Source organism: Helianthus annuus, chromosome 14 (assembly GCF_002127325.2).
Source record: "Helianthus annuus cultivar XRQ/B chromosome 14, HanXRQr2.0-SUNRISE, whole genome shotgun sequence".
NCBI lineage: Eukaryota > Viridiplantae > Streptophyta > Magnoliopsida > Asterales > Asteraceae > Helianthus > Helianthus annuus.
Window position 1 is genome coordinate 156,501,285 of NC_035446.2, and position 72,089 is coordinate 156,573,373.

Sequence of the window (72,089 nt, forward strand, 5' to 3'; positions counted from 1 at the left end):
CCTCTAGCATTCGGTTCATCCCTTCCTTAGTACTAAACTTAAAGAAAAAGAACCCGTTTGCATTCATCATTAGCCGTGACAAACCATATTTAACCCAGTTGTTTTTAGCAAAATAATCGACCACCGGAAAAGCCAACCGTTTACCAAGAAAATATCCATACAAGGTGTTAGCATACCTATCATTGACTTGTTGAACCGATGTCAACGGAATAACAACATCAGCACCCTCAACAGTTTCGGAAGATTCCATCGCCCTAAAGTTCACCTTAGCATTCTCCTTGGCGTTCTTAACAATGTTAGCAAATGATGTAGGCTTTACAACCCCCGTGTTTCGTGAATTTCCTTGAGTATCCGACACATTCATTCCCTCCAGACCTGACAAAGGCGAAAATCCCATATTGGAAAAATCCCAACCACGTACCGGTTGCACAACATGTGGCTTTGCAAACCTTCCCTGATCGGCCGACAATTCGACACCATTGACATCCGTTGATGATGAACCCAGATTATCCAATTGAACCGGTAAAGTGACCTTTGTGAGTTCATCAATGATGTTTATACCACGTTTCGGCTGCACAGTATTACCATCAACATCCAGAAGACGATCAGCAATCTGTTTGAACGACAAAGCCGGCCTGCCACCAGATTTTAGTCTATCATCCATTACACGTTAACAACTCTCTATAACCCTACTGTAAAGAAAAATGAAGCCCCAAGAAACCTTACGAACCAGATGACAACGAATCAAAAGAGAACCGAAACCCTAAACTAGCTGGTGCCCTAACCCATGATTCTTACAAATCGGACAGAGAAAATTGATAAATCAAGGCTGATCGAACCAAAAATCAATCCAATATGCTTGAAACAGAGGTGACGGCGGCGATTTAAAAGAAACTGAAAAAACCCTAGCCGACAAAACAAAGAAATCCGCAAACCAGAGTTGAGAATTAGACGTTTGAACCTCTAATCTCTAATCTGATCTTGACGAATTACGCTGAAGAGACTAGGGTCTCAAGAGGGGATGAAATCGCTATAGCTAGAGAGAGTTGGGATGACTTAAAGGAAACCTATGACTTAAATTGTCTCGAGTGAAAGCGAAGTTGACATCATGTCATCATAAATCTTTTACATATGGTGTTAAATTCTAATTTAGCTAAAAATCTTTCAACCAAGCTCAAACTCATATAATTGGCTACTAGCTATAACTCATGTATGTTTAAGAAATTACAATAACAATTATGACAAATGAAAATAATAAGATGTGATTTCACACATTATACCTTATGTGTATACAATTTTAAGAACGCGGGGTGTGGGCTTGGGTTTGGAGCATGGGAAACTTACCCAAGCCTTGCAGACCATCCTTTATGGGTTTGGCTTTGGGCGTTTGCCCCTCTGGCGTGGCTATAAAACCTGACATGAGTCGGGGGGGAGGGGGGGATGATGTGGCTGGTTGGGATTGGCTGGGCATATTTGACCAAAAAAAGCCAAGCCACGCCACACCCAAAAAAAGTCACGCCCAGCCATGTAGAGCCTACCTCACAACCCACGCTCTTAACTTTCATATCTTAGAATATAGTTTGAAACTTTGAATTGTAGATAAAAAGATGCTGTAATCATAAAAAAAATGGATAAACTGGTTTCAGAAATAATTAAAAAAAAATACAAATTTCTTATGCTTGGTATAACTTATTTTGCACTACTAACTTTTAACACCATTTTTAGAAATTATATGGCTTTTTTTCTCAACTTTCATTGCATATTTATCATTACTGTGGTAACTCTGTACATTATATTTTTCTTGCATTTAGCATAGTCCACTTTTCTCATGTGAGTGGGGTCCATTTTCCTCAGAGAGAAATGGGCCCATTAATGAGGTATAATTTGCAGTGCTACCTTACAAGTTTGACCACTACATTGGGGTTGTTACAAGATCAAATCAATTCAAGGACATTTCCTCTATTATCTCTTTTGAATTTTGAATTACTATCTTTTCAACCAATAAGAATAAAGGGTATGGAAAGGATGGCTTGGAGAGGATGAGCCGTCACGTAGGCGTCACGTAGGAGTGGTTTGGAGAGGATGGACCTAGGGAGGTGAGGGATGAACCACTTTGTATATATGTATGTATGTATGTATAGGTATATGTGAGAGAAGGAAGGAGGAGAGAGGAGCAGCAACCCCGGCTGTGGGCTGCCGGGTTAGACGAGCCGAGCCCCAGGGGGGCGGTGTGGGGGTCCGGCGCCGGGCCTAGCCGGGCATCAGCCAGCCCCCATACCTTCTAGTCTAACAAAACATAAATCAATAAATGCTCCATTTTATTTAAAATAAAGCATTTGTTTTAGAGACAACCGTTTTTCTCAATAATAACTAACCATTTTTCACTGATAGACACCTTATTCTACTTTTCTCATAACCGGGAGAATCTTAAGCCATTTCTTCTTGTATCTAGTTCTTTCTTTCACCACCTTATAACATTTCATTTAGTTGCTTTTTTAAATAAGGTTAAAATTTATTAACATTTGTATTATTTTACAATTTACATGTAATATCTTTGTATCGTTGGTTTGAGGCCACTAGGGGTGCCACAACTACCCGAGAAAAGCCCTGCCGAAACCAGGGGTGGAACATGTTCGGCTACCACTCACACACCACTGACATCTCACTAGCCTGCAACACACACACAAAATCCTACTTGCCGATTTAGTAATCAACACCCGAAATAATCACTTGAATACCCCTACCTGATACATTGGCAACGGTGTTAACAACTAGGTATGGGGTACCCGATCACCTTACCAGATGGTTCGGACCCCCTAATAATAAAATCTTTTATAAAGGAAAAAAAGTTTTTTCATGATTTTGGATTCTCATCCCATTCTCTTTACCTTTAAATGTGTTGGTAGGGAACACTTTCCTTGATGGAAAGAGAAAGAGACGTATCAACATGAGAATAAGAGACAAAGTGTAACCTTTTATTCTTTCTAGACCGATCCAAGCCTTTGAACTTTATTAAATAAAATTGGGCATGATTAATTGTATTGTTTATAATAGTGATTAGTTATTAAATTATAGAAATTAGTAATGGATCTACACAAGAACTCAATCATATGGATCTACAAAATATGGATCTACAAAATATATGATTTTCAATCTTAGCAAGTACATACGAACACTAAATTTAAATGGTCAAAACCTTCACATGCTAATCTCACATGCATTTAGTTTTTTTTAGGAGCCTCCAATTGTGTTGTAATATTAAAATGCAATAAGTAAATATTTGTGTTTATAGATTCATTCACGTTAGTATATAATATATCAACGTAACTTGTCCATCGGACGGGTATTAAACTAGTTCACATAGTTTCAAAGACCAAGAATAATTTAATGTTTGACAAGTCAAATCGGTTGTGTTCGTAAGAAAGAGTTTATATTAAGATTGTAACTAATAAGCTAGAAACCATAAATTCTTTTAATAAGTTACCCAAACACCATAATTAAAACAATTCTTTTCACACTACTATGAGAATAATACCAAAATGGCAAGAATAATAGTCAAATGGTAATGTGAAGATTAATTTACTTTCATAAATTTATAAAACTAAAGGATGTTTTAAATACAAACAATAAACCCAATACCTATTTCGACAAAACTAGCGATGTGAAAATAGCCTTTTGACTAACGATAAATCGTATGGCTACACACAAAACTAATAAATAATGTTTGTCCGTATCATGCGATTTTTGAAGGGTCGCTTAAACAATGTGATATTAGCTTTTCTTCTTAATATCTAGTTAGTCACAATATCACAAAAAAATAGACCAATAAAAAGATGACACATGTCTACATGACATGGTCTTATATTTAGAGAATAATATAATTACATGAGTTCTTTTGAAATAGAAGATTGTGAAAGTAGAAAATATAATGCAACACGATTTTTAAAATATAAAATCGTGTAACTTGCATAATTCTCAAAATACAAATATATGTAACATATGCAAATGGTATGTTTTTTTCTTCTAATTTTCTTTCTCATGATCGTGTATTTCTTCACATCTTTTTGTTATTGATTCTTATAGATATATTACATTAATTCAAGTTTCTTCTTAAACCACAAGCCTATCTGATGAAACAATGGTTAATCGGGCAGGGTTAACTCACTGGTCTCGTCAAGAAGGGTTAGTCCCTTCCTCTCGAGGATCGCTGGCTGGATCACCGGTGGGTTGATCTCCTGCACAAGGAAACAAGCCGTGACTCGTAACAAGGAGGATGGGGTGGGGGGTGCTCCTTGTTACCACTCTCCGGCGTGAGAATCAGTAGTTTGCTTGGGAAGCAAAGTAAGATAGTAGTAGTAGTGAGAGAGTTGTGAAGAGATACCTCAAACCTGGTTTGGGGTTGGTATTTATAGCCGAGGAGTGAAGGAGGAGGTGGATGGATAGACTGACGGCATGCTGCACCTTTGCAGGTGTGTCAGACATGTCGGCCGGGGAGACGACGCCACGTCAGTCTGTCGCTTACGTAGACCTGACAGGTGACTGCCATTGGTTCCACTTGCACTGTGGTGTCAGTCCCACTTGTTGAGCGTATAGGATGCGGTGCTGGCCGCATCGCTGCCTGCGGTAACATCTGATGTTATCGCATCTCTTGCTTGTGATCAAGAAATACGCGAGATGCGGTGCTGGCCGCATCGTCGCCTGTGGTGACTGTTGCTGTTATCCAGCTTCCTTGTATTGATAGAAGTGTTCACTGGACGCGGTGCGAGGCCGCATCGCTGTGAATACTTCCGTTTTCATACATCAGATGTGATGCTATGTCGCATCACTCTACCGTTCTCATGTTCCAGGTAAGTCCTCCTTCATCACTAGATAGATTGGATTCAACCCTTGTGTCGACGCGTTCTCGCATGGGCACAAGTTGTTGGCTGGTGGGGGTTTTGATAAGGGTAATGGTCACTCGCGGTCGATGCTGACGCGAGATCTGGGACCATACCCCTTCAAGTCCCCCCAGTCTAGTGTTGCTGCCACATGCAAGTTGTATGTGGGAGGAGTACTGGACTATGGTGTTTAGAAGGTAGTTTGGAGTCTGGAGAAGATCCTAGACCATGTGGATGGTCTTCTCTGTTTGTAAATCAAGCTGGAGGCCTGGAAGGGTCATTTGACGCCTCTTCCGTACCGGTGAAAATGTTTCGTCTGATGCGAAATTCTCAGCCTTTGGCTGGTTGCCACCTGTTGGTGTGCCGAACCAACTGTGGGAATTAGTTGGAGGAAGTGTACAAACTTCGAACCAATCTCTGAGATGGTGGTTGAAGGTGTGCACAAACTTCGAACCAACCTTTGAAGTGGTGAATGAAGAAGAGAGCATGCTGCTCCCATGATTGGATATCTAATGATGATTCCTTTCATGGGGTGTTCATGTTCTTCCCATTAGCTCTCAAGTAACCGCACGTCCTTTGCGGTTACCTCGTTGCTTGACATTGTTGGCCACGGTTGTGGGAACAATGTTGGGTACTTGCGTCATTGTTGGCCATGTTTGGTCGAACAATGTGATTCTGGATAACGGTCAAATAAACATGATCATAGGCATGGTAATGCCTACCATTGTTTATTGTATCCAACTTACAAGTAGGGTAACAAAGTTATAAGCAGACTTGTTACAGTTTGTTCGATCGCTTGTTGTTCGACAAGGGCTCGTATGATCATTGGGGATCTTGTCCGCATCTCTTCCTTAGGCACCTTCCTTCACGCTCCAATACCGAGGAGTTTTTCCTTGAAGTAGTTTCGTTTCTCAATGTGGAGTTAGTTGTGGCTCTTCCGTAACAACCATTTGCGGAAGCTATGGTTATGTCCGCAGCGACTCATGAGTGTCTGCGGTTTTGCATTCCCATATTCGCTCGAAACGGGTGTGTTGCTCGGATGTGGCTCTTGAAGGTTCAGGAGTCAGGGTTGCTGATGTGCGCACGCGTACATTCCCTTCCTTCTTCTTGTTAAAGAAGGGGTGCATGCACCCTCTGTGGTTGTGAACCGGACAGGAGGGATTTGAAGCTTGAAGAGAATGAAGGCAATGCGGTTTACCTGTTTCTGAGATGCGGTTCAGTCCAGAGAACAACGCTGGTTCTGAGTATCTGACACACCTAAACGGGCTCGTGTGTGTCATTTCCGCATATTCCACGTGTGCTCGTGGGTAGTGCGGACAGGTATTATACCCCCTTACAGTGTGGACATATATATTTTTGCCTATTTTTAGGGGTATGTAAAAAAAAACGATATGCGGTATGGGTTATGGTGCGGTATACCAGAGAAACCGCATGGCCGCTTGTAATTGGATAAGGTAGTCGCTTTTTGTTGCATACGTGGCTGATCTCACGTGTGAGTTGGTGGAAGTTGGTGAGATCTTTCTGGCATGTGCTGAAATGAAAGGACGTTTGCACTGCCCGAGGCATTAAATGCACTGTAGCAAAGAGTGTAAACGTCTCCTATGTCAGGCGCGTGGGCGGCCACGCGCGCGTGATAACCGTCAGCGGAAACGGCTTTTGACACGTGGTGTCGCGCAATTCGTTCTTTTTGAACGTGATGATTCGTTTTCTCCCTCCTCATTAATTGCGATGGGTATATAAGGGGAAACCGTTCGTGGTTTCCCCTCACTTGTTTGAAATTTCAAAAATTTGCCGGTGAGAGAATATTTCTTTGTTTTCTCCGACGATACTTCTTGAACTTCCGGTGAGGTTGAGTTTAGTTTTTCCACTCACTTTCTTTTGTTTCTTCGACATTTCTGATGGCTGAACCATCAAGTCCGCATAATGTGGAAGGTGAAAACCCGGAGTCTTCATCGCCGGTGGTGGCAGAGGAAGAAGGGGGGGAGGCTTCCGGTGGTGGTTTACCGGTGTTAAAGTGGACCAGGAAGTCATTTAATCGTCTGATTCTTGACGTTCAAATGCCTCCCGAATATGGGGCCCTTTATCCATCGGAGGGTGACACCGGTGCCGATGCTCCGGCCGGTTACGTTACCATGTGGGCAGACTTTTTTGGTGACTGTACTCTCCGGTTACCTTTGATTGTTTTTGTTGTTGAGGTTTTAGAGTGGTACAAGATCCACATTTCTCAACTGAGTCCGTTCGGTATGATCCGGATTCGAAATTTTGAGTCGACCTTTCGTGCTCTTGGCATAGAGCCTTCTGTTGGAGATTTCCGACGGTTTTATCAGATGACGGTATCCTTGGGGTTCTTTTCTTTCCGTCAACGAGATGGTAGTCCCAAATTGATGACTCCTCCCAAGGGTATGACGAAATGGAAAATGAAGTTCTTTTACATCAAGGCTGCTGCAGTTGTTGCGAAGATGACGTTTCGGAACGTGACCGAGACGATCATAACAGAGACCATTGCGGTCCCTAGTGTAAAGACGGTGGAGTGGTTTCCGCGGTTGCAGACCATTGAGTCGGTGAAGCTGAGCAACACACAGTTGTGGGTGTTGCGCATGATGCTGACAAGGAGGAACAAGAGGTCAAAGCCCGTGGTGCGGGAGAAAAGTGGTGGTACGTACTTTTCATTTGTTTAACTTTTCTTATCCCCATATGCGGTACTGACTTGTGCGTTTGCTATCAGAGGATGCTCCCTTATGAAGGATGTTTGCCCCGGATTTCCGGGGTCAGGTGGAAACAGTTGTTTGCGCGGATGGCGAGGAGGAGTTTAATGTCATCATTCGAGATAACTTCCGGCTGCCTACTGAGGCCGCATTGGCAGTTGAGTTGTCGCGAGGCAAAGGTATATTTAGGGATCCTTTTTACTTGTGATAACAATAATGGTTTCACTAACTCGCCGTTTGGATGGTTTCCATGCAGGTGATCTTGGGGCCTTAGGGGACCCTGACGCGAAGGGTGTGCCTAAGAGGCAAGTGGTGAAAGGCGTGCGCTTTCGCCAAAAGAAAATACCGGAGGTCACTGTTGTGCCTCATCTGGTGCCGCAGGCGGCAGGTATCTCTTACTCTTCTTTCCGTAGATACAAGGATTATGTGATAGTATCTGATACCCTTGAGGGTTTGGGTATAGCTGCGGGTGGAAACGCTGCGGGTGCGCAGTCTGTTGTTGGGAAGAGGCAAGTAGAGGAGACGGCCGCTGGTGCCGGTGGACCGAAACGTCGGAGGTTGCAGTCTAAGAGGACTGGTCCGACACCAAAGAAGCCTGCGGTTACTGTTGGTAAGTGTTGTATAGCTTGTCTCAAGTGTTATGTACAACTTGTTTTTTGATAGCTATTGACTTTGTTTTTTGCAGAGCCTCAAGATGATGATTTTTCTATCTTTGATGCTCCTTTGTCTCCCCCGCATACCAGGGATGTGGGTGCAGGTGCGGGGGTGTCTAAGGAACCTTCGGCGCCTTTTGTCAAGGTGGTGCCAGGTTCAACCGCGCAAGCGGAGGGTACTGTGGACAAAACCGCGACCCAGATTTTCGATACCGTTGATTCCTCCAACAATCTGATCTCTCCCAATGAGGGTGATAATATGGATCTACGGTTTTCGGATTCTGGGAAACAAAAGGCTGATGCGGAGCCGCGGAAAACTGATGCTGAGCCGCAGAAGTCTTCTGTTGGTGAGAAGGTTACCGGTTCGTCTGCCAGCGGTGCGGGTTATGATGGGCCTCCAATTCAGCCTGGGGAGTCTGAATTGGAGTATTATTACCGCACCTATACCCAGGGTCGAAGTACTGTTTATCACCGACCCCCCTGGACTGTTATGCAGGGGGATGATATTTCCAACGACCCCTCTGCGTGCAGGGAGATTCTGGGTGGTCTGGGCACCCCTTTTGAAGTTGAACGTGCCCGTGCCGCACCCCGTGAGCTGCGCATCAACCAACTTTCTACAATGCTAGTAGGAAGTTCCATTGTGGCGAATGCCATTTTGGAAGACTACAAAGTGTTGAGCCGCAGGGAAGAAGAAGCTGTTCGCTTGCGGGCCGAAGCTGAAGAGTTGGTAAAGGCTGCTCGTGTGGGTGCGGAGCAGCTTGAAAGGGATAGAACTGCTTTTGAGAAGCAGAAACAGACGGCAGAGTGGGCTGCAACCGCTGAGTTAAAACAGGTTCGTACTCTTGCCAAGTTACTTTCTGAAGAGCGCAAGAGTTGGCAAGAAACTCTTTCTAGTGAGCGTAAGTCGTGGAAAGAATCTTGGGCCAAGGTGAATGAATCACTGTTTCGTGTTCGTCAGGAGTTGACGAATGTCAAGGCAGCGAACGCTGCTTTGTTCAAAGAAAAAGCTGCAGCTGAGGTGATTGCAGTTAAGGCGCAGCAGGCAGAGGCCGGGGCCGTAAAGGCGCTTGAAGAGGCCAAGGAAGCGGGGGCTCGTGCTGCAAAGGCCGTTGAGGAGGCCAAAGAGAGGGAGAGCCGCTCTTCTAAGGCTCTTGAAGAGGTGAATACTGAGCGCACCCGTTTGGATAAAGTTATTGCCAGCCTGCAGGTAAGATTCGTTACCTCTGTTGTATATTTCTCTGCCTTTTTAGAATGTTTACTGATGTTTGAGTGAACTGTTTTTTGCTTTTTGAAAGGCTGAAGTTCAGACCCGGGAGGTCGCGGTCACTGACCTCACAGCCCGCATGACTGCAGCGGAAGAGCGGGCCAATGTTGCCGTTGAAGCCAGAGATGCTCTGACTTCTTCGTTTCAACAACTGGAGGCTGATCGTGAGTGGATGCGGAGTCAAGGCATCCCATATGTAAGTATTATCTGACTTTGTATCAAAGTTTGGCCATATGATGACCTTGTTATCCTTTTGTCGCAGATTGTTCAGGCTATCATGGATGCTCCTGAAACCGCAACTGGTTTGGATTTGGTCAAGGAACGTGCCTGCGATGCCGGTTTTAAAGCTGGTTATAGCCGCTGTGTCAGTCATATGAACGCCATGTCTGAAGGCGGTTTTACCGCAGAGCGATCCGGGTTTCGTGACGTGGATACCGAAGGGTCGCCTTAACGCGGTTGTAGCCTCCTTTTATGATACGTCCCTCTCTTGTGTGGAGAAGTTGGACGAATGTTTAGAGGCTGCGGATTACGTTGACCGGTTGCGGATGCTGTATGCTGATGCAGAAGAGGAAGATCCCGCTGGTGGTGCTAGAGATGGTGCCGGAACCAGCGGTACAAAATAGGGTTTAGGTTGGCTAGTGTGCCCCCTTTTTGCTTTCCTCTTGTATATGATAGGAACTTTATGTAAATCCATTAAGCATCACGTGGGTGCTTGAATTTTTTGAATATAAAGTTTGTTGTTCACTTTGTACAAGTGTTTTTAATTCTTGCACGTTTGAACGTATATATGCGGAACTTTACCCATTTGTGAATGGGGTCAAGTATATTCCATACCTTTGTCGTATGAGTACGCGTCAATTCCGTTATTTACCCCGTTAGGGTTTTAGAATTATGTAAGCTTTGTAAAGACTTGTATATCCAGAACTCTACCCATTTGTGAATGGGGTCAAGTATACTCCATACCTTTGTCGTATGAGTATGCGTCAATTCCATTGTTTGCCTTTTTGGGCTCAGGAATTGTGTTAGGTTAACAAAAACTTGTCTATCCGGCCGGATAAACACTTATGTCTTTTTGCCTTTTGCTGGCCTATTACAATATTTGTGTGTGGTTTCCACTTTGTATGGGTATCGCGAATGAAGATTTTGCCAATCTGTTTTTGGGATACCGCAAAGTGGAACACGCATTTGTAATAGTAGTAACAAACAATAATGTATAAAATTGCTTATTTATTTATTTGCCAATGGCCTGCGGCCCGATAGGTTACATAGAAAATGTAAGAACGTGGCTTACATATAACAGCGTCGAAGCTGTTGTGCATTCCATGTTCGTGATAGGTTCGCCTTCTAACGTTTGTAATTTGTATGCGCCTTTCCCTAAGACCTCTTTGATGAGGTAGGGTCCTTCCCACTTGGGGGCAAGTTTGCTTGGGCGCTCAGCATTAGATGCTTCATTGTCGCGTAGGACGTAGTCTCCTGGATTGAAAGTACAAACGCGGACGCGCGTGTTGTAGTACTTTTCAAGTTTGGATTTATATTTGGCCTCGTTGATGGCAGCGTTTTCGCGCCTTTCTTCCAAGAGGTCCAAATCGATCCTGCGTTCTGTGATGTTGTCTAGGTTTTCAATAGCCAACATTCTAGGAGAGGGGAGACCTACTTCTGCGGGGATCACCGCTTCTGAACCGTAGACTAGGCTGAAGGGTGTTTCCCCATTGCTTGTTTTTGGGCTTGTACGGTGAGCCCATAAGATACTTGGGAGTTCATCGACCCAGCCACGCCTGGCCGTTCCCAACCGTGCCTTGATGCCTTCGACTAGACTTTTATTGATACTCTCGACTTGGCCATTCCCTTGCGGGTGTGCTACTGATGAGAATATGTGCTCAATATGTAATTCTTCTAGCCATTTTTGGAATTCGTCGGCAGCGAAGTTGGTGCCGTTATCGGTGACAATGCGCATTGGTAAACCGAAACGGCAGATGATGTGTTCCCAAATGAATTTTCTTGTTATCATAGCAGTGGTTGAGGCGAGCGGTTTTGCTTCTACCCATTTTGTGAAGTAATCAACCGCTACTATGATAAATTTGACCGCACCCGGAGCGTCAGGGAAAGGTCCCACAACGTCAATTGCCCATTTCTGAAAGGGCCATGCGGTTGTGACGGGGACTAAGTTGTTCTTTGGCCGCAAAGTTTTTGGAGCATGACGTTGACAGTCGATGCATTTGCGCAACTCTTTGACGGCGTCCAGATGCATGCCGGGCCAGTAATACCCGGCATTCATAATTTTGGCCACTACCATGCGTGGTCCAGCATATATGCCACATATGCCCTCGTGTATCTCTCGGATGAGGTATGTGGCATCCTGAGGGTTGACGCATCGTAGGAGTGGCCCTAGGTATGATTTTCGGTATAAGATACCGTCTCCCATTTGATAGTGGCACGCTTTGTGTTGTAATTTGCGTGCCTCTGATTTGCTTTCGGGAGTCACACCTGATTGCAGATATGCGATAATAGGTGTCATCCTTGATGTTGTACCGTATTGAATGACGTTGACTTGGCGTAGGGGTACCGAAGGATTTTGCAGAATTTCGATGCGTATCTCCTTTGCCAAGTGCTGGAAGCTGGTGGATGCGAGTTTTGATAGTGCATCCGCGGACTTGTTTTCACTTCGATTAATATGTCGGATATTGAACGAAGCGAATTTGGATGTTAGTTGCAGGGCTTGCTCGAGGTAGAGGATCATGATGTCCCCTTTTGCGGCATAGTCGCCGCGTATTTGTCCTGCAACCAACAAAGAGTCGACGTGTGCTTCCAGGTGTTGCACGCCGAGTTTGACTGCTAAACGTAGTCCCGCTAACAGGGCCTCATATTCTGCCTCGTTGTTTGTGCTTTTGAAATCGAGGCGGATTGCATATGTAAGCTCTTGGCCGTCAGGGCTGACGAGTCGCAGACCTGCGCCCGCACCTTCCTCGTTGGAGGCACCATCGGTAACTAGTGCCCATGTTTCTGAGGAAGATGGCGTTGGTGCAGGATTTTGTGCTTCTTCGCATTCTTGGATGCGATTCACCGGTACTTCGGCGGCGAAATCAGCTAAGACTTGACCTTTAATCGCGGGGCGCGGGTTGTAGTGTAGCGTGTGTGCGCCCAGCTCGATTGCCCATTTTGCTAATCTCCCAGAGATGTCAGGTTTGGATAGGATCGGGCCGATCCTGTAATTGGTTAGCACTGTGATGACGTGATTTGCGAAGTAGCGTCGCAACCGTCTTGAAGCATGCACCAATGCTAGCACCAACATCTCCTTGATTGAGTACCTCGTCTCTGGGTCATTGAGCATCTTGCTGATGTAATAGATGGGTGTTTGAACCCCCTCCCGCTCCACTATCAATACCGCACCCACTGCGTTGTCCGCGACGGATAGGTATAATATGAGTGGCTCATCCTTGCATTGTGCGGTTAAAGTTGGGAGTTGTATCAAACACTCCTTCATTTCCCGGAAAGCGCTTTCAGCCTCTGCGGTCCACTGGAATTGTTCTTTCTTTAAACAGTTCCGCAGGGTCTTGATGAAAGGATAAGACTTAGCTGCATGGTTGGCTAAGAATCTGTTGAGTGCTGCTAGCCTGCCGGCTAGTCGTTGCATCTCTTTCATCGATGAAGGCGATGGCATGCGCTCGATCGCCTGAACTTTCTCCGGGTTTACCTTGAATCCATCTTTAGTCATGATGAACCCAAGGAATTTGCCTTCTTCCATTCCAAACGAGCATTTCCCTGGATTGAGCTTTATGTTAACGCTTCGCAGAGTCTGGAATGTTCTTTCAATGTCTGTGAGCATGGTATCTTCCTCCATGCTCATGACGACTAGGTCGTCCATGTAGATCTCGACACTTTTGCTTATTTGGCCGCGGAAAGTGTCGTTCATCAGCTTTTGATAAGTTGCGCCCGCGTTGCACAACCCAAACGGCATTTTTGTATAACAGTAATTCCCGGTGGGAGTGCGGAATGCCGTTTTGTCTTCATCCTTGACTACCATTTGTACCTGATGGTACCCTTTGTAGCAATCAAGGAAACACTTCCATCTGAATGGTGCGAGATTGTCGACTTTTTCGTCGATTTCTGGAAGCGCGTAACAATCCTTGGGGCAGGCTTTGTTAAGGTCTTTGTAATCGACGCACATGCGCCAGCCCCCGGACGGTTTTTCTACCATGACTGGGTTGGATAGCCAAGTCTGGTACTTAACTTCCTGCAGGATGCCTGCGGAGAGCAGTTCTTCGACCTGCTCTTGCATCGCCTGGTTTTTAGCGGATCCAAGGTAGCGTTGGCCTTGGATCACCGGCTTGATACCTGGTAAGGTATTCAAGTGATGTTGCGCAATATCACGCGGGACCCCCGTCATGTCTGCGGGTGTCCATGCGAAAATGTCTTGGTTCCCGAAGAGAAGCTGCTTCAGGTGCGCTTTTGTGGTCGGGGACAAGGCGTGACCCAGTGTAACCTTTTGTTCTGGGTATCTCGCATTGAGAACCCATTTCTCTGGTTGGTTGTTGGGGGTGGGCCTTGCGACCTTGGTCGGACGTAGCTCGTCCGACATCATGACGTCCCTGCGGGCATAGATTATCGCGACCCCTGATTCGGTTGGGAAACCGACCGTAGAGTGGGGGACGGATGTAATCACATTGAAATCTCCTTGGGATTCTCTCCCAAGGAGTACGTCATATCTGGAGGTGTGAGGTAAAACCATGAAGTTTACCTCTTCTGTTCTTGTGTGCCTTCCGCTGGTAAGGCGCACAGGAAAGGTGATCTGGCCCCGGGGAAAGACAGTTTCCCCTGCGAACCCGGCCAATGGGTAATCTACTGCTTGCAACCGATCTTTGTCCTCCTGGTCGAACTGGTTGAAGCATTGTTCGTAGATTATATCAGAAGTACTGCCCGGGTCGATGAGTAGACGCTCGGTGCAGTAATGTGCCAGTTGGCCTGAAATAACGACGGCGCGCCTATCGCGCGGTCCGCCTCGGACTTTTGGAAAGACGACTTGCTCGTCTTTCTAGTCATTGTCCGGCCTTCTCGCCGCTTTGCGCGGCCTACCTTTGCCTCTGTTGATCATGTGAGTGGAAGCCACGTACATGGTTCTCTTTCCGGAGGAGGTACCTTCGCCATGAGGGGTGATGCGCTTAGTGGGTTTTTGCCCACCTGGCAAAAGGTGTTGCAGTTTCCCCTCTTTTAAGGCCCGCTCAATCTCCAGCCGGAGACTGATGCAGTTGTTGGTGGTGTGGCCCGAGTCCTTGTGATACTCACAGTAGAGTGTGAGGTCCTGATTTTTCTTGGACTTCATTGGATGGGCCGGTCGCAAGAATTGCGGGTCTGCGAGAAGGACCTCGCTTGGCGACATGGTGATCTCGGTCCAGTTGCGGTCCCGAGAATCTTTCTTTGGTGCCCGGTTGTCCCGTTGAGAACTGCGTTTCCTCGGGTCAAACGGGTTGGTCCGCAGGACATACGGTTTGGAAATATCGCTATTCCCTACGTCCCGGTTGCGTTTATTGTTATGCTTGGACCCTTGGTTGGAAGTTTCGGCCTGGTGCTCCGCCTTTGCCATATGCGGTTCGAGGGACCGCTGTGTCTGGGCATATGTCTTGACTGCGGCCATGACATCTTCCCATTTTTTAGGCAAGCCTTCTTTGCCGGAGATGGTCATAACCATCTGCTTATCCTTCACGGTCTTGATGAAATGGTTCCGTGCCATTTGATCTGCCACGTCGCCTATTTCTAGGCACTCTTTATTGTATCGGACAACGAATGCTTCTAGGGATTCGTTGTCTCTGCGCCAGATATTCATGACGTCCAACGAGTCACGCGCGTGACGTCGTTGCTGGCTGAAATAAGCGAGGAACTTTGCATGAAAGTCCTCGAATGAGGCCAGTGATCCCACTGGCAAAGAATCGAACCAAGCCCTGGCCAGACCCGTAAGGGTCTGGGGGAAAAAATTGCACCAAGTGGGTTCGTCCCACTGGCCATTGCACCCTGCGCCTATGAAAATGTTCATGTGGTCGTCCGGGTTGGATGAACCACTGTATTTCCCAACGTTGAATGGGAATTTTGTTGTAGTGACATGGGCGCGGGCAATCCGCGGAGCGAATTTGGAGTTTTCGGCCGCAGCCTTTGGTCTGTAGGGTTTATTCTCAGGGTGCTTTGCAGCCCTGAGGTATGTACTGCGGGGTGAGTGGGAGGCACATAGTTGCGTCCTCCCGGTCTGCTGAAGGTGTCATGCGAATCCCCACAATATGTACGGTCGTCCGGATCGGTACGACCATACCCTTCGGTGTATGGCTGTGGGCCCAACCGGCTCTGAATTCCAGAGCCATGTCGGGATGCGGATCGTTGCCTGTCCTCAACGTAGGGACCTAGGCGGGTATGCACTGGTCCCCTGGTGTGGGACCCGTATGCGGAATCATCCTCGTTGATCGTGTGGACCGAACAGTAAGATGATCCGCGGTCTTCACGTCGGCTTCTCGAAGCTGGACGTGAATGTGCCCTGCCTCCGTATTGTAAAATACGATCGGCGGGGGTGTGCGGTGCTGGGGTAGGCCCAGCTTGTATATGCGCTTCCGCACAAGCGCGGTTGTATGTTGCTGTCAGCAAGGCTGCCTGCTGGTCGTACCAGGCATGAACGTCCGTGCCTGGTGGGATCACAGATGCGTACTGTGATAAGTCATGTCCAAACGTAAGGGAGGGACCCCTTTGTGTGGACGTGTCGATGTGTCCGGGTTGCGATGTTGAGGGATTGACCCCTACCGGACTTAGATTTGTGGGATTTTGGTTATCCCCAGTGTTGTTTTGGTGATCAGTCATGATTTTGAGAGAGGAAAAAGGATGATCGAAAAAGTGCTAAGAGTAGCGGTGGGCGCCAATGATGAAACAATGGTTAACCGGGCAGGGTTAACTCACTGGTCTCGTCAAGAAGGGTTAATCCCTTCCTCTCGAGGATCGCTGGCTGGATCACCGGTGGGTTGATCTCCTGCACAAGGAAACAAGCCGTGACTCGTAACAAGGAGGATGGGGTGGGGGGTGCTCCTTGTTACCACTCTCCGGCGTGAGAATCAGTAGTTTGCTTGGGAAGCAAAGTAAGATAGTAGTAGTAGTGAGAGAGTTGTGAAGAGATACCTCAAACCTGGTTTGAGGTTGGTATTTATAGCCGAGGAGTGAAGGAGGAGGTGGATGGATAGACTGACGGCATGCTGCACCTTTGCAGGTGTGTCAGACATGTCGGTCGGGGAGACGACGCCACGTCAGTCTGTCGCTTACGTAGACCTGACAGGTGACTGGTATTGGTTCCACTTGCACTGTGGTGTCAGTCCCACTTGTTGAGCGTATAGGATGCGGTGGTGGCCGCATCGCTGCCTGCGGTAACATCTGATGTTATCGCGTCTCTTGCTTGTGATCAAGAAATACGTGAGATGCGGTGCTGGCCGCATCGTCGCCTGTGGTGACTGTTGCTGTTATCCAGCTTCCTTGTATTGATAGAAGTGTTCACTGGACGCGGTGCGAGGCCGCATCGCTGTGAATACTTCCGTTTTCATACATCAGATGTGATGCTATGTCGCATCACTCTACCGTTCTCATGTTCCAGGTAAGTCCTCCTTCATCACTAGATAGATTGGATTCAACCCTTGTGTCGACGCGTTCTCGCATGGGCACAAGTTGTTGGCTGGTGGGGGTTTTGATAAGGGTAATGGTCACTCGCGGTCGATGCTGACGCGAGATCTGGGACCATACCCCTTCACTATCCATATTTAGATACTATAACCATGATTGTAAAAGTCGATAGACGCTCCTTAGTTGAGAGTACTCGTCCTAGACGTAGAGTACTTGGGGAATACTCGGACATGTTGAATTATAAATAGATTAGTTTTCAAAAATTAAATATATGTCAAATAACATAAGTTTACTAAAATTTATAACAAAATACGTGAAAATAATATATATTCTTTAGTATGATAGGCATAGAAATTATGATTTTTTTTAAAGTCAAACTCGGCCTGAGTTGACGTACTAGATCTAATTCTGACCGAGGTTGACCGCGTTTGATCGATTCCGAGTAATTAGGCGGAGTTGATAAAAGTCGCATCGGAAACCTATCTTGTAGTAACTATCCGGGGAGTACTCGGTGTAATACCCCGAACCTTAATGTGCTGGTTATAAACGTGTGAAATATGTAATTTATATTTCATATATTGTTAAACGAGTAAGATGATTGTGTGAAAGGTGAAATATCTTGACAAACCTTGGCTAATATAGGAGACCGTTAATATTAATAATTAAATATTTTATTTTTTTACCTTACTCCGTTTTTAATGAAATTTAGGTTCAAACGTAGATAAAAATATGCTCGTTCTAATGACATATTCGTCGTTTTATAAAACGTCATATTTTAAAAGTTATACAAGAAAAACGAGTGAAGCAGCTGAATTAATATAACTAAGCTAGCTAGCTAGCACGTCAAGCTAGCTAGCTAGCACGTCAATTGTCCCACATCGCCCAGAAAGCCATTGATGTGCTTGCTTGCTTCACATATATGCTAGCTAGCTAGCACGTCAATTGTCCCACATCGCCCAGAAAGCCATTGAGATGCTTGCTTGCTTCACATATATATAGGAGTTAAATTGTTGAATTTTAGATACACCAAAATTTTAACGGGAACGCTCTAGTATTGAGAATCCTGAGTATACGATACCCCGTTGGATGTTGTTCGTAGTCGTTTTTGGAGCACGAGTAGGAGCATGAGTAGGGAAACTCTACATCAACGTGCCGTAGATAGTTTTGAGGTATACTCTCGTTTAAGTTTATGTTTAGTTATTTATTATTTATTTTTAGTAGTTAATATTAGTTTTATTATTAGTAATAATATATTAGTAGTAGTAGTGTTAGTATTATTTTTAGGTACTAGGGTTATTGTCAGGGGCGGGTATTGGGTAGCCTAGCCTTAGTTAGATATGGACTGATCACCCATGCTTAAACAAGGTAGGGTTAACCAATATCCAACCATGATAATGACTAGTTAGGTGTACCATTACCTAACCTAGGATTATGTAATTGTGTCAGGACCTTGAGACATAACCCAGTTGTACTAGCGGCAGTTAAGCAGTTGCTAATCAGGTGAGTCATCATACTTGTCTTTTAAACCGTGATAGTATACTCGTCTATAACTGGTAATAATGAGAATGCTGCAGTATGCATGTGTCAGTCGGGGTATATGGGATCCTATTATGCTTAATGAGGTGTGTCACTCTGGGAAGGGTAATAAGGTGTTGTACCCACAGGCACTTCGTGCTTATAAGGTCCAGCGACACACACTCATACCTATGTGACGGCCGTAGGGGGACATAGCTGGAGGACCAGTATGTCTCTTGTACGGTGGTTTGTGACAAGTCAAATGTGACCTATAAGGTTCAATGAGGCCCAACCTGACTATAATGTGGTCACATGCCCATATTGTGTATGCATATAATGTAAACTATGGTCTGTCTTTATAAAAATTGTATTGTATGAGCTCACCAGTATATATCTGACGTCGTTTTGAGTATACTTATCCCAGGTGAGTCATGAGGAAAGCTATAGGAACTACTTGACAGTTGTGGAGTTTTAGAAGATCAAGGAGTTCTTAGTTGCCAAAAGTTTGTAAATAAATAAAGTGTTGTACTCAGATTATTATAAGTTTTAATAAAAGTTTAGTTTGTTTCCGCTGTAAGTATATCAATTGTGCACAATCACCCGGGTTACGGGGTGGGTGTTACAGTTGGTATCAGAGCCCGAGGTTTTAGCGAATTAGGTATTGCAGGAATGCCTAAGCTTTAACCAGTAGTTCTCTAAAGATTAAATAGCACACTCAGACTAGGCCAAATAACATGTTCTCAGGAAAAGTACTTGCATAGTCAGTTGAGTGACGCTAGAAGAAGTAAACTATGTTGTGCCTTTCTATGTGCTATATATATATATATACACGTATATATATCTCTATGTGATGTATATAGTTGTTATATTATAATGATGTATCATACATACTAGTAACTCTTTATACTCATATTCCTATAGGAAGGAGACAATGTCTGAACATAGAGATGAACAAGGGTCTAGAAATAATCAGAATAACAGAAGGAGAGAGGAAGATTCTTATAGGACTCGAACTCCCTCTCATAGTGTCAGGTCCCGGTCTAGTACAAGCATGCGTCTAAACACTGAGGATATCCACAATATAGTTGTGGAAGTGGCTAAGGTAATGAAGAATGCACAAACCGGTAATGTTAACCAATCTGGAGAATGACATGAAGAAAGCTCAGCAGCCTCCACGCCGGTACAAAGGGAAAGAATGGGCGAAAAGAAAAACATTATTGCAACCATGCCACTAGAAGGAAAAGGTGAATATTCCAAATCAAAGGAATGTACGTATAAGCACTTCATGTCCTGTAAACCTCAGTCCTTTGACGGAAGAAAGGGAGCACTAGAAGCTCAAGACTGACTCAACAGAATGGAGTCAGTATTAGACATATGTGAGTGTGATGACCGTTACAAAGTACGGTTCGCCGTACATATGTTTGAAGCTGAAGCCCTTCACTGGTGGAACATTGTGGTCCGAACAGAGGGAAAAGAAAAGGTTAAGGAGATGAAGTGGGAGGAGTTTATTCATAAGTTTCTTGCTAAGTATTGTCCTCCCAGTGAGACTGAGCAACTGGAAGTGGAATTCTTTCAGTTAAAAATGGATAAAACCTATCGAGAGTATGTTTCTCGTTTCAATGACATATCTCGACTGGTTTCTTATTTAGCATTGACTGAGGAACAACTGATCAATAGGTTTATTTGGGGTCTACCCTCTGAAATGAGGGTGTTTATCAAATCCAACTCCCCCAAGACTTTTGCAGAAACTGTTGAGGCTGGCGCCGTCATGGCTGCCGAGATGATTCTGCGGCAGGCTGAATCTCCCGCACCAAAAAGGAAGTGGGAAGAAAGAAGGGGGGACACCCGGAATAACAACTTTAAAAGGCCTAAAACATTTCCTCAATGTCAAATTTGCAAACGCTTTCATACGGGGGAATGTCGCTTTCCTTGTCCAAATTGTAAAAAGACGGGTCATGCTCTTCAAGAATGCAAGGAAAAGAAGAAGTGTTTCGAATGTGGAGACCCTAACCACATGAGATCCGAATGTCCAGAACTGAAAAGAAATAATAAGACACAACCAAATGATGGGCGTGCATTTGTACTCACCACGGAAGAAGCCAAGACCAATACAGATGTTATCACGGGTACGTATCTCGTAAATGATGTATATGCGCGTGTGTTATTTGATACCGGTGCAAATAGAAGTCTAGTGTCGAGTACCTTTAGACCTTACTTGAACCAGGCGTCCCAAACCCTAGATCATGCCTTTACAGTAGAAATGGCTGATGGAAGTCAAAGAGAGATAGTTGACATAGTTAAGAATTGTAAAATAAGCTTAGACAACCATGTTATCCCTATAGACCTAATGCCTATGGAACTTGGAGAATTCAACATAGTCATAGGAATGGACTGGTTGACACCATATCATGCGGAAGTTATATGTGACAAAAGGATCGTTCGACTCCGATTACCCAACGACAAACAACTAACTGTATCGGGAGACCGCACTGACAAGACTAAGAACCTCATCACGATAGCACAAGCACATAAATGCCTAGGGAAAGGGTATGTTGCCTTTCTAGCATATGTCGTAAACACTATAGAAAAGCAGAAGGTCGAGGACGTGTCAGTAGTACGAGAATACCCCGAAGTGTTTCCCGATGAGCTCCCGGGACTACCATCGGATAGACAGGTCGAGTTTCGCATTGACCTAGTTCCCGGTACATCACCGATTGCTAAGTCGCCGTACAGACTAGCCCCGACAGAAATGCAAGAACTCAAGAAGCAACTACAAAAGTTGCTTGACAAGGGGTTTATCCAACCTAGTTCGTCACCATGGGGAGCACCCATCTTGTTTGTCAAGAAGAAAGATGGGACGATGCGCATGTGCATCGATTATAGAGACTTGAATAAAGCCACTATAAAGAATAAATACCCTTTGCCCAGGATCGACGACTTGTTTGATCAATTACAAGGGGCAAGCTATTTCTCTAAAAATAGACTTGAGGTCTGGATACCACCAAGTGAAAGTTGCACCAGAAGACATACCTAAGACTGCCTTCAGGACTAGGTATAACAACCCTCGGTAAAACCGACACCCTCATAATAGTTCCGACACCCTAATATATCTTTAAATGTTTCAACATGTCTTTATATGCATCCCGTATGTGAAAACCGAGCCCAAAGTACAAATATAACATATAAAATAAATTAAAAACAATAATTATTAAGTTGAGGCGGGCCGCATTGACCTCACCTCAACTTAACGCGGGCCGCATTAGAATGCAACCAGACTCCGCTGAAATCATAAGTTCATGCGGGCCGCGTATAAGATAGCCTAAGTTCATGTGGGCCGCGAGTGTCCTGAATTGTGGCACGACCCGGAGCTGACACGTGTCAACATCGTGTCAAGCCTAGTGGTGACCGGACCAAGCTACGCCGTTGACCCATGTTGACGCGGGCCGCGTAAGGGTTAGCCTTACTTAACGCGGGTCGCGTGAAGACGCGATTACAGCCCTATAAATAGAGGCCATCAGCCTTCAGTCCGTCTCGCTCATTTCTTTCTTTCTTTCTCAAATTTTCTGTAGTGGCGTTATTATACCCGGGCGTTATACCCCCTAAAATAGCGAGGTTCTGCTACGATGTAAGTATTGTAACCCCTGGAGACGTATTAGATACGCTGCCCGATTGATCTAGGGTTCCGTAACGGCTGTCGTGGTTCTGCCCGACGTAGTCGTTGGAATGCCGTCTCGGGGAGGGTATTACTAATGTTAAAATGGGTTATTATACTAACACACGTGCATTTGTGTAATTTATAGATTATCTCCAGGAAATCCTTACGAAAAACCTAAAACAGCAATGTGAGTAATCTCCTTTTTATAAACTGTTTTTACAAAACCTCACTTAATTAAATATATACAAAGCAGTTATTGAGTATTTGTAAAGAATACAATTATAGTGGGTATGTTGGGGTTTTGTATACAAAATTGGTTACTGGCATGGTAACATCCCATAAGTTGAGTATGACCGTACCACTGATGTTAATTGTGATGTCTTAGAAACAAATGTAATTGCGGATGTGCCCTCAGTACTGCAAATTGGTTTTTACTTAAACTTGATTAAACTGGGATTCACTCACCAGTATTTCCCACTGACAAAATGTTTTTAAAACGCGTTTCAGGTAACAATATGTGAAAGCCAAATAGAAGCCAGCTGGACAGCACTGAAGGCTTGGAAAAGTGGCAATAAAGTTATCTAAGAATAAATTGGATGTTTTTATTAAATAAATAGGATTTATTCCTATAAAATGTGTGTACTGGAAACTTGGGTTTTACCCATATGTTTAATATTATTAAACGAGGTGGTTTACTCTGATTTAACATTTCCTAACTATGGTCCTGATGAAAATTTTCGCTGCCAAGTTGAATAAATAAACGTGATACCACCGAAACTTGCTCACGGCCGCTCGTTCCCGGGAACTAGGGATCGGGGGCTGTGACACTAGGTATGGTCATTATGAATTTTTGGTAATGGCATTTGGATTAACCAACGCACCTACAGTGTTCATGGACCTTATGAACAGGGTTTGTAAACCTTACCTTGATAAGTTTGTGATCGTTTTTATTGACGATATCCTTATCTACTCTAAGAATGAGGCAGGATACTATAGAAGGTTTATTCAAGACTTCTCAAAGATTGCAACACCATTAACCACACTAACCCAGAAAGCCTCTAAGTTTAATTGGGGACCTAAACAAGAAGAAGCCTTTAACACGTTAAAGCATAAGTTATGTAGCGCCCCAATATTGTCACTCCTGAGGGAACGAAAGATTTTACCGTCTACTGTGATGCATCTCATTATGGTATGGGATGTGTACTCATGCAAAGAGGCAAAGTGATTGCCTACGCCTCTAGACAGTTGAAGATTCATGAACGGAACTACACAACCCATGATTTGGAACTTGGTGCCATAGTGTTCGCATTGAAAATTTGGAGGCACTATCTTTACGGTACAAAGTGCACTATCTATAGTGACCATAAAAGTTTAAAACACATATTTGAGCAGAAGGAGCTCAATATGCGTCAGAGACGATGGCTGGAGTTATTAAGTGATTACGACTGTGAGATCCAATACCATCCAGGTAAGGCAAACATAGTAGCAGGTGCTCTAAGTAGAAAAGAGAAACCTCAACCAATAAGAATTCGTGCAACCAGAATAGAGGTTAAAACTAGTCTCTTAGATCAAGTTAAGAATATACAACAAGAAGCCTTAAAAGAGAATCATATTGTAAAAGAAAGAATGATTGGGAGACTGAAGCAATTGACAATGGGAAATGATAATATCCTTAGGTTCAACAATAGGATATGGGTTCCTACTTTTGGAGGACTGCAAGATACAATCTTAGAGGAAGCTCATAAGTCTAAGTATTCCATTCACCCTGGCAGTGACAAGATGTATAAGGATTTAAGGAGAGATTATTGGTGGCCAGGAATGAAGCGATCTGTTGCACATTATGTGGAAAAGTGCCTTATATGCCATAAGGTGAAGGCAGAACATCAAAAACCCTCTGGATACTTGCAACAACCAGAGATTCCAGAATGGAAATGGGAGAAAATCACCATGGATTTTATCACGAAGCTCCCAAGGTCAAGTCACAATTATGATACTATTTGGGGAATAGTGGACAGACTGACCAAGTCTGTACACTTCGTGCCAATTCGTGAGGACTATAAGATGAACAAGCTAGCTCAAATTTACATCAAAGAAATAGTCTCGCGACATGGGGTGCCTGTATTGATCATATCAGACAGAGATAGTCGTTTCACATCTAAATTCTGGCAAAGTTTCCAACAAGAGTTGGGAACCAAGTTTAATCTAAGCACTGCATATCATCCTCAGACGGATGGGTAGAGTGAACGGACTATTCAGACATTAGAAGATATGCTTCGGGCTTGTGTAATTGATTTTGGTGGAAGTTGGGACACTCATCTACCACTCATCGAATTCGCCTACTGATGTGTGTAAAATGCAACATATAAATTACATCAAATAAGGCATAAAACTAACCCTTTTTAAGTACTTATGTTAGAAAAAGAGTGTTTTTGTCTTCCTTTTGTATTTTCAGGATGAAATGAGCTCAAATTCACAAAAGAAGCAAAAAGACAGCTAAATCTAACATAAATACAAGAAAAGGAACACAAGTGGACTGCCCGACCCCTCAACGGCATCCTCCCAAGCAAAATAGAGAAGGCAGAAGACTGAACACGCCCCGTGCTCAGCCAACACGGGGCCGTGCCCAAGAAGCAGCAGAAAAGACAAACCTATAGAAGCTTCTATTGCCCACCACGGGGCCGTGTCCAGTGAACACGGGGGCGTGGCGAAAGTACAGCAGGCACATTAATTGTAATTGCGAATTACAATTAATGAAGAGAGAGAGTGTCAGACGGGCACGGGGGCGTGTCCAGCGGACACGGGGCCGTGCCCAGCTTTCTGTTCAGCCTATAAAAAGGAGTGCTTGGCTTCATTTCAACTCATCCCTTGGCACACCACCTCTCTCACACTTCATCCACCACCCACCACCATCACAACACCATCATCCACCACCATCATCCATTGTCCATCATAGAGTGTGTGAGTCGTCTCGGGATCCAAGATTGATCGTAAGAGTTCTTGACAATCAAGGCCATGTTTGCCTAAGTCTCTTACATCACTTGGTGAAGACAAGTGTTTAGTATAATACTTTTTATTTTTAATCTTTTGCACTTTTTATTTGGTTTTGTATTAATGACTTTAATAACTAGTTGCTTATGTTGAAGGTGATCTTTCCTTATCGTTTGTCCGTGGTGTCTTGGCATTATTTTACTGTCTATATAAAATAAAAGATTTTCACCATTCATATCTCCACGGTCTATATGGAGGTATGTTGGCTACCTGGTCGGGGGTTAAGGGAATGGTTTGGTAAGGGTCTTGCCCTTGTTCAGCGTTTAGAGGTCCTGCAAGGGACCTGGGTCAAATTTAGTAGGATCTCCTTCAATACCCAGAGGTATTGGATGGCGGGGATCCAAACTCTTTGACCCCCTCATAAGTTAACTACTATTAATACTATAACCCGGCTATTTAGGACTGTATCCCTGCTGACTCAGACTACTTAGTCGAGGGTAACGTCACCGCCAAAAGCGGGGCCTACCATAATTTGCATTAATAACTTAATTCATTATCTTCCAATAATCCAACCCTTTAGGATTGTATCCTTGCTGACTCAAACTACTGGGTTGAGGGTAACGTCGCCTTCAAAAGAGGGGCCTACTACAATAACTAAGATAATCTCTTAAAGAAGTGCAAAAGTGCGAAAATAATCAAAGGTTATACTAATACACGAGTCGGATCCAAGTGATTCATCTTGTCTATCTGTTTTTATTTTTATTTTATTTTTCAGCATTTAGTTAGTCTTTATTTTCTTAGTTTAAAAACCTTTTCTAACTTTTTTGATTTGATTAGACGTTAAGGATAAACCGGTACTAAAAGCTCTTGTGTCCTTGGACGACCTCGGTATCTTACCAACACTATACTACGTCCGCGATGGGTGCACTTGCCCATATGTGTGTTTAGTGTTAGTAAATATCGTGTTTTATAAATTTAAAACTTGGCTAAAAGTGTAAAAAGGGTTTAAATATACATCTAAATTATATTACACCTAACGCACATCAAGTTTTTGGCGCCGTTGCCGGGGACACAAGGATTTTAAGAAAGCTTAAAATCGACGGCCTAATCAGTTTTTCAAAACCTTTTTAAAACGCGCGCATTTTTTTCTGCATTTTAGTTTAGTTTGCATTTACAGTAGCCTGAACACGGGGCCGTGCTCGCTGAACACGCCCTCGTGCTGTATATTTTTAGTTAGATACCCAGATACAGAGTCTGAACACGGGGCCGTGCTCACTGAACACGCCCCCGTGCTCACTGAACACGCCCCCGTGCTCAACGTGACCAGTAACTTTAATTAAAATGCCCAGATACATATCCTGTACACGGGGCCGTGTTCACCAGACACGGGGCCGTGTCCAGCCTTTGTTTCCGTCTTTATTTTTGTTTTCTGGTCCCGAGACTCTGTTGTGGTCTGCTGAGTGATTCTTATGGATCAATACTCAGGAGGTTACAACTACACCTATGAGGAGGATGATTATATGAGGGACTATTGCACTAATTGTGGAATCCCGCACTCGGTACAATATTGTAACTTGTTCCAACCATCTGCTTCATACAACCATTATGAGGAGCCCAGGTACGAGCCATCAACTTCATACACACCTATGAAGACCAAAGGTATGAACCTTCTCCCTCATACTCATATTTTGATGAACCAAGGTATGAACCTTCATACTCATACTTTGAAGAGTCAAGATATGAGCCACCACCTTCATACACTTATTATGAGGAACCATGGCGTGAACAACCCACCTCATATGAGTACTATGAAGAACAAAGTTTCGACCCTTATCCATCATATACTTACAATGAAGAACAATGGTGTGAACCATCTACTTCATATGAGTACTATGAGGAGCCAAGGATCGAACAACCGGATTCAAGCTTTGAGGATCCCAATTCTTTTTCTCTCACCGAAGTGACCAATAGGATACTAGAACACATTAAAACTATCGAACGTTGCATAAAAGAATCTCGCGCAAGGGAAGAGGAGTCCCGCGCAAGAGAAGAGTTAAATTGTAATAATAACGTGGAGATAGTTGAAAAGTAAAAATGGAAGAACAAGAAAGTGAAAAACCGACACATGAGTTAAACAACGAAGAGGCGAGGTCGATAACGTTAAATTACAAGAAGAGTCTAATTTAGAAGAAATTAATCTCTTGTCACCTACTTTCGAAAATCATTGTTTAGTGACCCCTCATGCTAAGTTTTTAAAAGAGCTAAACACTAATACTAAAGTTGAAGAAATGGTAAGTGTTAAGTTAACTAATGATCAAACCTCGCTAATAAAAGAAGATCCTTTTGAAATTAACATTACATCGGTTCCATGTTTCTTTCAAAATTCATTTATTAGTAATATCACCATTGATAAAGATCTTTGTGTTAACATAATGCCTAACTACATTTTTGAAAAGTTAAGTATTAGTGAATTCGCTCCACTTCAAATACCCATTTTTCTATCCGATCGGAAAGTGATAAAATCAATCGGTGTAGTTGAGGATGTCTTGGTTCAAGCAAATCAAATGGTAATCCCAACCGACTTTGTCATCCTCGATGACGCTCCTTTAGTCTTGGGAAAACCTTTTGTACAAACTCACAAAGCTTTGAAAAACCGGAAATTCAACAATCTACCTCTTCAATTAGGGGCATTCAAAAGGAGCATAGATCTTGAGCGTTCAATGAAATATCCTTTTGGCAACAATGACCCCTAATTGAAGATGAAGATGAACCACCCGATACAATTGAAGAAGATGACCACTTTGTTGAAGAAGAGATCGCCATAGAACAAACCTTTAAGGTTCTTGATCTAAATGAGCCACAAAATAAGGTGTCTTCTAAAGACCCACCCATTGAGCTCAAAGAACTTCCTAAAGGTTTGGAATATGCTTTTCTAGACAAAGATGGTAATTTACCTGTATTATTTCATCTAAATTAAGTAGCACATAAAAAGAGAAATTAGTTAATCTTCTTAAAAAACATAAAAATGCGATCGCTTGGAAGCTTGTAGATATTAAAGGAATAAGTCCTTCCATGTGCACGTACAAAATTTTAATGAATGATGATTACAAAACAGTAATTCAACCACAACGAAGAGTAAATCCCAATGTACAAGAAGTGGTTAAAAATGAAGTCATCAAGCTACTTGACGCCGGACTAATCTATCCTATCTCCGATAGTCCATGGGTAAGTCCCGTCCAAGTAGTCCCAAAGAAAGGAGGTATGACGGTAATAACTAATGAGAAAAATGAATTAATACCGACAAGAACCGTCACAGGATGGAGAGTTTGTATAGACTATAGACGATTAAATGAAGCAACAAGGAAAGACCACTTTCCTTTGCCCTTCATTGATCAAATGTTAGAACGACTATCCGGTCATAAATTTTATTGTTTCTTGGATGGTTTTTCAGGTTACTTTCAAATACCGATAGCACCTGAAGACCAGGAGAAAACAACTTTCACATGCCCCTACGGAACTTTCGCCTATCGACGCATGCCATTCGGTCTATGTAATGCACCTGCAACATTCCAACGTTGTATGGTAGCCATTTTCCATGATATGATAGAAAAGACAATGGAAGTCTTCATGGACGACTTTTCTATCTTTGGAGACTCATATGACCAGTGCCTCGATAACCTTGAACGAATGCTATCCCGATGTGAGGAAACTAACCTCGCCCTTAACTGGGAAAAATGCCATTTCATGGTAACAGAGGGAATAGTACTCGGTCATAAAATCTCAAGCGAAGGTATGGAAGTTGATCGAGCAAAAATAGAAACTATTTCTCGATTACCTCCACCATCCTCCGTTAGAGCAATCAGAAGTTTCTTAGGGCATGCCGGATTTTATAGAAGGTTTATCAAGGACTTTTCAAAAATTTCAAGACCTCTAACAAAATTACTTGAAAAAGATGCACCTTTCATCTTTGACAAGGAATGCAATCAAGCATTTCTAACCATCAAGGAAATGCTAGTCAATGCACCTATCATGATAGCGCCAAATTGGAAATTTCCTTTCGAAATCATGTGTGATGCAAGTGACTTTGCCGTTGGAGCAGTCTTGGGACAAAGAAAAGAAAAGCATTTCCACCCAATTTATTACGCTAGTAAAACGCTTAACGATGCACAAGAAAATTACACAACTACAGAAAAAGAATTGCTAGCTGTGGTGTTTGCTTTTGATAAATTCCGTTCTTACCTTGTTCTTTCGAAAACTGTAGTCTATACAGATCATGCAGCTATCAGATACCTCTTCAAGAAACAAGACGCAAAACCCCGTTTGATCAGATGGATTCTACTCCTCCAAGAGTTCGACATTGAAATCAAAGATAAAAGAGGAGCAGAAAACACTGCTGCAGATCATCTTTCACGCCTAGAAGACCCAGCTTTGGAGGCAACCAGGGACGAGCAGGTCAACGAAAAATTTCCCACGGAGTCCTTGGAGATGATGGAGAGTAGACAAGAACCATGGTATGCCGACTACGCTAATTATTTAGCTAGCGGTATAGTCACCAAAAGATGGCCGCATCACCAAAGGAAGAAATTCTTTGCTGATGTAAAGCATTACTTTTGGGAAGACCGTTATCTTTTCAAAATGTGTGCCGACCAACTCATTCGAAGGTGTGTCCATGGTAATGAAGCACGAAGAATTCTCCGTCATTGTCATGAAGGTCCATACGGAGGACATCATGGTGCCACTAGTACCGCACGAAAGGTATTTGACTCAGGATTTTATTGGCCAACCATTTACAAGGATGCACAAAATCTTGTAAAGACATGTGACGCTTGCCAAAGATCAGGTAATATTTCTTCCAAAAACGAAATGCTTCAAAACGGCATTCTCGTTTGTGAAATTTTTGATGTGTGGGGACTCGATTTTATGGGACCTTTCCCACCGTCAAAAGGAAACAAATATATACTTGTGGCAGTCGATTACTTGTCTAAATGGGCGGAGGCCGAAGCTCTTCCAACAAACGATGAAAGAGTAGTGGTAAAATTTCTGAAAAAATTATTCTCTCATTTTGGAACACCAAAAGCTTTGATAAGTGATAGAGGTACCTATTTTTGCAATCATCAACTCGAAAAAATATTAACAAGGTATGGGGTCTATCACCGGGTCTCAACAGCATATCACCCTCAAACAAATGGGCAAGCCGAAGTAACTAACCGAGGTTTAAAACGAATACTTGAAAAAACCGTAGGTTTAAATAAAAAGGAATGGGCTGATAAATTAGACGATGCTTTATGGGCTTTTCGAACTGCTTATAAAACCACTATAGGCACAACCCCATATAAGCTCGTCTATGGAAAAAGTTGTCACTTGCCGGTAGAAATAGCTCACAGAGCCTACTGAGCAATAAAAAACATAAACCTAGACTTAGAAACTGCAGGTAAAAATCGATTCTGTCAAATGAATGAATTAGACGAATTAAGGAACTACGCATACTCTAACTCCGAAATTTATAAGGAAAGAATGAAAAATTTACATGATAAATATATTAAGTCTAATGAATTTCGGGTAGGAGATCAAGTTCTGTTGTTTAATTCACGACTTCGATTATTTCCGGGTAAACTAAAATCTAGGTGGTCAGGACCTTTTTCCGTCACCCATGTTTTTCCTCACGGTGCAGTAGAAATTAAAGCTCGAAATGGAATACCATTTAAAGTCAATGGCCAACGGCTAAAACTCTATCGAGGATCCATTGAGGATGAAGAGGAGGAGATCTCACTTCAAACGGTTGACGAATGAAAAGCATCCACATCATACCCGACATGTTACGAACAAGCGAGTATACATCAAAAACCGGTAAGTCTTCTAACCATTTTTCGGAAAAACAGGGGCCTACACACGAGCATAAAAAAAAATTTAAAACTTTTGCTCGGCACGAGGCCGTGTCCGCTGGACACGGGGCCGTGTCGAGGCAACTGTCGGGATAAAACCCTCTTTTCATAACAGTTACCTCATTCCACACGCCCCGTTTTGCCGAAAACGCTCTAGTTCAAGGCGATTTTCCGCAGATTTTCGACGTTACCTCCACGTTTAACAACATTAAGGTATGATTCTATCATCATTAGTAGTTAGATTAGTTACTTGCATGTAGTTAAACATCAAAAATTTGGGGAAAAATCTAGGGTTCTTCAAGTTCATCCGGATCGAACTTCAAATTTTTGATGAAATCTGTTAGTATTAGTTTAGATTAGCATTATGGAAAGTAAATACACATTGTATTGTTGATAGATTTGCCCGATTTCTCACCAAAACCTCAAACCCTTGTTTTTGAACCGAAAAAGATGAAATTGGAAGGGTAAACGGGTTGTTTTGGGAAAAACGACACTTAGGGTTTCATTTTCGGGGGAAACCGCACATACTTGGCCAAAAATTTTCAGATTTTCAGGACCGGGACGAAAAATGAAGTTTTTGGGTTACAGACGTCTGGACACGGGGCCGTGCCCGCTGAACACGGGGCTGTGTCCAGCCCGCTGATTGCAGTTTCCTTAAAAATCTCATTGTTTCGTGCTCACTTTTGGTGTATTCTTTCAGATGGAAAAGTTCACAAGATTCAATGCAAGTGAGCTCGATGCTAGGGCAAGATACGAAATACTTCAAACAAGACCCGAGGAGTACCCCACGCGAGCATGCACGGACCTGTTAACCTTGGTAAACCAGCTGGACCGATTCAACAACATCGTTACGGGACCACTAGCAGTTGCATTGAACACTCGGCTTCGGTCGGTGCATCAATGCACCATGGAGTTCTACAGTACTTTCACCTTCACTTCAAGGTGTGACCCGTTCGACAATGAAGGGGTTGCATTTCGGTGTGGCGGGACAAAGTACTCGATCTCTATGGCACAGTTTGGAGCTATAATAGGACTGTACGGGGAAGAGGAATCGGGAAACGAGGAAAATACCGGCGGATTACGAGACTTGGATGAAAATGAACGTCAAGCCGCATTGGCTCAAATCGGTGAAGGAATGTACAACCCTAGCAGCACCAAGAGTACTAAGCTGAGGGATCCACTCTATCGCTACATTCACAGGCTCCTCACATACTCTCTTAACCAACGTCACGACAGTAGTGGCGTTGTAGGGTTGAAAGATTTGGTTGTCCTTCACTTTATCCACAACCAGAAGCCTCTCGATGTTCCATATCTCCTGTTACGTAACATGCATCTCAACCGCCTTGCTCGCGCTCCAACACCTATCTTCTTCGGGGGATGGGTGTACCGTCTTTTCAAGCATTTCACGCGAATTCCAAGGTCTTTTGAAAGAAGCCCATGGTCGGGACGAGTTGATTACCACATTTGCCGAGCCATGAACTTACTTTATGAGGCGGAAGACGGGTGAGCTTCCAAAGGACGCAAGGCTATGCATGGAACCCGCAGGAGGCCCTAGTTCTTCACGCACCACCTCCCCACTACCAGTATCAACCCCATGGTGATCCGGGTCAATCCTCCTCACAAGGAGGCGGTTTTCCTAACTTTCAAAGCTTAAATGATCTTTTGCAGGAAAACCTCATGTGTACCAGGAACACCTACAACCTCGCCAACAACACATACCACCGGGTTGGAGCTGTTGAACACAACATCAACGATATACAAGACGATATCAGCAGCATCCGGGAGTATATGGCAGGGCATGGGGATGGAGGTGATGATAGCGATGAAGACATGGAGTAGGGGGTTTAAAGGAGCAGGAGCGGGTTGACAGCGAGCCCACAGGTTTAAGTCCCTTTATCTATCGAACAGTTTGTGGCCTGCGTGCCAAGTGTTGAACAATTTACTTTCCTTGACTACTTTTATTTTCCGTTTTATTTTTCTTTTACTTTATGCTTGAGACAATTAACTATGGTAATGTAGGATGTTTGTGTTGCTTGGTGTGGTATTAAGTGATGAAACAGGTACAAACTAAGGCTTGGAGTGCTAAGCCTTAGCACTTATAAGGCCAGGATGGAAAAACCGGGGGAAGAAACCTGTTTTTCAGGCTTACAGACTGTCCACACGGGGACGTGTCCAGCCAACACGCCCCCGTGCTCACCTCCCAGACCTGCTGCTTGGTTACTGTCCTGCAGATTTTTGTCAGACACGGGGCCGTGCCTAATCTACACGCCCCCGTGTTCGCCTTCTGTAAGTTTTTGTTACTGGCAGTTCACCACGGGGTCGTGTCCAGTGGACACGGGGCCGTGTCCAGACTGCCAGTAACATAGATTTTTGCTTTTAACACCATATTACACATCTAATCAACCTAAAAATTTATTTTTGGGACACATTGAGGACAATGTGTAATTTAAGTGTGGGAGGGAAGCTAAAACCTTGAAATTTTGCAAGTCCTAATAACAAGCCTTACACAAAACTCCATTGGAACCGCTAAACACCCCAATTTTTTTTCAAAAATTTCATTTTTTTACTTGTCTAAAGTTTAAGTTAGGAATCCTAAGATTAATAAGGTTATATTTTTACAAATTTACAACCGAGAGCGTCGTGATAACAAGAACCAACATAAGAAAATTATGAAAAGGCATGACAAGCTTAGTTAAAATTTGATTATATATACTTGATCACATAGAAAAACCCATTCCCACAAAAAGTGAGTTTTGAGCCTTTATTGAGCATACAAATTTACATCTTTAGACTAAATGCTCATTTTTCGTTTCTTGTGTGAATAGCCGCTTGGTTCTTACGACTCTAGAACTTGCCACGACGATTCATTCCCGGTCCTTACCAACTTAAACCCAAGTAAGTAAATGATGGAGGCATTAGGACTAACCATTTTTCTTTCTACACCATTATTTTTCAATTTTTTTTACCACCTACCCAAAATCCCCATAGTTAACCCCTTTGAGCCTAAACCTTTCATTTCTTTACCCTAAAACCCCTTTTACCCACCAAAACCCCTTTTTTATTTTACCCTTTATTTTAGTAACAAGCTCGGTTTTTCGTGTGACTAAAAAAAATGAATGATGAAGTTAGAAATAAACAAACAAAGCTCTTAAAACAAAAAGCTTGTTTGGAGAAATACTTCGAAATAAAAAGTCACTTACGAAAACTGACGCTTTTTACGCTTTTTGCCCTTTTCTACTAACCCATTCACCCACCTTTAGCCCAAGCCTTTACCCAAAAAAGTCCTCTTGATATTTACAAAGGTAACAAGTTAAAAAGGAGGAGGATTGATTGCTTGGCAAGCTTATGGTAGGAATAAGTTCCATGCCGCTCTCGAGTGATTCACTAAAAATACACCTTCGGCCGAGTGTGAGTGATTTCTCCCGTGAGGTATGTGAACTTGTATATAAATGGAATTTTAAAAAAGGCATGTTATGCCCAAATAAGTAATTTCTCCTATGAAACGTTCTAACCAAATCAAAACGAATAGGATTGTAAATAAATAAAAATAAAACCCAAAAAGATCTTGGATTCCCAACACTCTATGACAAGCCAAAACCTTCTCTTCTACCCATTCCATTTGGGAGTGTAAGCCACATATTAAAGAGTTTTGCTTGAGGACAAGCAAAAGTTCAAGTGTGGGGGTATTTGATGTGTGTAAAATGCAACATATAAATTACATTAAATAAGGCATAAAACTAACCCTTTTTAAGTACTAATGTTAGAAAAAGAGTGTTTTTGTCTTCCTTTTGTATTTTCAGGATGAAATGAGCTCAAATTCACAAAAGAAGCAAAAAGACAGCTAAATCTAACATAAATACAAGAAAAGGAACACAAGTGGACTGCCCGACCCCTCAATGGCATCCTCCCAAGCAAAATAGAGAAGGCAGAAGACTGAACACGCCCCGTGCTCAGCCAGCACGGGGCCATGCCCAAGAAGCAGCAGAAAAGACAAACCTATAGAAGCTTCTATTGCCCACCACGGGGCCGTGTCCAGTGAACACGGGGGCGTGGCGAAAGTACAGCAGGCGCATTAACTGTAATTGCGAATTACAATTAATGAAGAGAGAGAGTGTCAGACGGGCATGGGGGCGTGTCCAGCGGACACGGGGCCGTGCCCAGCCTTCTGTTCAGCCTATAAATAAGAGTGCTTGGCTTCATTTCAACTCATCCCTTGGCACACCACCTCTCTCACACTTCATCCACCACCCACCACCATCAAAACACCATCATCCACCACCATCATCCATTGTCCATCTAGAGTGTGTGAGTCGTCTCGGGATCCAAGATTGATCGTAAGAGTTCTTGACAATCAAGGCCATGTTTGCCTAAGTCTCTTACATCACTTGGTGAAGACAAGTGTTTAGTATAATACTTTTTATTTTTAATCTTTTGCACTTTTTATTTGGTTTTGTATTAATGACTTTAATAACTAGTTGCTTATGTTGAAGGTGATCTTTCCTTATCGTTTGTCCGTGGTGTCTTGGCATTATTTTACTGTCTATATAAAATAAAAGATTTTCACCATTCATATCTCCACGGTCTATATGGAGGTATGTTGGCTACCTGGTCGGGGGTTAAGGGAATGGTTTGGTAAGGGTCTTGCCCTTGTTCAGCGTTTAGAGGTCCTGCAAGGGACCTGGGTCAAATTTAGTAGGATCTCCTTCAATACCCATAGGTATTGGATGGCGGGGATCCAAACTCTTTGACCCCCTCATAAGTTAACTACTATTAATACTATAACCCAGCTATTTAGGACTGTATCCCTGCTGACTCAGACTACTTAGTCGAGGGTAACGTCACCGCCAAAAGCGGGACCTACCATAATTTGCATTAATAACTTAATTCATTATCTTCCAATAATCCAACCCTTTAGGATTGTATCCTTGCTGACTCAAACTAATGGGTTGAGGGTAACGTCGCCTTCAAAAGAGGGGCCTACTACAATAACTAAGATAATCTCTTAAACAAGTGCAAAAGTGCGAAAATAATCAAAGGTTATACTAACACACGAGTCGGATCCAAGTGATTCATCTTGTCTATCTGTTTTTATTTTTATTTTATTTTTCAGCATTTAGTTAGTCTTTATTTTCTTAGTTTAAAAACCTTTTCTAACTTTTTTGATTTGATTAGACGTTGAGGATAAACCGGTACTAAAAGCTCTTGTGTCCTTGGACGACCTCGGTATCTTACCAACACTATACTACGTCCACGATGGGTGCACTTGCCCATATGTGTGTTTAGTGTTAGTAAATATCGTGTTTTATAAATTTAAAACTTGGCTAAAAGTGTAAAAAGGGCTTAAATATACATCTAAATTATATTACACCTAACGCACATCACCTACAATAATAGCTATCACGCCAGCATCAAAGCTGCACCTTATGAAGCTTTATACGGAAGAAGGTGTCGGACTCCTATCTGTTGGACAGAAGTAGGGGAAAGTCAACTATCAGGACCAGAAATCATTGTAGAGACCACAGAAAAGATCCAGCAAATAAAAGAAAGGATGAAAAGTGCTCAAGATCGACAAAAGAGTTATGCAGATCAGAGGCGTAAACCCCTAGAGTTCCAATTAGGGGATAAAGTAATGCTTAAGGTATCACCTCTGAAAGGAGTGATTCGGTTTGGAAAGAAGGGAAAGTTGAAACCCCGATACATTGGGCCGTTTGAAGTAACAAGCAAAGTAGGACCAGTGGCTTATCGGCTAAAACTTCCTGAACAGCTGGTAGGAATACATAATACTTTTCATGTATCAAATTTAAGGAAGTGCCTAGTGGACGAAGCCAAACAAATACCCCTGGAAGACGTACAGGTTGACGACAAACTCAACTTCATTGAAGAACCACTACAAATCGAAGATAGGAAGGTTAAAAAGTTACGCAAGAAGGAAATCCCGTTAGTCAAAGTCAAGTGGAACGCACGTCATGGACCCAACTTTACATGGGAACTAGAAGACATAATGAAAGATAAGTACCCTCATCTTTTTAAGTAATGACAAATTTCGGGGACGAAATTTTTGTAAGGGGGGAAGGATGTAATACCCCAAACCTTAATGTGCTGGTTATAAACGTGTGAAATATGTAATTTATATTTCATATATTGTTAAACGAGTAAGATGGTTGTGTGAAAGGTGAAATATCTTGACAAACCTTGGCTAATATAGGAGACCGTTAATATTAATAATTAAATATATTTTTTTTTTTACCTTACTCCATTTTTAATGAAACTTAGGTTAAAACGTAGATAAAAATATACTCGTTCTAATGACATATTCGTCGTTTTATAAAACGTCATATTTTAAAAGTTATACAAGAAAAACGAGTGAAGCAGCTGAATTAATATAACTAAGCTAGCTAGCTAGCACGTCAAGCTAGCTAGCTAGCACGTCAATTGTAGATTGGAGTTCCTTTTCTCTTATTGTTGTTGACGGGAAAGGGATCCCACATCGCCCAGAAAGCCATTGAGCCATTGAGGTGCTTGCTTGCTTCACATATATATAGGAGTTAAATTGTAGGATTTTAGATACATCAAAATTTTAACGGAAACGCTCTAGTATTGAGAATCCCGAGTATACGATACCCCGTTGGGTGTTGTTAGTAGTCGTTTTTGGAGCACGAGTAGGAGCAGGAGTAGGGAAACTCTACATCAACGTGCCGTAGATAGTTTTGAGGTGTACTCTCGTTTATGTTTAGTTATTTATTATTTATTTTTAGTAGTTAATATTAGTTTTATTATTAGTAATAATATATTAGTAGTAGTGGTGTTAGTATTATTTTTAGGTACTAGGGTTATTGTCAGGGGCGGGTATTGGGTAGCCTAGCCTTAGTTAGGTATGGACTGATCACCCATGCTTAAACAAGGTAGGGTTAACCAATATCCAACCATGATAATGACTAGTTAGGTGTACCATTACCTAACCTATGATTATGTAATTGTGTCAGGACCTTGAGACATAACCCAGTCGTACTAGCGGCAGTTAAGCAATTGCTAATCAGGTGAGTCATCATACTTGTCTTTTAAACTGTGATAGTATACTCGTCCATAACTGGTAATAATGAGAATGCTGCAGTATGCATGTGTCAGTAGGGGTATATGGGATCCTATTATGTTTAATGAGGCGTGTCACTCTGGGAAGGGTAATAAGGTGTTGTACCCACAGGCACTTCGTGCTTATAAGGTCCAGCGACACACACTCATACCTATGTGACGGCCGTAGGGGGACATAGCTGGAGGACCAGTATGTCTCTTGTACGGTGGTTTGTGACAAGTCAAATGTGACCTATAAGGTTCAATGAAGCCCAACCTGACTATAATGTGGTCACATGCCCATATTGTGTATGCATATAATGTAAACTATGGTCTGTCTTTATAAAAATTGTATTGTATGAGCTCACCAGTATATATCTGACGTCGTTTTGAGTATACTTATCCCAGGTGAGTCATGAGGAAAGCTATAGGAACTACTTGACAGTTGTGAAGTTTTAGAAGATCAAGGAGTTCTTAGTTGCCAAAAGTTTGTAAATAAATAAAGTGTTGTACTCAGATTATTATAAGTTTTAATGAAAGTTTAGTTTGTTTCCGCTGTAAGTATATCAATTGGGCACAATCACCCGGGTTACGGGGTGGGTGTTACACTCGGCCTTAGAGACCCTGTTTTACAACCATGACTATAACTATAACTCTATAATCACTCAGGTCTATTGGTTATTCATATTTTGGTATTAAAAGTTGATTAGATAACTAAGTATAAGAATTAGAGTCGTCCCTGAGAACTTTCAAAAAGATTTAGGCCCGAGCAACAAAAAGAAATGGGCCCAAAATTGTGGTTAAGGGAGCCAAAACTTGAATTTGAGACTTTTACATTATCTTGAGATGTTTTTTTCCATTCAACCACCAACTTTTATGCATAATGAATGGATACATATACTATACAGTATACACACACAAGCTTATAAAAACATTTCGAGCTCTTTGAAAATTGGGCCTCATGCAATGCAATGGCACGGGTTGGCCGGCCCAAGAACCGGCCTTGATAAGAATATAAATAAACTATTTATTTCTATTTTTCATGCACATAAGGTTTTAACTTCTTATTTTTTTTCAACTACAGATGTATATTTATCATAACTTTGTAACAACAAACAAATATAAATATGTACCTGCCTATGATGCCCTTGCTCAACAACAAACATTTAATGTACACTGATTTTTCAATGACGGTAGCGTGGGTACTATGGAGCAAAAGAAACGACAACGTATTCAACCAAAAGGAGGCACAAATTCATACCATCATAGAAGACATCAAGACGTTATCTTTTCTTTGAGTTAAAAAAAGTTCCAAATTACAGGGGGTTACATGGGATAATTGGAGTGAGTTCAAAGTTTGCGGTTAAAGTCTTAATATTGGGGATTGTAGGTTCGATCTTTGTAAAGTGCCCTTACATCTTGTTAAGGGTTGTGTTTTCTGTTTTCTGTTTCTCTTTTTAATATATCAGTCCATTTTGCTGGCCAAAAAAAACATAGATACCATTGCTAAACAAAACTTCATCAGGGTTAGTTCAACTCTGCACGTAGAGGCGATAATTTAGACGAAATGATGAGTGCTGCAAAGATTTCTGGATACTATAGCAACAAAGTTACAAGCATTTGATGGTATCAAAAGAGCAAAGGCTTAACAAGCATTATATGTTATTTTCTGTAGCAAAAAAATTGAGGGAAGGGTGGTATTCATAAGCCTCAAATATAACTTTAACTTATAATTTAACTAAAAATCATACTTTTCAAATGTGGTACTATGCTGATTATATAAATGAAAACAAATATAAAATTAAGGGTAAATTACTTTTTGAATCCCTATGTTTTAGTGATAACTACTTGAATCCAAAATCAAAAAGTTTAACACCTTGAGTCCCTAACCGCTCATTTTATAACGTTTTGAGTCCAATTTTTTAACACTCGTGCTTTTGATTTTGGACTCAAGTGGTTAAAACCACTAAAACACGGAGACTCAAAACGTTATAAAATGAACGGTTAGGGATTCAGAGCGTTAAACTTTTTTATTTTGCACTCAAATGGTTAAAACCACTAAAACACAGGGACTCAAAAAGTAATTTACTCTAAAATTAATGTCTAATAACAAACATTCTGGTTGTGCAGCAACTCAACAAGAGCTGCAACAACTCCTTTTCCTTCAACATTAACATCCAGCTTAGGGTCTTCAATTTTCCTTTTCAATAATGTATCTACTTCCCCTCTCATTATCTGCAAAATCAACATTAAAGATATAACAAAAGGGCCATTGATTGTAGAAATAATAAAGTTGGCTCGTTTAAATGAAAATGGGTCGATTTGAACTGTGTTTAGTTTCTAATAGGTCAAAGTGCCAAGTAATATCAGTAGACATTAGCATTAAAGACAGATCAATTTGAATTGTGTTTTATCTCGGCTTTCCACTATTCCCACACCCCTAAAATCTAACATGTCATATGAGAAAAATCAAGAAAATTTCTCAGGAGAAACCGGTCTTAAATGTAGTTTTACACGTATAAAACTTAGTAAATGCATTTACTCAAAAGTCACTTTTTTACTGAAATAAAATAGCCTTGCCACACTAACTATATGTAAAAATAAGATAAGTTTTTTGAACAAAAAAATGTGTTAGGTAAACCCAGCCCGGACAGACACTTTGACCCAAACTATTTTAGCGCATGGCTCACCTGCCCGTTTTTCCACCTCTAATTTAATACAGTATTATTAACAAATGGGTCGAAATTGTCTCACAGAGTGTATTTTAACGCATAAAACATAAATCAATATATTCAAAAAAAAAAGAACTTGTAGAAATTATAAGGTATTAGCAAATCATATATGACCTCTTTAGACAAAAAGTGCTTTGGATTATTTGTTACTCAACTTACTCATCTTGACACTTCTAATAAAATGAAGTTGCCTAAATAAATAAATAAAAATCATTGCAGTTTTAGCAATCATATTTGACACTAATTATTTTAAAAAATTTAGCACAGAAAGTGTTTTAGACCAATCCAACTCGAGCCATACCCGTACGAAAAATCACCCATTTTGACCCAAACAACTTTTACCCGTTACTCATCCCACCTATATACCACATCTAACGCAAAAACGTACCTTTATCAATCCCAACACACTCTTGGACGCAGAAAACTGAAGATACCCATCGAGCATCTCAATGCCATCTCCATTCTTGCTTGGAATTAGATTACCACCAAACATTAGCAAAGCGTAATCTGATATATTTGTGGAGTCCTGAATGTATATGCTGCTGGTTTTCACCTTTTCACTATAAACCAAATAAGAAGGAAGAGGGTTACAAAAATTTTGGACAGACCAAATGGGCAGGATGGAGTGGTAAGATAACAGGCCAAAAGGATAAATAAGTGTACAGATTGGGCTGACCGGTAACACCCTTGTAATAGAATATTAAAAAACAACTACTGCTGTGAAATATGATTACAAAAATCAAATTATTTTAAACAATATTCTATATATTTTACTAAAATGATGAGATCATGTGTTTGGAGGTCACCCATCTTATCTACATAACTTCTTTCATCAAGTCCACCCGTATATTAAAACTAACTTACGCCACCAAGTACGTATCTGGTTTCATACTTTCATTTATACCCATTTCGGCAAGTGTATGCTATGAATTGTGAAATGACAAAAAATGCCTGATTTTATAAAATTATAGTAGTACAAATATAAAAATTTAAATGGGGACCAATTATACCCTTCACTTAGGTGTATCTTTCTCTTAATGAAATTGATTTAGAAAACATTAAGTGATAAAAACACGCTTTAGAGACTTTCCACCCGTTTGACCAGCTCGACCCACTTGACTTTTTTCCTTTTGGACTTTCTTTTACCCGTTAGAGATAAAAATAACCTGAATTGATCCATTCATAAGTAAACATATCGAATAAAAAATTTATAAATTGCAAATATCAGATTATGCTTTGCTAATGTTTGGCTTTGGTTGTTGATAAACTGGTCAACCCACCCGCCAGTCTAACACTAGAATAAAAAATTTATAAATTGCAAATTACAAACTCTTACCAGTCTACAACCTATTTACAGCCAGTTTACCAGACCAATCCGTTTGATCTGTCAAGATGAACGGGTTACACAAGTCGTGTTCAGGTTATATGTGCTAAGTGTTTCCAGAGTAAAGTTGGGTATTTCTACACGACTAACTAAACAAGTAGTGTTCAGGCTAGGTGATACCAACTAACCAACCCGTCAACCCAAGCCCTCATGAGTGACACCCACTTATAAAACCTTCGATATTATTTTATTTAAAAGATTAAAAAGGGACGAGATACAACACTTGAAATCATATTTGACTAGAGGTGCAAACGAGCCGAGCCGAGCCGAGCCCGAGCTCGACCCTTGAGCTTAATTAACTTATGAGAGCTCGAGCTCGGCTCGTTGGTAGTTTCTCAGGCTCGAGCTTGGCTCCGGCTCGGCTCATTTATTATCTTTTAATTGATATATTAAATAATAATAATAATATAAATAATAGACTTCTTTAGGCTTGCGAGCTCGATAAGTGAAGCTCGGGTTCGGGCTCGTTTACTAAACAAATTTATTTTCATGTTTGGGCTCGGCTCGTAAACAAGTGTAAATAGGCTCGGCTCGGCTCGGCTCGTTTACTAGACAACTTTAAAAAAGGGTAAAATTATTAAATTTTAATAAAAACTAATAGTATACTAAGGCTCGATAAGGCTAGACGGGCCTAACGAGCTTCACATGCCAGCCTCGAGCTCGGGCTTGATAAATAAACGAGCTTTATTTTAGGCTCAAGCTCGGCCCAGGCTCGAAAAAGCTCGGCTCGTTTGCAGCCCTAATTTGACGCACTGACTAGAAAATAAAAAATTTAAGCAAGAACATAAGAAAGTGTTCCAGATCAAACCTAGGCATCAGAATTTACCACCAAGTGGAGTGAGCTCTTCTGCATCATCTAGAGCCCCCATGGTCTTAAGAAGTTCAACAGCATTTTGAACAGAAAGTGCATCAGGGGGCTGAAGCGCCTTAGCCAAGAAGGACTCAATGGCTCCAAGTTGAAAGCTTTTTACGACCCATTTTTTGGATATAATCTATAGCATACTCCAGGCGGTACTCGACCAGCACAACCACGTCTCTGTCAATAGCATCAGAGAATGACATGAGAAACAAGAGACCATTTCGACAGTTTACTTATGAACACGTCAATCTGGGTCGTGTTTTATCTCAAAAGGGTAAAAACTTGAGAGAAAAAAAAACAGAACTTCAATAGATATGAGTCAAAAAGATAAAACAGTATGTATTGTCTCAAACGTATAAATTTATAGAAAAAAAATAGGCTCAAAGAAAACAGATCAAAATGGTAATAAGGGTTGACTTGGATTTGTGGTGGCTCAAAAGAGTACAACTAAAAATTTACAAAAAAAAAAAAAAGAAAGAAAGAAAAAAAAAAAACCTTAGACAAAACAAGCCTAAAAGTTTTAACAAGCCAAAATCACCCAAAGTGTAATTTTAATGCATAAAGCCTCCTAAATTGTTTTATTATTTTAAAAAAGAACATATTACTACTGATATAATATATAAGTTTATAAGATATGCCGACTATTTATAAGAACCCTTTTTCGAGATTCTGGACAGAATGTCACTTTTCAAGTCAACCCATTTTTACCCATACCAAAAGATTACCCATTTTTCCAGTTATCAGAAACAGATCAGTTTGTTTAAGCATCATAACTAGTCTCCTTTGCTTTTCCACAGTCAATTACATAAACCACATCATCTATGGTTATACTACTCTCAGCAATTACGCCCCGCTTGCGGTATGCGCATATAATGTATATATGTGTGGGCGCTCGGGGGGCAAAAGTGAAAGTGCACTAATTTTAACGTTATTTTACTAATTTCGTAAAAATAACGTTAAAAGAGGGGGATGGTTAATCATGCATCATGTGCTGGCGTTGATAGCCGAAAGACAAGGGGGTACATGCACTAATCGGCAGTTGTCTCAATTGGTGAGTGTTATGTGCCTTATGTCCAAGGCTTGATGCAAAACTACTATCGAGCCGGGGGTCTCACTGGAAGCAGCCTCTCTATTCCTACGGGGTAGAGGTAAGGCTGTCTACATCTTACCCTCCTCAGACCCTACCTTAGCTTTGCTATTGGTGTGATTTACTGAGTATGATGATGATGATGACTCTCAGCAACGTTTGTCGCTAAAACAATTCTCCTACCAGAAAAAAAAAAAGGATTTTGAAGTGTATGACGAATAAACCGGCAATTAACAAACATTTTAAACAATATTTCATTTAAAATATTTATAAATCCTAATAATTGAGAAGGCATACCTCATGCCTGAAGGAGGGCAGACGGGCAGTCAAAACTCAAAAATTTCATGTTGGTTGACATTGCTGTTTGTATATAAAAAACATATCTGAAAGGTTTTGTACGGGTTAGTTAGAACTTGAAAGAATCTTTTGATCCATTGGGGGACAACAACCATTTAGCCACTTCTTTACATCTGCCGAAACATTTCCATTAAGTGATCGGTTAATAAATTCAATAGCCCTGGTGGTCTGCTTCGCTCGAATAAATCCCTGCACCATTATCTTATACGTAATCTCATCGGCAGAACAACCGTTCGCTTTCATGTCTAGAAACAATGTATATGCTTTATCAAGTTCACTCGCTTTACACAATCCATCAATCATGATGTTGTATGTACGCACATTAGGCTGCAAGCCTCTAGCCGAAAGACTCAAAAACATCCCATACGCATCATCAGTTTCCCCTGATTTGCACATACCATCGATGATGCAATTGCACGTAACGATATCAGGAACAACATCATCATCATCCATCGTGTTGAACAAACTTCGGGCTTCCTCTACTTTCCCGTTCTTACAAAGGGTGTTCAATATAGTATTGAAAGTGACGATATCTGGTTTCAGACCACGGGATTTCATTTCGGAAGAAAGCATACGAGCCTCCTCAAGTCGGCCCGCATGAAACAAACCACCAATAAGAGTGTTGTATGTAACTACGTTAGGATTAACACCATTCTTAGACATTTTACTAAACGTATTCAAAGCTTCATCTATTTTTTCGTTTTCCGAGTACCCTTTGATTAAGATGTTGTAACTCATAACAGAAGGCGTGCAACCTTGGTCGATCATGGAATCAAAAAACTTTACGGCTTCATCTAGTTTCGTATTCTTGCAAAGGGCATCTAACAGAGTATTGTAAGTGGAAATATCGGGAGTCAAACCATGCGATTTCATTTCATACGGAAGCAAAAGCGCTTCCTCAAATCGGCCCGCTTGACACAGACCAATAATAAGAGTGTTGTATGTTACAAGACTAGGAACAATATCTTCGTTACACATTTCACGAAAAACACTCAACGCTTCATCTATTTTTTTGTTTTCGGAGTACCCTTTTATTAATATATTGTAACTGATAACCGAATGAGTGCAATGCTGGTCAACCATGGAGTCAAACAACTTCCTAGCAACATCCATTTTTCCAAGTAAGCAGTAACCACGAATGAGTGAATTGTATGTAACCGTGTTGGGTGCCACGCCTCTTTGAATCATCAGCGACAACAAACTTTCCGCTTCGGTTATCCTTCCTTCTTTACACAACGTGTCCAACAAAATAGAAAACGTGTGCACGTTTAACGAGATGTTTCGAGCATGCATTTCACTCAACAACTCAAGCGCTTCATCCCAAGATTGTATACTACACAAACCATGAATCAAACAAGTATACGTCACAACATTAGGCGACACACCTTTTCTTTTCATTTCCGTAAAAAGCTTCAACGCCTCAACAAATCGTTTACGCTTACAAAGGCTGTCTATAATGCAGCTGTACTGGATAATCCCCGGTGGACAAGTGGATGTTTCCATATTCTGAAGCAAAACAACAGCCGAACGAGTGTCTCCCGATTTACAAAGACCGTTAATTAACGTCCCGTAAGTCACTACACTAGGCTCAAACCCGTTCTTCACAATCCGATCAAACAACTTGATCGCTTGATGCAACTTATTGTTACCACATAGTCCCCTAATGAGGGTATTAAAAGTAGCACAATCGGGCTGGTATCCGAGTTTCGTGGCTTTCGCTAGCACGGCGAATCCAAAGTCTACTCTTTTCAAGTGACAAAAGCAATTAATAGCAATGTTGAAAACATAAATGGTGGGTTTCAAAACAGGGTTGACTCCCAAAAAGTCAAAGTGTTTAATTAACGAAATTGCAGCAGCAAAATGATTCCTTTTCACAATAACTGATAATATTTTAGTGAATTCTGGAATAGGGGGTACAGGATTCCTATAAAGCATACGATTAAACGTGTAAACAGCATCTTGTAGGGTTTTAGAATCTTTGCAATTTCGATTAATGGAATGAAAGGATGCAGCAATAATATAGGGACGATTGAAGAAAAGGGGAAACTTACGGGAAGCGTAAAACGAATGATTAAACTTCATCATCGTCATCATGATAATGCCATGGTGTCTAAACCCCTAATTTCGGCAGTTAGGGTTCTGGTGTTTGTATGCAAGACCCATGTTTGGGTTTTTTTTTTTTTTTTTTTTTTTTTTTTTTTTTTCTGAAAGCGCCCGTAGCGCCCCGAACATCACGACGAACGGCGCAATGGGGAAGAAAACGGTGGGGCGGTAGGGTGAATGGGGTCGCAAACAGGGCCTGATTGAGAGTTTGTTTAGTGCTTTATTCTTTTTTTTTTTTGGAAGGCAAATTTCATTAACACCAGAAAATCGGCATTATCTCCAAGATAGAGATAAGCCGCCAAAGAACAAAACTATATCACGTTAAAACTAAAATTACACCATCGTTTCCAATCTACCGAGCCCTCCTTACGTCTACTATTGTACCACAAATACCCCAAAGATTTGACGTCCGCCACAATCTTAACCACATCCGTATCTATATTAGAAAATATCTTATCGTTCCTAGCTTTCCAAACGCGTCAGCATGTCAGAATGAGAATACCATACACAGCTTCTTTTTTTACCTCCGAGATCTGCAAGTAATCCACCACTTGTAATATATCTTTGATACAAAAAAACGAATAGTCCAGCGATGTTGCACCAGTTGGAAATACCATTCCAAACTCCCGCCATTAACCTGCAAGCTGTAAATAAGTGTTCCACTGTTTCTTCGACGTCACCACATAAGACACAAAGACCATCTCCTATGTTTACATTCCTTCTACGAAGCGCACAAGCTGTCGGAATTCGATCCCTTGAAACCCGCCACATAAAAACATTACATTTATTTGGAATCCATTTGCACCAATTAAAAGTAAAGCAACCATTAGCACTATCAGCGCCTTTTAACCATTTCCGGATTTCCTTGACAGAGAATTCAGCACTCGTATCATATGCCCATACCCATTTATCTTCCTCATTGTTCAACTTAACATTCGATAATCTCCTATGAAGGTTAACGAGTTGACTTACCTCCATATCCGAAGAAGGATACGACTTCCACTTCCACTTAACCACACATCTTTGATCAAGCATCTCGAACTTGTCTTCGACCAACCCAAACTTATCTTGTTCAAGTCTGAATAAGTCCGGATATAACACCTTCAAATTGCCGTCTTCTAGCCATGGGTCAATCCAGAACCGGACAGTTTTACCATTGCCGACCTTTCCCCGAATCAACTCCAAGAAACTCTTACCTTGAACCTTCATCCGGGACCCAAAAGAGATGATTTTACTCCAAGTACCTGAAAAAGATTTATTACACGGCAACGGCTCCCATCTCCGTGAGGAGGTGTGTATAGCATCTATAACCTTTTTCCACAACGCCTCCGTTTCTACCCGATATCGCCATAACCACTTTAGAACCAAAGCATTGTTGCAATCATCAAGCTTATTTATTCCCAATCCACCGCTTTGTTTAGTTTTTGTGACCTCCTCCCAAGCAACCCAATGGATCTTATGTTTTTCCTCACTTCCACCCCAAAGAAATTTCCTCATAACCGTTTCCAATTTAGCAATCACAGTCGCCGGGGCCTTATATAAAGAAAATTAATATGACGGTAAACTCTCTAGAACCGAAGAGATTAAAATCACCCTCCCGGCCATAGAAAGAATATACGCCTTCCATCTCGATAATCGTTTGGAAAACACCTCTACAATTGGTTCCCAATTATTAATCTGATTCATGTTAGCTCCCACCATTATACCCAAATACTTAAACGGGCTCGAACCGGACCGACACCCCAAACCAGGCGCTTTAGATTCTACTTCATCACCACTTTTACCCACTCCGAATAACGTAGACTTGTGTAAATTAATACGAAGGCCCGAGCATAAATGAAAAATTCTCAAGATTCTCTTCAATGCTTTAAAATTAAAGTCGGACCACTCTCCCATAACCATGGCGTCGTCAGCATATAATAGGTGTGAAACCACAAACCCACCATTAGGTAATCGCACCCCATCAAACGCCCCACTATCACAAGCTTTGCGAATCATACTAGACAAAGCCTCCATGACAATAATAAAAGTCAACTAAATTACATTTTCATTTTAATTTATTTTACATTGGTTTTCTTACATGTCTCGTGTTATACGACTCAAAAGATTTTATGGACACACATATATATATATATATATATATGTACATTGATGATTATGGGCGGGATGCATATATGATGAAAATATATAATGATAGAATGTACTCTTATTTTTATGTGTATTTTATTTTGTTAGAAATGATGGCGTGGGTCTGTTTGGTATGGGGTAATGGAATGGACGAATAAATGGAATGGACGAATAAATGGAATGGACGGGGTAATGGAATGGATGAGGGAATGCAATGGATCATTACCATTCCATGTCTTGTTTGGTTACCATATATGAATGGAATGAATTATTATTGTGTATTGTTCGGTAGGCAAGAAAAACGGAGTAATAAAATAAGTGGTGAGTGGTGGTGGTGGCCGGTGGTAGTAATTGTGGGTGGTTATAGGTGGCGGTGGTGGGTGGCGGCGGCGGCGATGGGTGGTGGTGGTGGCGGTGACGACGAGTGGTGGCGGCGGCAAGGTGGTCGTTGGTGGTGGGTGGAAGCAGAGGTAGCGGTGGGTGGCGGCGGCAACGGCGGTTGGTGGTGACGGTGGTGGTGGCGTCGACAATGGTGGTGGGCGGCGACGACGAGTGGCGTTGGCGGTTGGTCGCGGTTGTGGGTGATAACGGTGGCGAGTGGGTGGCGACGGCGACAGTGGCTGTAGGAGTGAGGTGGTGCCAGGTGGCGGCGATGGCATCGGTGGTAGGTGGTGGTGGGTTTTGGCGAAGGTTGTGGGTTGTGGTGTTGTTGATGAATGGTGCAAAAGGGGATGGAATAGAAAAAAAAAACATGGGGGGTAGAAGGAATGATTTTAAGGGAATGGAATGCCTTTTGAAATGAGTGATTCTATTTCATTGACCAACCAAACACATTTTCTTCATTCCCTCGTAATCATCTATTCCATTCCACCTCTCATTCCTGGATACCAAACACTACCTTAGTGCTCACCGTTTGGTGATTTAGTAAAGTAATATGATTTTAGTAGAACCGAATTTTCTTAATACCGAAGTAGAATCGTAATAAACATTCATAGAAGTCAGAAGGTATGGTATACACATTTGTTCAATACTACTATAGTTTATGACACCTATGACTATCATGAAGGACGTAGCTTTGTGGGGGCGGGAGGGGCGGTCGACCCCCGAACTTTTCGCTTAGTAGCGGAGAGCATGTAGTTTTCGTATAGAAATTTTTGGGTATATACGTTTTTGACCCCCGGTTTTATAGATTTTTTGGTATATACATTTTTGACCCCTCGGTCAAAAATCTCAACCTTCGCCACTGATTATCATGGGGATGTAGCCCCCTTGGTGTGGTCCAATGATTGACCCCCTACCAAAAAAAACTTATTACCTTGTTAAAGTTGTTTGAGATATGCATGGTTGATGGAAACTTCAATGGGAACTAATAACTAGTATTAAGTCCCTAGACCATGAAGGAAAAAAACTTATCACCTTGTTAAAGTTGTTTGAGATATGCATGGTTGATGGAAAGTTTAATGGAAACTAATAATTAGTATCAAGTCCCAAGATCATGAAGGTTTCAAGGGGATATAGTTAGGGGTGTTCAAAACTATCCGTATCCGAAAATCCGATTCGAAATATCCGATATCCGAATCTGAAATATCCGAAAAATCGGATATCCGAAATTCGGATATCCGAATTTTTCGGATTTGGATTCGGATAGTGATTTTCAAATCCGAAATATCCGAAAATTTAATTTTCATTTTTTTCGGATATCCGAATATCCGAAAATATCCAAAGTATCCGAAAATATCCGAAATATCCGAAAAATATCCGAAAATATCTGAAAAATATCCGAAATATCCGAAAACTTATATTCGGATACCCGAAACTATCCAAAATATCCGTTTCCGAATATGAAAAAAATAATAAAAATTAAAAATTAAATAAAAAGTTGGATTTTCGGATATCCGATTCACTATCCGAATCCGTATCTAAAATTTCGGATATCCGAAACGAATCCGTATCAGAAATTTCGGATACGGATTCGGATAGTGAAATCTAGTATCCGAAAATTTTGGATATCCGGTTTTGAACACCCCTAGATATAGCCCCCTTGTGTGGTCCAAGGGATTGACCCCTACCAATAAAAATCTTATTACCTTGTTAAAGTTGTTTAATATATTAATGGTTGATGGAAAGTTACATGAGAACTAATAGTTTGTATTAGTTGATTACTAGTAGTAATCGTGATGAACATCAACTTAGTCCATCAACGATAACCATGATTAACAAGCATGTGTTTGTGGCAACTACAAGCAACAATAATTGTTGAAGGCTTTTCTGCTAAGAGAAATTACTGTTGATGATAACCGAATAACTAACAACAGTTTTGACTGTCAACAAACATACTCTTTTATGCTGAGTTGTGTTGTTTTAACAAAACATTGTGATAGTTATAATGTGTTTGGTATGTTTTTACAAACACTTCTGATAAATGGTTTTTATAATGGAAAATCATATTCATTTTTGTTTTGTTTTGTTTTTAACTATTTTCAACCATTTTGGAAGAAACATTGTTCATAGGTGCAGTTACACAATGGCTCTTTAACTCAAATACGAATCTAGTAATTTTCATGAAAAATGCAAGCAATGATCAAGTTAATTCTTTTATCATGGTTGTTGTATTACAAAATACATTTGTTTTCCGTGTAAAGTTTGTACAGTTTTCGTTAAATGTAGCTTCGTTTTTAGTTAGAATGTGTATCCGTTTGTGATTTCCAGGTCTCTGGAATTGAAAGGAGCTTAAAATGGTTAAAAACAAAAAGAAATGGGCCCAAAATTGTGGTTAAGGGAGCCAAAACTTGAATTTGAGACTTTTACATTATCTTGAGATGTTTTTTTCCATTCAACCACCAACTTTTATGCATAATGAATGGATACATATACTATACAGTATACACACACAAGCTTATAAAAACATTTCGAGCTCTTTGAAAATTGGGCCTCATGCAATGCAATGGCACGGGTTGGCCGGCCCAAGAACCGGCCTTGATAAGAATATAAATAAACTATTTATTTCTATTTTTCATGCACATAAGGTTTTAACTTCTTATTTTTTTTCAACTACAGATGTATATTTATCATAACTTTGTAACAACAAACAAATATAAATATGTACCTGCCTATGATGCCCTTGCTCAACAACAAACATTTAATGTACACTGATTTTTCAATGACGGTAGCGTGGGTACTATGGAGCAAAAGAAACGACAACGTATTCAACCAAAAGGAGGCACAAATTCATACCATCATAGAAGACATCAAGACGTTATCTTTTCTTTGAGTTAAAAAAAGTTCCAAATTACAGGGGGTTACATGGGATAATTGGAGTGAGTTCAAAGTTTGCGGTTAAAGTCTTAATATTGGGGATTGTAGGTTCGATCTTTGTAAAGTGCCCTTACATCTTGTTAAGGGTTGTGTTTTCTGTTTTCTGTTTCTCTTTTTAATATATCAGTCCATTTTGCTGGCCAAAAAAAACATAGATACCATTGCTAAACAAAACTTCATCAGGGTTAGTTCAACTCTGCACGTAGAGGCGATAATTTAGACGAAATGATGAGTGCTGCAAAGATTTCTGGATACTATAGCAACAAAGTTACAAGCATTTGATGGTATCAAAAGAGCAAAGGCTTAACAAGCATTATATGTTATTTTCTGTAGCAAAAAAATTGAGGGAAGGGTGGTATTCATAAGCCTCAAATATAACTTTAACTTATAATTTAACTAAAAATCATACTTTTCAAATGTGGTACTATGCTGATTATATAAATGAAAACAAATATAAAATTAAGGGTAAATTACTTTTTGAATCCCTATGTTTTAGTGATAACTACTTGAATCCAAAATCAAAAAGTTTAACACCTTGAGTCCCTAACCGCTCATTTTATAACGTTTTGAGTCCAATTTTTTAACACTCGTGCTTTTGATTTTGGACTCAAGTGGTTAAAACCACTAAAACACGGAGACTCAAAACGTTATAAAATGAACGGTTAGGGATTCAGAGCGTTAAACTTTTTTATTTTGCACTCAAATGGTTAAAACCACTAAAACACAGGGACTCAAAAAGTAATTTACTCTAAAATTAATGTCTAATAACAAACATTCTGGTTGTGCAGCAACTCAACAAGAGCTGCAACAACTCCTTTTCCTTCAACATTAACATCCAGCTTAGGGTCTTCAATTTTCCTTTTCAATAATGTATCTACTTCCCCTCTCATTATCTGCAAAATCAACATTAAAGATATAACAAAAGGGCCATTGATTGTAGAAATAATAAAGTTGGCTCGTTTAAATGAAAATGGGTCGATTTGAACTGTGTTTAGTTTCTAATAGGTCAAAGTGCCAAGTAATATCAGTAGACATTAGCATTAAAGACAGATCAATTTGAATTGTGTTTTATCTCGGCTTTCCACTATTCCCACACCCCTAAAATCTAACATGTCATATGAGAAAAATCAAGAAAATTTCTCAGGAGAAACCGGTCTTAAATGTAGTTTTACACGTATAAAACTTAGTAAATGCATTTACTCAAAAGTCACTTTTTTACTGAAATAAAATAGCCTTGCCACACTAACTATATGTAAAAATAAGATAAGTTTTTTGAACAAAAAAATGTGTTAGGTAAACCCAGCCCGGACAGACACTTTGACCCAAACTATTTTAGCGCATGGCTCACCTGCCCGTTTTTCCACCTCTAATTTAATACAGTATTATTAACAAATGGGTCGAAATTGTCTCACAGAGTGTATTTTAACGCATAAAACATAAATCAATATATTCAAAAAAAAAAGAACTTGTAGAAATTATAAGGTATTAGCAAATCATATATGACCTCTTTAGACAAAAAGTGCTTTGGATTATTTGTTACTCAACTTACTCATCTTGACACTTCTAATAAAATGAAGTTGCCTAAATAAATAAATAAAAATCATTGCAGTTTTAGCAATCATATTTGACACTAATTATTTTAAAAAATTTAGCACAGAAAGTGTTTTAGACCAATCCAACTCGAGCCATACCCGTACGAAAAATCACCCATTTTGACCCAAACAACTTTTACCCGTTACTCATCCCACCTATATACCACATCTAACGCAAAAACGTACCTTTATCAATCCCAACACACTCTTGGACGCAGAAAACTGAAGATACCCATCGAGCATCTCAATGCCATCTCCATTCTTGCTTGGAATTAGATTACCACCAAACATTAGCAAAGCGTAATCTGATATATTTGTGGAGTCCTGAATGTATATGCTGCTGGTTTTCACCTTTTCACTATAAACCAAATAAGAAGGAAGAGGGTTACAAAAATTTTGGACAGACCAAATGGGCAGGATGGAGTGGTAAGATAACAGGCCAAAAGGATAAATAAGTGTACAGATTGGGCTGACCGGTAACACCCTTGTAATAGAATATTAAAAAACAACTACTGCTGTGAAATATGATTACAAAAATCAAATTATTTTAAACAATATTCTATATATTTTACTAAACTGGTGAGATCATGTGTTTGGAGGTCACCCCATCTATATAACTTCTTTCATCAAGTCCACCCGTATATTAAAACTAACTTACGCCACCAAGTACGTATCTGGTTTCAGACTTTCATTTATACCCATTTCGGCAAGTGTATGCTATGAATTGTGAAACGACAAAAAATGCCTTATTTTATAAAATTATAGTAGTACAAATATAAAATTTTAAAGGGAAATTGGCCTGTAATAATCTCACCTAGACCTTATTGGCCATTAATAATCCCACCTTAGAATATTCCTCCCACCAGTTCCACCTATTTTTCCTACAATGGTCCCCCGTTAAAAAAACTTAACGGAGTTAAGCTTTTTCCCAAATTATAAACAGATTTTTAGTGCTTTTGATTAGAATGACGATACGAGTCCATTGATGTAAAACTTGCCTCGAAACGGTGCTCCAAACGATGAAAACGGCACTTCAATTCGGGTGTTCAAATTTCCAATTAACCAATATCAAGTCACTTGGAGCACCATTTCGAAGTAAGTTTTACATCAATGGACTCGTATCATCGTTCTGATCAAAAGCCCTAAAAAATCTGTTTGTAATTTGGAAAAAAGCTTAACTCCGTTAAGTTTTTTTAACGGGGGACCATTGTAGGAAAAATAGGTGAAAGGTGGGACTGGTGGGAGGAATATTCTGAGGTGGGATTATTAATGGCCAATAAGGTCTAGGTGGGATTATTACAGGCCAATTCCCCAAATTTAAATGGGGACCAATTATACCCTTCACTTAGGTGTATATTTCTCTTAATAAAATTGATTTAGAAAATATTAAGTGATAAAAACACGCTTTCGAGACTTTCCACCCGTTTGACCAGCTCGACCCACTTGACTTTTTTCCTTTTGGACTTTCTTTTACCCGTTAGAGATAAAAATAACCTGAATTGATCCATTCATAAGTAAACATATCGAAACTACCAACCCTACAATGTATCTCACATTTGCACCCTTTGACTTGTCTACAAAGCCAATATCAGATTATGCTTTGCTAATGTTTGGCTTTGGTTGTTGATAAACTGGTCAACCCACCCGCCAGTAACATAAAAAGTGCCACCCACTTATAAAACCTTCGATATTATTTTATTTAAAACATAAAAAGGGATATTACTGAGATACAACACTTGAAATCATATTTGACTAGAGGTGCAAACGAGCCGAGCCCGAGCTCGACCCTCGAGCTTAATTAACTTATGAGAGCTCGAGCTCGGCTCGTTGGTAGTTTCTTAGGCTCGAGCTTGGCTCCGGCTCGGCTCGTTTATTATCTTTTAATTGATATATTAAATAATAATAATATAAATAATAGACTTCTTTAGGTTCGCGAGCTCGATAAGTGAAGCTCGGGTTCGGGCTCGTTTACTAAACAAGTTTATTTTCATGTTTGGGCTCGGCTCGTAAGCAAGTTTAAATAAGCTCGGCTCGGCTCGTTTACTAGACAACTTTAAATAAAGGGTAAAATTATCAAATATTAATAAAAACTAATGGTATACTAAGGCTCGATAAGGCTGAACGGGCCTAACGAGCTTCACATGCCAAGCTCGAGCTTGGGCTTGATAAATAAACGAGCTTTATTTTAGGCTCAAGCTCGGCTCAGGCTTGAAAAAGCTCGGCTCGTTTGCACCCCTATATTTTGACGCACTGACTAGAATATAAAAAATTTAAGCAAGAACATAAGAAAGTGTTCCAGATCAAACCTAGGCATCAGAATTTACCACCAAGTGGAGTGAGCTCTTCTGCATCATCTAGAGCCCCCATGGTCTTAAGAAGTTCAACAGCATTTTGAACAGAAAGTGCATCAGGGGGCTGAAGCGCCTTAGCCAAGAAGGACTCAATGGCTCCAAGTTGAAAGCTTTTTACGACCCATTTTTTGGATATAATCTATAGCATACTCCAGGCGGTACTCGACCAGCACGACCACGTCTCTGTCAATAGCATCAGAGAATGACATGAGAAACAAGAGACCATTTCGACAGTTTACTTACTTATGAACACGTCAATCTGGGTCGTGTTTTATCTCAAAAGGGTAAAAAATTAGTTAGAACTTGAAAGAATCTTTTGATCCATTGGGGGACAACAACCATTTAGCCACTTCTTTACATCTGCCGAAACATTTCCATTAAGCGATCGGTTAATAAATTCAATAGCCCTGGTGGTCTGCTTCGCTCGAATAAATCCCTGCACCATTATCTTATACGTAATCTCATCGGCAGAACAACCGTTTGCTTTCATTTCTAGAAACAATGTATTTGCTTTATCAAGTTCACTCGCTTTACACAATCCATCAATCATGATGTTGTATGTACGCACATTAGGCTGCAAGCCTCTAGCCGAAAGACTCAAAAACATCCCATACGCATCATCCGTTTCCCCAGATTTGCACATACCATCGATGATGCAATTGCACGTAACAATATCAGGAACAACATCATCGTCATCCATTGTGTTGAACAAACTTCGGGCTTCCTCTACTTTCCCGTTCTTACAAAGGGTGTTCAATATAGTATTGAAAGTGACGATATCTGGTTTCAGACCACGGGATTTCATTTCGGAAGAAAGCATACGAGCCTCCTCAAGTCGGCCCGCATGAAACAAACCACTAATAAGAGTGTTGTATGTAACTACGTTAGGATTAACACCATTCTTAGACATTTTACTAAACGTATTCAAAGCTTCATCTATTTTTTCGTTTTCGGAGTACCCTTTGATTAAAATGTTGTAACTCATAACAGAAGGCGTGCAACCTTGGTCGATCATGGAATCAAAAAACTTTACGGCTTCATCTAGTTTCGTATTCTTGCAAAGGGCATCTAACAGAGTATTGTAAGTGGAAATATCGGGAGTCAAACCATGAGATTTCATTTCATACGGAAGCAAAAGCGCTTCCTCAAATCGGCCCGCTTGACACAGACCAATAATAAGAGTGTTGTATGTTACAAGACTAGGAACAATATCTTCGTTACACATTTCACGAAAAACACTCAACGCTTCATCTATTTTTTTGTTTTCGGAGTACCCTTTTATTAATATGTTGTAACTGATAACTGAATGAGCGGAATGCTGGTCAACCATAGAGTCAAACAACTTCCTAGCAACATCCATTTTTCCAAGTAAGCAGTAACCACGAATGAGTGAATTGTATGTAACCGTGTTGGGTGTCACGCCTCTTTGAATCATCAGCGACAACAAACTTTCTGCTTCGGTTATCCTTCCTTCTTTACACAACGCGTCCATCAAAATAGAAAACGTGTGCACGTTTAACGAGATGTTTCGAGCATGCATTTCACTCAACAACTCAAGTGCTTCATCCCACGAGTGTATACTACACAAACCATGAATCAAACAAGTATACGTCACAACATTAGGCGACACACCTTTTCTTTTCATTTCCGTAAAAAGCTTCAACGCTTCAACAAATCGTTTACGCTTACAAAGGCTGTCTATAATGCAGCTGTACTGGATAATCCCCGGTGGACAAGTGGATGCTTCCATATTCTGAAGCAAAACAACAGCCGAACGAGTGTCTCCCGATTTACAAAGACCGTTAATTAACGTCCCGTAAGTCACTACACTAGGCTCAAACCCGTTCTTCACAATCCGATCAAACAACTTGATCGCTTGATGCAACTTATTGTTACCACATAGTCCCCTAATGAGGGTATTAAAAGTAGCACAATCGGGCTGGTATCCGAGTTTCGTGGCTTTCGCTAGCACGGCGAATCCAAAGTCTACTCTTTTCAAGTGACAAAAGCAATTAATAGCAATGTTGAAAACATAAATGGTGGGTTTCAAAACAGGGTTGACTCCCAAAAAGTCAAAGTGTTTAATTAACGAAATTGCAGCAGCAAAATGATTCCTTTTCACAATAACTGATAATATTTTAGTGAATTCTGGAATAGGGGGTACAGGATTCCTATAAAGCATACGATTAAACGTGTAAACAGCATCTTGTAGGGTTTTAGAATCTTTGCAATTTCGATTAATGGAATGAAAGGATGCAGCAATAATATAGGGACGATTGAAGAAAAGGGGAAACTTACGGGAAGCGTAAAACGAATGATTAAACTTCATCATCGTCATCATGATAATGCCATGGTGTCTAAACCCCTAATTTCGGCAGTTAGGGTTCTGGTGTTTGTATGCAAGACCCATGTTTGGGTTTTTTTTTTTTTTTTTTTTTTTTTTTTTTTTTTTTCTGAAAGCGCCCGTAGCGCCCCGAACATCACGACGAACGGCGCAATGGGGAAGAAAACGGTGGGGCGGTAGGGTGAATGGGGTCGCAAACAGGGCCTGATTGAGAGTTTGTTTAGTGCTTTATTCTTTTTTTTTTTGGAAGGCAAATTTCAGTAACACCAGAAAATCGGCATTATCTCCAAGATAGAGATAAGCCGCCAAAGAACAAAACTATATCATGTTAAAACTAAAATTACACCATCGTTTCCAATCTACCGAGCCCTCCTTACGTCTACTATATTAGAAAATATCTTATCGTTCCTAGCTTTCCAAACGCGTCAGCATGTCAGAATGAGAATACCATACACAGCTTCTTTTTTTACCTCCGAGATCTGCAAGTAATCCACCACTTGTAATATATCTTTGATACAAAAAAACGAATAGTCCAGCGATGTTGCACCAGTTGGAAATACCATTCCAAACTCCCGCCATTAACCTGCAAGCTGTAAATAAGTGTTCCACTGTTTCTTCGACGTCACCACATAAGACACAAAGACCATCTCCTATGTTTACATTCCTTCTACGAAGCGCACAAGCTGTCGGAATTCGATCCCTTGAAACCCGCCACATAAAAACATTACATTTATTTGGAATCCATTTGCACCAATTAAAAGTAAAGCAACCATTAGCACTATCAGCGCCTTTTAACCATTTCCGGATTTCCTTGACAGAGAATTCAGCACTCGTATCATATGCCCATACCCATTTATCTTCCTCATTGTTCAACTTAACATTCGATAATCTCCTATGAAGGTTAACGAGTTGACTTACCTCCATATCCGAAGAAGGATACGACTTCCACTTCCACTTAACCACACATCTTTGATCAAGCATCTCGAACTTGTCTTCGACCAACCCAAACTTATCTTGTTCAAGTCTGAATAAGTCCGGATATAACACCTTCAAATTGCCGTCTTCTAGCCATGGGTCAATCCAGAACCGGACAGTTTTACCATTGCCGACCTTTCCCCGAATCAACTCCAAGAAACTCTTACCTTGAACCTTCATCCGGGACCCAAAAGAGATGATTTTACTCCAAGTACCTGAAAAAGATTTATTACACGGCAACGGCTCCCATCTCCGTGAGGAGGTGTGTATAGCATCTATAACCTTTTTCCACAACGCCTCCGTTTCTACCCGATATCGCCATAACCACTTTAGAACCAAAGCATTGTTGCAATCATCAAGCTTATTTATTCCCAATCCACCGCTTTGTTTAGTTTTTGTGACCTCCTCCCAAGCAACCCAATGGATCTTATGTTTTTCCTCACTTCCACCCCAAAGAAATTTCCTCATAACCGTTTCCAATTTAGCAATCACAGTCGCCGGGGCCTTATATAAAGAAAAATAATATGACGGTAAACTCTCTAGAACCGAAGAGATTAAAATCACCCTGCCGGCCATAGAAAGAATAGACGCCTTCCATCTCGATAATCGTTTGGAAAACACCTCTACAATTGGTTCCCAATTATTAATCCGATTCATGTTAGCTCCCACCATTATACCCAAATACTTAAACGGGCTCGAACCGGACCGGCACCCCAAACCATGCGCTTTAGATTCTACTTCATCACCACTTTTACCCACTCCGAATAACGTAGACTTGTGTAAATTAATACGAAGGCCCGAGCATAAATGAAAAATTCTCAAGATTCTCTTCAATGCTTTAAAATTAAAGTCGGACCACTCTCCCATAACCATGGCGTCTTCAGCATATAATAGGTGTGAAACCACAAACCCACCATTAGGTAATCGCACCCCATCAAACGCCCCACTATCACAAGCTTTGCGAATCATACTAGACAAAGCCTCCATGACAATAATAAAAGTCAACTAAATTACATTTTCATTTTAATTTATTTTACATTGGTTTTCTTACATGTCTCGTGTTATACGACTCAAAAGATTTTATGGACACACACACATATATATATATATATATATATATATATATATATATATATATATATATATATATATATATATGTACATTGATGATTATGGGCGGGATGCATATATGATGAAAATATATAATGATAGAATGTACTCTTATTTTTATGTGTATTTTATTTTGTTAGAAATGATGGCGTGTTCATTCTTAGGGTCTGTTTGGTATGGGGTAATGGAATGGACGAATAAATGGAATGGACGAATAAATGGAATGGACGGGGTAATGGAATGGATGAGGGAATGCAATGGATCATTACCATTCCATGTCTTGTTTGGTTACCATATATGAATGGAATGAATTATTATTGTGTATTGTTCGGTAGGCAAGAAAAACGGAGTAATAAAATAAGTGGTGAGTGGTGGTGGTGGCTGGTGGTAGTAATTGTGGGTGGTTATATGTGACACCCCAGGAAAATCAGTGAACGAACGATTGAACTTACCTAGCTTCCTCAGTGAGTGCATACCAAATTTCGGGACGAAATTTCTTTTTAGTTGGGGATAATGTGACAACTCGTGTTCCCGAAATTTCTTTTGCAAGGGTCGTGCTACTATTCGAAGATAGACCTGAGGTCAGGTTATCATCAGCTGAGAGTCCGGGAGGAGGACGTCTCCAAAACAGCATTCAGAACTCGTTACGGCCACTACGAGTTTCTGGTCATGCCGTTCGGGTTAACGAACGCGCCTGCCGTATTTATGGACCTTATGAACAGGGTGTGCAAACCCTATCTTGACAAGTTCGTCATTGTCTTCATCGACGACATTCGGATCTACTCCAAGAGTCAGGAGGAACACGAGCAGCACCTACGCCTTATTTTGGAACTCCTACGGAAGGAACAGCTGTACGCTAGGTTTTCGAAATGCGACTTCTGGCTTCGTGAAGTCCACTTTCTAGGCCACGTAGTGAACAAGGATGGGATCCATGTCGATCCATCCAAGGTAGACTCGATCAGAAACTGGCCTGCACCACGCACTCCAACGGAAATACGCCAATTCTTGGGTCTGGCGGGTTATTACAGACGGTTTATTAAGGATTTTTCAAAGATCGCTCAGCCGCTTACGCTACTGACACAGAAGGGTGTCACCTATCGCTGGGGAGAGCCCCAGGAGACTGCTTTCCAGCACTTAAAGGATAGACTTTGCAGTGCACCTATCCTCTCATTGCCAGAGGGCACGGACGATTTCGTAGTATATTGTGATGCATCCATCCAGGGTCTTGGATGTGTATTGATGCAACGGGATAAGGTTATTGCTTACGCTTCACGTCAACTCAAGATTCACGAACAGAACTACACGACGCACGACTTAGAGCTGGGAGCTGTTGTTTTCGCGCTTAAGATATGGCGACACTACCTGTACGGTACCAGGTGCACGATTTACACCGATCACAGGAGTCTCGAGCATATCCTTAAGCAAAAGGATTTGAACATGCGTCAACGGCGATGGGTTGAGTTACTGAACGATTACGAATGCGCTATCAAGTACCATCCAGGCAAGACCAATGTTGTGGCTGACGCTCTCAGTCGGAAAGACACTTTACCTTGGCGCGTGCGAGCGCTACAGCTTACGATTCAGTCTAGCCTTCCTGCACAGATACGAGATGCTCAGGTAGAAGCATTGAAACCCGAAAATGTCAAAGCTGAAGCCTTACGCGGCTCACGACAACGAATGGAACAGAAGGCAGACGGCGCCTACTATGTAACGGGGCGTGTTTGGGTCCCACTTTATGGCGGTCTACGCGAGCTTGTGATGGACGAAGCACACAAGTCTCGCTACTCGGTACACCCAGGGTCGGATAAAATGTACCACGACATCAGAACTACTTATTGGTGGCCTAGCATGAAGGCCCACATTGCCACCTACGTCGGCAAGTGCTTGACCTGTGCGAGGGTCAAGGTTGAATACCAGAAACCAGCGGGTCTACTTCAGCAACCCAAGATACCACAATGGAAATGGGAAGAAATTTCCATGGATTTCGTTACAGGCTTACCCAGATCCCAGCGTGGGAGTGATACCATATGGGTGATCGTGGATCGACTCACCAAGTCTGCACACTTCCTAGCTATAAAGGAAACGGATAAGTTCTCCACTCTCGCAGACGTCTATCTTAAGGAAGTTGTTTCGAGGCACGGGGTGCCCACCTCCATCATTTCGGATCGGGATGCACGATTCACGTCAGAGCTATGGCAAGCGATGCATAAATCTTTCGGCTCACGGTTAGACATGAGCACAGCATATCATCCTCAGACGGATGGGCAGTCTGAACGAAAGATTCAAACTCTCGAAGACATGCTTCGGGCATGCGTTATTGATTTCGGCAACGGCTGGGAAAAGCACCTCCCTTTGGTGGAGCTCTCGTATAATAACAGTTATCACACCAGCATACAAGCCGCTCCATTCGAGGCATTGTACGGGCGTAAATGCCGGTCACCTCTCTGTTGGGCAGAGGTGGGGGATAGTCAGATTACAGGTCTAGAGATCGTAGTGGACGCCACAGAAAAGATTGCACAAATAAGACAACGCATGGCGGCAGCACGCGACCGTCAGAAAGCCTACGCGGATAAGCGTAGAAAGCCATTGGAATTTCAGGTCGGGGATCGGGTTTTATTAAAAGTTTCACCCTGGAAGGGTGTAGTTCGTTTTGGCAAACGGGGCAAACTCAATCCGCGGTATGTCGGACCGTTCGAGATCATAGAGAAAATAGGCAAGGTAGCCTACAAGCTAAACCTACCAGCTGAACTCGGTGCAGTTCACAATGTCTTTCACGTGTCGAATCTGAAGAAGTGCCTGTCAGATGAAACCCTCATCATTCCTTTTAAGGAACTCACTATCAACGAGCGGTTGCAGTTCGTCGAGGAACCAGTTGAAATCACGGACCGGGATGTGAAGGTCCTCAAAAACAAGAGAATCCCTCTTGTTCGAGTTCGTTGGAACTCCAAACGTGGTCCAGAGTACACCTGGGAACGCGAAGACAGGATGACAGAAAAGTACCCCCAGTTATTCGGAACCAATGCAACCACTACTGAGGCTGAAGCTACTACTTCGGAATTTCGGGACGAAATTCCAGATCAACGGGGGGAGGATGTGACACCCCAGGAAAATCAGTGAACGAACGATTGAACTTACCTAGCTTCCTCAGTGAGTGCATACCAAATTTCGGGACGAAATTTCTTTTTAGTTGGGGATAATGTGACAACTCGTGTTCCCGAACCTATTTTTTGTGCTTTGATGTAACGTATGTGAACTTGGTGATTATATGAATGTTATGTTAATACGTGCTTGTGAATGTGTGTATGTTTATAAACGGCCCAATTACACAACACCTACTCGATTGCACAAACCCACTCGGTCCATATAGTTGGACTCGAGACCATGAGGTAGCCCAAGTGGGGTTTCGGCCCACTTCCCTTTCATACGTATATGACTACACACCTCATTAGGGTTTTGTTTTTACACAACTTGGCAACCTAGAACACACACACACACAATCTCTCTCTCTCGACTCGGAACCAAGGCAGCCGAACATCTCATCTCTCTCGAAGTTCTGTTTCGGATCATTCCTTCTCTAATCCGGTTAGTGTTATATTGTTTGCTTGTTATTCGATTGTATGAGGTGATGCTATGATCTATGCGTTTACATGATGTTTAGATGATGAGGATTGGTTATGTTGATTGATTGTTACATGTTTACTTGTCATGAAATCGGTTCACTTGTACCATATTATAGATCGATATGGAGTTGTAAATCAATTGATGCTTGAAGTAATCGGCAGTGGTATGATGAACTCGGATAATAGGGTTAGAGTATAAAGGTTAATCCGATTGTATGTTTTATGATATGTTGGTGTTCATGTTTATTCATGTTAGTGTTCATAAGAAGTTAAGTTCAGAAATCCCTGTTTGATCGATAAATCCTAAAACCGGAAACTGTTTGCATGTTAATTGATTTGGTTATGTTTGGAAACCTTGAAACGGATTAAATGAATTGCAACCGATCTGCATGAAATCAGGAAGTTTGTTACATTGACTAGTCTCGACACGGTTGCGAGTCCCGTTGCGACTCGAGACCGGACCATGACGAGCCGAGACCATGGTTGCGAGTCCCGTTGCGACTCGAAACCTTCTTGTTGCGACTCGAGATCGCGAGTCCCGTTGCGACTCGAAACCTTCTTGTTGCGACTCGAGATCTCGAAACCAACACAACTCGAGACCACACCGACTTGACTCGAGATTGCTGGTTGCGACTCGAGACCAGTTGCACATGCACATGGGTTTGGGCCTTGCACTGTCACGGGCCCAATTGTTTGGGCCGGATAGTTGGACTTGTTTACGTATCTGCTAATTGGACTGTTTAATCTTCTTGGGCCGAGAAGGATGTTGGACTGTTTATATTTTTGGGCCGGGGAGTTAGATCGCACAACATGTTGTCGGATCGCACAACATGTTGGGCCGGGGTACTTTTGGGCTAATAATTATTTGCACAAGTTGAATGGATTTGCTTTGATTATAAACTGTTGCCATAAGCTATATGTGCTTGTAACGTGTTAACCTATGTGATACATACGTGCATTACTTGAAGTCAAAGTCTGACTTGTATGGTAACCCTGTTAGGACGTGGTTGACCACTTTAGTTCAAGAAACCTCTTTTGTGTATCTGCCGAGCAAACCAAGGTGAGTTCACACAGCCAAGGCATGGGATTCCCGGGTTGGGAATTGGGTTGGAGTGTTTGATATGGAATGATTACTCGTACTTACGCAATCACTAGACTATAGACCATCGTCCTCAGGTTAGTCAGGACACTTACGTAAAACCTACGTAACCTAGTATCTACCATTGTCTCCCGGGTCGGGAGGACACTTACGTAAAACCTACGTAAACTAATACCTACTACTGTCTTCCGGGTCGGAAGGACACTTACGTAATTCCTACGTAAACCCCACGCGTACCACTGTCCTCGGGGAAGGGCACTCACGTAAATCCTGCGTGACCTTGTACGTATTCCTGTTCTCGGTTTAAGAAGAACACATGGTTGCAAATAGTCTAGTAAGTACCATAATGGGAAGCCCCCGTTAGTAAGGATAAATGTGGGAATCCCCCACTAGTAATATATATACAAGGCATGGGAAACCCCCACCATTAGTACATACATGCATGGGAAGCCCCCACTAGATGAACTTACGCAACACTGTTATGAACCTACTTTATGTGAACTCGCTCAACTAGTTGTTGATTATTTGCTGCATGCCTTGCAGGACCTTAGGTACTTTATGGAGCTTGCACAGGGAGGAGCAGGTCGTTGTGGGATACGGATCGTGAACGATATTTGAACTTATAACTTAATTTGGGTTTTCATTATTATGCTTCCGCTACTTAAACAAGTTTGGTTTGAACATCAATCGTATTGATTTGGGTTTTATAAACTACTTTAACTATTATATGTTTGTTCAATATGATTGGTGGCTTGATCCTGGTCATGTCACGCCTCCAAGCGGTGGTACTCCGCGGGTGGATTTTGGGGGTGTGACAGATTGGTATCAGAGCCATTGGTTATAGAGAACTTGGTTTTAATATGGGAAAACGTTTTTATTAAAACCAGACTATAACCAGAACAGTGCTCTCAACGATCCACAACGACGCTTCGCTCCACGTGCAAGACTCGACATCCTAGGTAATAAGGTTTATGATTATTGCCTGCTTGCTAGAACTATATAGAACTTTGCTCGCATTACGTTTAGATACACATGACTTTATTACATGAGAATACCTACGTGCTTATGCTTTTCTGTCATCGCCCTACTCGCGAACCACTCTCACTTACGTTACTTTTACTATGAAGATCATGTCTGGACGAATTAACATGACTCAAGCCCAGCTAGAGGCTCTCGTTCAAGCTCAAGTTGCTGCGGCACTTGCAGCTGCTCAAGCAGGTAGTATATCCTGTAGTCATAACTTACGCTAGGATCTTTAGATCCTACACTCCTAAACTAGTCCTTGTATTTAAACTTTGCCCTATTCGTACACAATAGGTCAACCAGCGCAGCAGCAAGTTTGCACCTTTAAGAACTTCATGGACTGTCGTCCAAGTACTTTCAGCAGCACAGAGGGGGCAGTGGGACTCCTCCACTGGTTTGAGAAGCTAGAGTCAGTTTTCGAAATGTGTGAATGCCCTGAGGCTCGCAGGGTGAAATACGCCACTGGCACGCTAGAAGGAATAGCACTAACTTGGTGGAACGCCCAAGTTCAGATTCTCGGGTTGGCATCTGCTAACGCCATACCCTGGAATGATTTCAAAGAACTCATCAAGCGTGAGTACTGCACAAGGGATGATATTCACAAGTTGGAGAATGAGTTTTATCACTTGAAGATGACGGGGTTAGAAATAGAAGCTTACACGAAGCGATCGAACGAACTGGCTATCTTGTGCCCAACCATGGTAGACCCTCCGATCAAACGCATCGAGTTGTACCTTAAGGGTCTAGCCTCAGAAATTCAGAGCCATGTTACATCGGCTAACCTCGACAATATCCAAGACATCCAGCGTCTTGCTCATCGCCTCACGGATCAGGCGGTGGAACAAAACAAGTTGCCCAAACGCATCAGTGCTACCACTTCAGCCGCTACTCCCACTACACCCAGTGACAACAAAAGAAAGTGGGATGGGGATTCCAGCAAAGGTTCAGCAACAGTTCAATCTCAAGCTCAGCAGCAAAAGACTGACCACTACCAGAGTCCTAGTCAGCAATCCTCTGGTTGTCATAGACAGAGAAGGTATCAAGGGTTTCACCCCAAGTGTCACAACTGCAACAGACATCACAGCGGCCAGTGCAACAAGGGTCGTTGTCAAAGATGTCTCAAGATGGGTCACGAGGCCAAAGACTGTAGGAGCCCACGGCCTGCAAATCAGAACCAGCAACCGCAACAACCAGCTCCCCAGAACCCACAGCAGCAGCAGCCACAGCGTGGAAACCGGGGATGTTTCCAGTGTGGGGCTGAAGGTCATTTCAAACGCGATTGTCCTCAGTTGAACCAGAATCGCAACAACAATAACCAGGGCAACGGGAACAACAACAACGGGGGAAACAACAACAACAATGGAAACGAGGCAAGGGGTCGAGCTTTCGTGTTAGGACGAGGAGATGCAATGAACGATCCCAATGTGGTTATGGGTAAGTTTCTCCTTGACGATATTTATGTTACCGTTTTATTTGATTCGGGTGCGGATACAAGTTATATTTCTGTGAAAGCCAGTAAATTGTTAAAACGTACATCAACACCCCTAAACACCAAACACGTCGTAGAACTAGCAAATGGTAAGAGTTTAGAAGCCACGCAGATAGTTAGGGGTTGTAGTATTGTCTTAGCCGGTCAAGTTTTCCCCATCGACCTTATTCCCATAGTCTTGGGAAGTTTCGATATCGTCATAGGGATGGATTGGTTATCCCAACATCAAGCAGAGATCTTATGCAGTGAGAAGATCATTCGTATTCCACGTTCTGGTCAAGAACCTCTCGAAGTCCAAGGCGACAAGAGTGGTGCTGTGGTTGGCATTATCTCTTTCTTGAAGGCTCAGAAGTGTCTGCGGAAGGGTCACACCGCAATCTTGGCACTCGTTTCGGATGCATCAGTGAAGGAAAAGAAATTGGAGGATATCCCAGTTGTACGCGATTACCCTCAGGTGTTTCCTGAAGATTTACCTGGATTACCGCCTCATCGTCAGGTCGAATTTCAAATCGAGCTCGCTCCAGGAGCAGCACCCATAGCTCGCGCACCATATCGTCTGGCTCCATCCGAATTGGAGGAACTGTCAAAGCAGCTACAAGAGCTCTTGGAAAAGGGCTTCATTCGTCCAAGCTCTTCGCCTTGGGGAGCTCCAGTACTATTTGTGAAAAAGAAAGACGGTACGTTCAGAATGTGCATTGACTACCGTGAACTCAACAAGGTGACGGTGAAGAACCGTTATCCTCTTCCACGCATAGATGATTTATTCGACCAATTGCAAGGGTCGTGCTACTATTCGAAGATAGACCTGAGGTCAGGTTATCATCAGCTGAGAGTCCGGGAGGAGGACATCTCCAAAACAGCATTCAGAACTCGTTACGGCCACTACGAGTTTCTGGTCATGCCGTTCGGGTTAACGAACGCGCCTGCCGTATTTATGGACCTTATGAACAGGGTGTGCAAACCCTATCTTGACAAGTTCGTCATTGTCTTCATCGACGACATTCTGATCTACTCCAAGAGTCAGGAGGAACACGAGCAGCACCTACGCCTTATTTTGGAACTCCTACGGAAGGAACAGCTGTACGCTAGGTTTTCGAAATGCGACTTCTGGCTTCGTGAAGTCCACTTTCTAGGCCACGTAGTGAACAAGGATGGGATCCATGTCGATCCATCCAAGGTAGACTCGATCAGAAACTGGCCTGCACCACGCACTCCAACGGAAATACGCCAATTCTTGGGTCTGGCGGGTTATTACAGACGGTTTATTAAGGATTTTTCAAAGATCGCTCAGCCGCTTACGCTACTGACACAGAAGGGTGTCACCTATCGCTGGGGAGAGCCCCAGGAGACTGCTTTCCAGCACTTAAAGGATAGACTTTGCAGTGCACCTATCCTCTCATTGCCAGAGGGCACGGACGATTTCGTAGTATATTGTGATGCATCCATCCAGGGTCTTGGATGTGTATTGATGCAACGGGATAAGGTTATTGCTTACGCTTCACGTCAACTCAAGATTCACGAACAGAACTACACGACGCACGACTTAGAGCTGGGAGCTGTTGTTTTCGCGCTTAAGATATGGCGACACTACCTGTACGGTACCAGGTGCACGATTTACACCGATCACAGGAGTCTCGAGCATATCCTTAAGCAAAAGGATTTGAACATGCGTCAACGGCGATGGGTCGAGTTACTGAACGATTACGAATGCGCTATCAAGTACCATCCAGGCAAGGCCAATGTTGTGGCTGACGCTCTCAGTCGGAAAGACACTTTACCTCGGCGCGTGCGAGCGCTACAGCTTACGATTCAGTCTAGCCTTCCTGCACAGATACGAGATGCTCAGGTAGAAGCCTTGAAACCCGAAAATGTCAAAGCTGAAGCCTTACGCGGCTCACGACAACGAATGGAACAGAAGGCAGACGGCGCCTACTATGTAACGGGGCGTGTTTGGGTCCCACTTTATGGCGGTCTACGCGAGCTTGTGATGGACGAAGCACACAAGTCTCGCTACTCGGTACACCCAGGGTCGGATAAAATGTACCACGACATCAGAACTACTTATTGGTGGCCTAGCATGAAGGCCCACATTGCCACCTACGTCGGCAAGTGCTTGACCTGTGCGAGGGTCAAGGTTGAATACCAGAAACCAGCGGGTCTACTTCAGCAACCCAAGATACCACAATGGAAATGGGAAGAAATTTCCATGGATTTCGTTACAGGCTTACCCAGATCCCAGCGTGGGAGTGATACCATATGGGTGATCGTGGATCGACTCACCAAGTCTGCACACTTCCTAGCTATAAAGGAAACAGATAAGTTCTCCACTCTCGCAGACGTCTATCTTAAGGAAGTTGTTTCGAGGCACGGGGTGCCCACCTCCATCATTTCGGATCGGGATGCACGATTCACGTCAGAGCTATGGCAAGCGATGCATAAATCTTTCGGATCACGGTTAGACATGAGCACAGCATATCATCCTCAGACGGATGGGCAGTCTGAACGAACGATTCAAACTCTCGAAGACATGCTTCGGGCATGCGTTATTGATTTCGGCAACGGCTGGGAAAAGCACCTCCCTTTGGTGGAGCTCTCGTATAATAACAGTTATCACACCAGCATACAAGCCGCTCCATTCGAGGCATTGTACGGGCGTAAATGCCGGTCACCTCTCTGTTGGGCAGAGGTGGGGGATAGTCAGATTACGGGTCCAGAGATCGTAGTGGACGCCACAGAAAAGATTGCACAAATAAGACAACGCATGGCGGCAGCACGCGACCGTCAGAAAGCCTACGCGGATAAGCGTAGAAAGCCATTGGAATTTCAGGTCGGGGATCGGGGTTTATTAAAAGTTTCACCCTGGAAGGGTGTAGTTCGTTTTGGCAAACGGGGCAAACTCAATCCGCGGTATGTCGGACCGTTCGAGATCATAGAGAAAATAGGCAAGGTAGCCTACAAGCTAAACCTACCAGCTGAACTCGGTGCAGTTCACAATGTCTTTCACGTGTCGAATCTGAAGAAGTGCCTGTCAGATGAAACCCTCATCATTCCTTTTAAGGAACTCACTATCGACGAGCGGTTGCAGTTCGTCGAGGAACCAGTTGAAATCACGGACCGGGATGTGAAGGTCCTCAAAAACAAGAGAATCCCTCTTGTTCGAGTTCGTTGGAACTCCAAACGTGGTCCAGAGTACACCTGGGAACGCGAAGACAGGATGACAGAAAAGTACCCCCAGTTATTCGGAACCAATGCAACCACTACTGAGGCTGAAGCTACTACTTCGGAATTTCGGGACGAAATTCCAGATCAACGGGGGGAGGATGTGACACCCCAGGAAAATCAGTGAACGAACGATTGAACTTACCTAGCTTCCTCAGTGAGTGCATACCAAATTTCGGGACGAAATTTCTTTTTAGTTGGGGATAATGTGACAACTCGTGTTCCCGAACCTATTTTTTGTGCTTTGATGTAACATATGTGAACTTGGTGATTATATGAATGTTATGTTAATACGTGCTTGTGAATGTGTGTATGTTTATAAACGGCCCAATTGCACAACACCTACTCGATTGCACAAACCCACTCGGTCCATATAGTTGGACTCGAGACCATGAGGTAGCCCAAGTGGGGTTTCGGCCCACTTCCCTTTCATACGTATATGACTACACACCTCATTAGGGTTTTGTTTTTACACAACTTGGCAACCTAGAACACACACACACACAATCTCTCTCTCTCGACTCGGAACCAAGGCAGCCGAACATCTCATCTCTCTCGAAGTTCTGTTTCGGATCATTCCTTCTCTAATCCGGTTAGTGTTATATTGTTTGCTTGTTATTCGATTGTATGAGGTGATGCTATGATCTATGCGTTTACATGATGTTTAGATGATGAGGATTGGTTATGTTGATTGATTGTTACATGTTTACTTGTCATGAAATCGGTTCACTTGTACCATATTATAGATCGATATGGAGTTGTAAATCAATTGATGCTTGAAGTAATCGGCAGTGGTATGATGAACTCGGATAATAGGGTTAGAGTATAAAGGTTAATCCGATTGTATGTTTTATGATATGTTGGTGTTCATGTTTATTCATGTTAGTGTTCATAAGAAGTTAAGTTCAGAAATCCCTGTTTGATCGATAAATCCTAAAACCGGAAACTGTTTGCATGTTAATTGATTTGGTTATGTTTGGAAACCTTGAAACGGATTAAATGAATTGCAACCGATCTGCATGAAATCAGGAAGTTTGTTACATTGACTAGTCTCGACACGG

The 72,089-nt window shown here is 41.9% G+C and overlaps 3 protein-coding genes and 1 long non-coding RNA gene across 10 annotated transcripts; 2 read left to right on the forward strand and 2 right to left on the reverse strand.

The window, feature by feature from the left end:
- Window positions 1-18,276: 18,276 nt before the first annotated feature.
- On the forward strand, window positions 18,277-19,118 carry LOC118486743. Its single transcript, XR_004879707.1, has 3 exons — window positions 18,277-18,303; window positions 18,581-18,634; window positions 19,074-19,118. It is a non-coding gene; the product is annotated as an uncharacterized LOC118486743 (long non-coding RNA).
- An 885-nt stretch (window positions 19,119-20,003) lies between these two features.
- LOC110907667 lies at window positions 20,004-37,208 on the forward strand. Its single transcript, XM_035983133.1, has 2 exons — window positions 20,004-21,442; window positions 36,980-37,208. The coding sequence occupies exons 1-2, from the start codon at window positions 20,004-20,006 to the stop codon at window positions 37,206-37,208; spliced, it is 1,668 nt and encodes a 555-aa protein (XP_035839026.1).
- A 2,751-nt stretch (window positions 37,209-39,959) lies between these two features.
- On the reverse strand, window positions 39,960-46,808 carry LOC110904540 (pentatricopeptide repeat-containing protein At1g63330-like). 5 transcript variants are annotated; one of them, XM_035983428.1, is made up of 6 exons: window positions 44,602-46,808; window positions 44,403-44,483; window positions 43,185-43,394; window positions 42,311-42,358; window positions 41,363-41,534; window positions 39,960-40,477 (listed from the first exon to the last, which is right to left on the reverse strand). In XM_035983428.1, exon 1 carries the CDS (start codon window positions 46,753-46,755, stop codon window positions 44,707-44,709), a length of 2,049 nt encoding a protein of 682 aa, XP_035839321.1. In that variant the 5' UTR covers window positions 46,756-46,808; the 3' UTR covers window positions 39,960-40,477; window positions 41,363-41,534; window positions 42,311-42,358; window positions 43,185-43,394; window positions 44,403-44,483; window positions 44,602-44,706. The 5 variants fall into 5 exon arrangements, with proteins under 5 accessions (XP_035839321.1, XP_022006077.1, XP_035839320.1 ...); XM_022150385.2 differs by lacking the exon at window positions 42,311-42,358; XM_035983427.1 differs by having other exon boundaries at window positions 41,363-42,358.
- Window positions 46,809-52,581: 5,773 nt separating this feature from the next.
- Window positions 52,582-58,559, reverse strand: LOC110904541 (pentatricopeptide repeat-containing protein At1g63330). 3 transcript variants are annotated; one of them, XM_035983429.1, is made up of 4 exons: window positions 56,489-58,559; window positions 56,123-56,332; window positions 53,985-54,156; window positions 52,582-53,099 (listed from the first exon to the last, which is right to left on the reverse strand). In XM_035983429.1, the coding sequence occupies exons 1-2, from the start codon at window positions 58,488-58,490 to the stop codon at window positions 56,289-56,291; spliced, it is 2,046 nt and encodes a 681-aa protein (XP_035839322.1). In that variant the 5' UTR covers window positions 58,491-58,559; the 3' UTR covers window positions 52,582-53,099; window positions 53,985-54,156; window positions 56,123-56,288. The 3 variants fall into 3 exon arrangements, with proteins under 3 accessions (XP_035839322.1, XP_022006080.1, XP_022006081.1); XM_022150388.2 differs by having other exon boundaries at window positions 56,123-58,559; XM_022150389.2 differs by having other exon boundaries at window positions 56,105-58,559.
- Window positions 58,560-72,089: the final 13,530 nt, after the last annotated feature.

Bases quoted from the DNA above. Each gene is read 5' to 3' on its own strand.
- LOC110907667 (XM_035983133.1), top strand. From the start codon at position 20,004: ATGGAGTCAGTATTAGACATATGTGAGTGTGATGACCGTTACAAAGTA. The intron at 21,443-36,979 runs GTTTATCCAACC...ATCAAATTTAAG, and splicing joins CAAAAGTTGCTTGACAAGGG to GAAGTGCCTAGTGGACGAAG.
- LOC110904540 (XM_022150387.2), bottom strand. From the start codon at position 46,755: ATGATGACGATGATGAAGTTTAATCATTCGTTTTACGCTTCCCGTAAG.
- LOC110904541 (XM_022150388.2), bottom strand. From the start codon at position 58,490: ATGATGACGATGATGAAGTTTAATCATTCGTTTTACGCTTCCCGTAAG.